The sequence below is a fragment of the Physcomitrium patens genome, chromosome 10 (genome assembly GCF_059467195.1).
Source record: "Physcomitrium patens ecotype Gransden chromosome 10, ASM5946719v1, whole genome shotgun sequence".
NCBI lineage: Eukaryota > Viridiplantae > Streptophyta > Bryopsida > Funariales > Funariaceae > Physcomitrium > Physcomitrium patens.
The window spans coordinates 1,669,475-1,741,563 of NC_143419.1; the positions used below are offsets into that span (position 1 = coordinate 1,669,475).

At 31.8% G+C, this 72,089-nt stretch overlaps 3 protein-coding genes, 2 long non-coding RNA genes and 1 pseudogene across 9 annotated transcripts; 3 read left to right on the top strand and 3 right to left on the bottom strand.

The window, feature by feature from the left end:
• The first annotated feature begins 22,777 nt into the window (after positions 1 to 22,777).
• LOC112287573 (uncharacterized) lies at positions 22,778 to 25,977 on the top strand. Of its 2 annotated transcripts, XM_024530680.3 has the most exons (5): positions 22,778 to 23,416; positions 23,938 to 24,243; positions 24,363 to 24,647; positions 24,779 to 25,166; positions 25,263 to 25,977. In XM_024530680.3, the coding sequence occupies exons 2-5, from the start codon at positions 24,119 to 24,121 to the stop codon at positions 25,707 to 25,709; spliced, it is 1,245 nt and encodes a 414-aa protein (XP_024386448.1). In that variant the 5' UTR covers positions 22,778 to 23,416; positions 23,938 to 24,118; the 3' UTR covers positions 25,710 to 25,977. The 2 variants fall into 2 exon arrangements, with proteins under 2 accessions (XP_024386448.1, XP_024386449.1); XM_024530681.3 differs by lacking the exon at positions 23,938 to 24,243 and having other exon boundaries at positions 23,232 to 23,416.
• A 22-nt stretch (positions 25,978 to 25,999) lies between these two features.
• Positions 26,000 to 30,035, bottom strand: LOC112287571 (alpha-xylosidase 1). Of its 2 annotated transcripts, none has more exons than XM_024530678.3 (4): positions 29,782 to 30,035; positions 28,209 to 28,858; positions 27,850 to 28,080; positions 26,000 to 27,733 (listed from the first exon to the last, which is right to left on the bottom strand). In XM_024530678.3, exons 1-4 carry the CDS (start codon positions 30,033 to 30,035, stop codon positions 26,166 to 26,168), a joined length of 2,703 nt encoding a protein of 900 aa, XP_024386446.1. In that variant the 3' UTR covers positions 26,000 to 26,165. The 2 variants fall into 2 exon arrangements, with proteins under 2 accessions (XP_024386446.1, XP_073392772.1); XM_073536671.1 differs by lacking the exon at positions 29,782 to 30,035 and adding an exon at positions 29,054 to 29,170.
• Positions 29,910 to 31,238, top strand: LOC149988187 (uncharacterized). The gene is made up of 2 exons (XR_016504913.1): positions 29,910 to 30,050; positions 30,575 to 31,238. It is a non-coding gene; the product is annotated as an uncharacterized LOC149988187 (long non-coding RNA).
• Positions 31,239 to 32,100: 862 nt separating this feature from the next.
• On the top strand, positions 32,101 to 41,866 carry LOC112287570 (uncharacterized). Of its 2 annotated transcripts, none has more exons than XM_024530676.3 (22): positions 32,101 to 32,936; positions 33,387 to 33,475; positions 33,580 to 33,686; positions 33,922 to 33,976; positions 34,230 to 34,321; positions 34,481 to 34,547; positions 34,728 to 34,790; positions 34,905 to 35,072; positions 35,243 to 35,336; positions 35,551 to 35,630; positions 35,928 to 35,997; positions 36,194 to 36,237; positions 36,360 to 36,427; positions 36,549 to 36,637; positions 36,879 to 37,039; positions 37,461 to 37,789; positions 38,079 to 38,266; positions 38,669 to 39,700; positions 39,885 to 40,174; positions 40,341 to 40,745; positions 41,110 to 41,266; positions 41,477 to 41,866. In XM_024530676.3, exons 1-22 carry the CDS (start codon positions 32,825 to 32,827, stop codon positions 41,761 to 41,763), a joined length of 4,047 nt encoding a protein of 1,348 aa, XP_024386444.1. In that variant the 5' UTR covers positions 32,101 to 32,824; the 3' UTR covers positions 41,764 to 41,866. The 2 variants fall into 2 exon arrangements, with proteins under 2 accessions (XP_024386444.1, XP_024386445.1); XM_024530677.3 differs by having other exon boundaries at positions 32,870 to 32,936; positions 34,220 to 34,321.
• Positions 40,930 to 41,644, bottom strand: LOC149988188 (uncharacterized). Its single transcript, XR_016504914.1, has 2 exons — positions 41,505 to 41,644; positions 40,930 to 41,217 (listed from the first exon to the last, which is right to left on the bottom strand). It is a non-coding gene; the product is annotated as an uncharacterized LOC149988188 (long non-coding RNA).
• Positions 41,867 to 42,785: 919 nt separating the features above from the next.
• On the bottom strand, positions 42,786 to 46,944 carry LOC112287572 (aspartate aminotransferase, chloroplastic-like; annotated as a pseudogene). Its single transcript, XR_016505299.1, has 12 exons — positions 46,915 to 46,944; positions 46,690 to 46,833; positions 46,404 to 46,484; positions 45,991 to 46,185; positions 45,662 to 45,700; positions 45,414 to 45,503; positions 45,145 to 45,253; positions 44,915 to 45,024; positions 44,537 to 44,680; positions 44,214 to 44,380; positions 43,850 to 44,114; positions 42,786 to 43,201 (listed from the first exon to the last, which is right to left on the bottom strand). The product of XR_016505299.1 is annotated as an aspartate aminotransferase, chloroplastic-like (transcript).
• Between the last annotated feature and the right edge of the window lie 25,145 nt (positions 46,945 to 72,089).

Below are 72,089 nucleotides of genomic sequence, written 5' to 3' on the forward strand. Positions count from 1 at the left end.
GAGAAAATTGTTAATTTAAAAGTGAATATTCATTAACCTCCAATATGCTTATATTTTTCCAAGAAGAGAAAATAATATACTTTCAATTTAGAATGATAAATATTTAATATTACAAATTTATTTTTATTAATCTATAAAATACAAGAACTTGAAAGATATAAATAAACAAGTGAAATGTATATCAAAGAAATATGACAAGAAGAAAATAAAAAAATTATTTATATTCTAGAAGAAATTAGATTATTACCAAAGACAAAAAGATTAGAGATTCTCGAAATTAGAATAGAAGTAAGAAATGAACTGACAAGAGTAAAGAAGGCCTCATTCTTAATTTTGTATATACTATTTATTGAAGAACTAAGTTGCAACATTCTATAGACCACATGATACATGTCCAACTATAAGACACATATCAAACTTGTAAGATGAGTTATGAATATGTGCACCATGTGGCCAACTTGTAATATAAGTGATCAATTTATGCAATATGTAGCCAACTTATTTACCTAATTTGTAACCTATCAATCACTTGCAAACATGTATAAAGTTATATTTGCATCTACAAAGCTTTTAAGATTTTTTTAAATAAAATATTAATAATTTAACTTACTTCTATCCAACTTTATTATCTAATAAAGTAAATATATTAGTAATTATAGATATCTTTAACAAAGAATCTTCAATAATAAAATTAATGTTTGCATCAAGAAGTTGTATAAGTAATTGAAGTATGTGTAAGTAGATCAAATTTAGAAGTAAATTCTAAATATATTATTACAACAAAAAAAATTACTAAAGATTAGTATGCTAAAATATATTTGATGTAATAAGACTAGTTTGTTTTAAAAATTTTAAAACAAATATAATAAAATTATAGATATAAAATTTTAATTTCTATGGAGAAGATTTTATTTGGTTGCTATTTATATTACAAAATTTTAACAAATTACTTGCAATTTGAATTAAAATAATTAGATTTTTATTAATTAATTATGATATGGCTTAAAAAACAATGTCAAAGATCTATTATTTATAATTCTAAATATATTTTTTTAAAGATAGATTCATGTGAGTAATTATCACTCAAAAAAACATATATAATAATTTTTTCTTTAAAAGATGTTAAGAACAAATATTTGATTAGAGAAGGACAAATCAAAAAATTACAATAACTTTTAGAAGCATGGAAAATTATTTTTTAAGACTAATATCTATACCAATTGATATAATTCAATTTATTTTATTAAGACAAATATATATATGTATATATATTAAAAATAAATTTTCTTTGTTTGAAAAAAAAAGAAGGTTATAAATTACAAGTTTGCTACATCAAATTAAATGAATTTATGGCTTGAAGCACATATTCAAATGCTAGAAAGTTAAAAAAAAAAAACAAAGAAATTTAATTACAATAGGAGAATTACAATTTGACAATTCTAAACTATAATTTTTACATATACATCCAACTTTATTACAAAATCTTATGTAATAGATGCTTGTATTATTTAAGTAAATAAAATTCAATAGATATAAGCAAAAATATATAAAGTAGATAAAATCTTCTTCAATAAATTCTAAAGAGGTTTTAGATATTTAAATAATTATTTAATTTCTAAAATATGTCAATATACTTTTATTTAAATTAAATAGATAAATATTTTAAATTTATATTTTTAATTCTTGAATTTTTTAATATATATATATATATATATATATGTATATATATACTTAATAAAAAATTAGAAAATTCTTTAATTTATTTTCGTATTTAATAAATTATAAATTATCCACTAATATAATCTAATAATTATTTAAGAAAATATATAATTATTCTATCTAAGCTAAGGATTTTTTGGCCATTTTAAAATTATTATTATTACTTTTTGCTAAAAGAATAAATTAATATAGAATTTTCTTTATCTTTTTTAATTATTTTACTAAATAAAAAATATTAAATTATTAAAATTAAATTTATTTAATTTTTAAATATAAATTATAAAATTACTAGATAATTCCTCATGTATCATAAAGTATTTAAATTAGGATATTCGTTTTTAGCTCTTTTAAGCCATAATTACATATGTATGTCTTAATTACTTTACATAATTCTTCTAGAAAACCATATCCTATTTTCTACCATTTAATTATATTTTGCATATACTGGTATACCAATTGCACGTTTATTTATTTATTTTAGCTAACTTAATCTTTTTTATTTTATTTTTGTAATGAAGTACATGTCTATAAAGATTATTTTGAGGTATAGATGAATTTGTTTTAAAAAAATATATTTTGATTTTTTATTCTATTGTGAAGTCTTATATTTCTGTTTTCCTAAATTTTATTAAAATATAAGAACATAGCTTCTATAAAAAGATATGTATTATTATTTAATAAAAATAATTTTATCTTAATTTTTTATCTTTACTTGTATTTAATATATTTTAGTCGATTAAAGCTCTTATTATATCTTTTATTATTTATAAAACTATATTCTAAATAAAATTAGATCTTAAGGAAATTTTTTCTAGTTATCTTTATTTTTTATGTGTGATATTCAAGAATATAGTATTTCATTAATTTTATCTTCAATTATATTCCGATTTCTATTTAAAACCTATTTAATATCAATAGATATGTGTTTTTTCATAATATTATTATTTATTTTATTGATAATAAAAAAATTATTTTATAAAAAAATCATCAGCATAAAAGAGAACTTTAATTTGTTTTTTTCGAGATTTTTTATAAAGTCATATATACAATAGAATTACATAATAGAAATTCTTTTTTGCTCACTAAAAGTTTGGTATGATGGACAATGCTAACCAACCTTAGTTTTGATTGGATTTCTAATATATCATAAAGAATGTTTACAAATAAAAAATTGGCTCTAGACATGTTTTTCTTCTTAGATTCTTTGTCTTATTACTACATAGTTTTTATTATAAATATGATATTATATACATATGACCTAGCTCATCTGATCTATTAGCTTTAATGATCTAGAATTGATATCTTTTGCATGAACTAGGACATTTTTTGAGTTAAGATAATTGAGTAAACATGAAATATATTTAATTTTGTTAATATAAGCTCTTAATTTATTTTTTAGATAAATTAATTTATAAATTTGATACTTCTACTTTATAAAGATTAGATTATTGTGATTGAAGTATTGGAATAAAAATAATTATTAGATATAATGATTCTTTGATATATATATATATATATATATATATATATATATATATATACAAGTATACTAAAATATTAATTTTTCTTGAATTTTCTTTATTTTAATCTTTATTTTGTATTATTATTAATCTTATGCTAGATATGTCTTGTTGTCTCTTAATCTTCTAAAGATTAGATTAGAGATGATACTAGTATAATATAGTATGATCATGATTTAGGATTCCAAAAATATCTAATTGTTTTGCTACAATACTTCAAAGCCTTTGTTACATGCATTATTATTAGAAAAAAATCATTACTTAGGAATTATAAATCAATTATTTTAAAATTTTACTAACTGCAAGTCTATTTATAATTAAAAATTAAAAGATAATTTTTTAATAATCATTTAATATCACTTTAAAAGTTATCTAATATTTTATTCCTATAAAATATCACCTCATATATCATAAATAAGACCAAAAAACTAATTGTCAAAATGCTTTAAATATAATCTTTTATCCATGGAATTTTTTTATTTGATCAAATAATACATCTTAATATTATCTATTTTTTAAAATTAATAGTTTTTTTCTATTCAAATAAAAATTAACCTTATATTTCTTCTTACATAACAACTTAGAATCTTTTTTTCTACTAAAAATTTTATTAAATAAAATTGTGTTAGTTGTTGTTGTAAGCATAACAAGTTTGTTAGTATTAAATTAAAGGAATTTATTGGGTATAACTTTCTATAGTACAGATTGTAAATACTGTACAAATATCAATTAGATTTTAAAAATATATTTAACAATTTTATATTTTTATTACATCACTTATTTATATTTAGCATAATATAAACTTTATAAAAAATAGAAATAGAAATATAATTTTAGTGCATAATTTAGGACTCACACATAGTATATTATCTGTGGGCTATTTGTCCAAATAGAATGGAACTAGAATTTTCTTGCTATGGCAAATATGCCTTATCTTCAGGCACATGGTCATCACTTTAATTTTTCCACTCCAAGTTAAATGATTTTTGGTGTACCATGAGTTGCACAACTCCATATTACTTGAATCTTTCATCCAAAAATCCTTCCTTAAGAGATATCACTTCTTGTATAAGATATAAGAATAAGTATAGAATATAGATCTAAATAATAATTTAAAACAAAAATAATACTACAAAAATTTAAAAGCAATCTTACAATTACTACCTCCCAACAAACGCACCAAAATATGAAGGTAAAATTTATCCATCAATCCAAATTACAAGATGGCTTCAATTAAGAATTGCTTGTAATTGGTAGTATGAAGTAGAAGTAGCAAGAATAAGAATAAAAGAAACACAATTAAAAACAAGTGAAACAAATGCAACCAAGTAATTGTACACTATAAAATCAATTATAATATGTTTACTGAATTTTTACTTAGTAAAATATAAAAAATAGAAGTTTAAAATATATTTTTAGATTTTTTTGAATCTCTCCAATGGTATAAGAAAAATGTAAATCCGAATTACTATGAGTAAGTTATGAAGGTTTAAAAAATAATAAGTAAATAAATAAAAAATTAAGTGAATAATTTTTAACCTCAAGGATAACTTTTTTAAGAGATTAAGAGTTCAAGCCTCACTAAGGCTCATAAGTAATGTATATGGTTGTTAAGAGATGCTACAAGGCCTTAGTCTTATCATCCTACCTATGTCCATGGTACTATAATCCATATGGGACTTATGTACCTCCTTTTTTATAAGGACTAGACTAGCTCTTGGCCTTTCTATTTTCTATTAGTAAAATTAATATTTTTATATTTATTACTTTACCATGGTGTTTAAAAACATCCAATTATCTTAAGAATCTTGTATGACCTTCAAATCTTGACTCATTTCTTTATAATGGCTCCCAACATGGTAAAACTCAAATTTTTCTAAGGTCTTGAAATCTTCTATAAAAATTCCTAAAAATTCTAAATAAAATTTAAATAAATTATAAAAAATTATATAATATTTTTATAATTATAATATATATTTTAAAAAATATTTTTCTACCATAAAAATTTTTATTATAATAAAATAAATTGACATCCATTAAAAATCTTATTTTCTATATAATTAACCAAAAAGACATGAAGTTCTCTTTCATGTTTTTTCTAACCACTAACTTATATTTATAGCTTTTTTATAATTAATATATATAGATATAAGGAAAATATAAATATTGATCTTTATAAATAATCCTTAATACTCAATAATAAGTAAAAATACTAAATCAACTAAGATAATTTCCTCCAAGTCTTACTAAGACTCCATTTCTACAACTAACATTCTAATTTTCTATTTTTTTAAGGATTTCTATACTACTCATTATATATTGTGATTTTAAGCACTCTAAATGCATTTTTTTGTCCTAAAATAACTAATGAGTTGATTTTATGACTCACAATTATAAATATCCTTATGGCCTTATCATCTAAATTTATCTTTTATTTTGATAAATTATAATGAGGTAGTAACATGATATCAAAGTAATTTTAATCCAAAGACAAGTTTCTATTTGTTGAACTTAGTTTAAGGAATTAGTGTAAGAAGCAAAGGCCTTATATATTAGAGTTTTACTTTATGCTTAGAGTCAATGATTAAAACAAGGTTTGAAAAAAGTACTAAAATTTGTTTATAAGAGCTTGATGAGTTAAGAGAGAAAAAGTTAGAAGATTTTCTTATAAAGAGTGTCTTATTACAAGAGTAGTTGAAATCTTCCCAAATAGGATAAATGCATAAAGTCATTTCTATATCAAAAATACGATGTTGGTATATCCAACTAAGCAAAATGGAGAGATGGTATAATAAGTATCTTATTAAAAGATTATCTATTTAATTTATTAGATCTTGAATATTGTATTATTAAGGCAAAATTAGAAGCAAGGGCATTAAAATTGAAACTTAGGACAAAAATATTATAACTTCTTTTATTACTTATGGATAAACATAAAAGAGATTATATAGATAAAAACAAAGATGTTGAAGCATAAGTTTCAGAATTGGCATAGATTGAATCTCTTTCATACTTATCTATCAATCTTATTGAGCTAAAAAAATACAAAAAGAAACTATACAAGATGTTAGAAATTTTGAGATTGTTGTTAACAGAAAAAGTTAAAGAGCATCTTTAAGTTGATGTATAGATCAAATTACAAATATTATTTGATACTAAAACAATGGTTGGTAAGTTGATGGTACCAGATATATGGAATGACTTAAAATTTTTTAAAAAGTATGATAATAATAACCTATCTTTATTAAATTAATCAATTATTTAATCAACTATAAGAAAATTATGAATATTTAAAAAATCTACAATCTTGTATAAGAATCTTTATTGCATACCAAAGAAGTTTGACGTATTCAAAGAAATGGTTTAAAATAAAGAACATATTTTAGGATTGAATAACCTAATTAGACTATTATTAGCATAAATAATGACATTAAAGGAAATAAAAGATGGTATCATGTGCTAACATGTCTATATAGTGAAAAATAAAAATATAGATGTTATTAAAGAAGAACCTAATAGAAAGATGTAATACAAAAATAACAATAAATTATAGAAAGGTAGTAAAAACATTAGTCTTAATGCTACATTTTGTAGAAGGAACTTTTATTTACTTAATAGAAGTATACATGAGCCAAATGAAAGTAAATAAATTAAAAATTAATATATGCATGTTTAAAAGAGAGTTTAAAATAATTTGAAGCAAAACATACCTCAAATTATAAAACATTTATATATGAAGAGGATCAGTTGTCAACTTGGATCAAAATTAGATACTAAGTTACAAAACCACATACTTATGATGATTCCAAATTTCTTTTAAAAATTAGAAAAAAAGATTTGAAAGAAAATTTAAGAATTATTTTTTGAATGTTGATTTTATGTCATATGGATTTATATTGGAATTTTGAGGAATTTTCACACTTAATAATTAACTTAGTGGATATAGATTTTGAGAAATAAAAACAAGTTTATAAATTTTAAAATTACATGTATTTTTGTAGTGGATTTATAGGTGAAAAATAGGCAATTTGTTGTTGTGTTTGTTGTTAATGTGTGAAAAATTTGAGGTTAATTAAGTGGTTAGATTGAAGTGTATGAAGATTTTTGTGGATTATAGTCTTTGAAATTGGGATTTAGAAGACTTGTGAGAATTTCTAAGATATCTTTTAATCCACTTATTGGATTGAAATAAAATTTTCTCAAAGATAGGTACCTTGATTTTCGACAATTGAGCAAAGTTTGGAACAAATTGAATGGTGACATTAAGAGATTGTGGCTAGAGAATATCAATATTAAAATTGGAGAAGGAGGTTGGCTGACCTCCAAGCAAAGTTTTGAGATTATCAACTATTTGATATGTGCGATTTTCTTCAAATTTTTTGTGCTTGTTGATAACTTATTTTTTACAAGTTGTGTAAATTTTGAATCAAAATCAAAAGTTCAATTGTTAGTTATTGAATTATTAATCTGCTATAAGATTTATTAAAAGTTTCTTTAAGATTTTGGATTTGATTAATGATAGATAAAGGTTGGTTAAGGGTCTAAGATTTGATTGAGATTTGTTTATAATTTTATTAAGATTTAAGATTTTTTTAGATTTTGACAAGGATTTAATTAATATTTGACCTAAAATTTGATTAAGATTTATTTATAATTTCTATTTTTAGTATTTTAAAAGGATTATTTCTAATTTCTTTAAAAGCTTTTATTTATATTATATCTTTAAGATTTTTGTTATTTCTTCAAAGGTTTATTTTTATATTTTTTAAAGATTTTTTTGTTATTTTTTTGAGATTAATTTATTACTTCTTTGTATTTTCTTTGTAACTTCTTTTAAATTTATTTTGGATTGATTGTAGTTTGATTAGAATTATTAAATATTTTTTAAATTTTATTTAAGATTCTATTAGACTTAGTAGGACTATTGTTGCATTTCTACTTATCTTCCACATATCAATATCTACTGAATTTTCAAGTATGAATATATATATAATATGACAATAGATGAAAAAATGATGAAGTATTTATGGTAAATTTTAGAAATATGATTAGAAATAATTGAAGATTAGGTAGGTTCATAAGAAGAGGTTACATTGCTCAAGTAGCTATGAAGGATTTTCGTCTATTGAAATTAGTAAGGTATTAATAAGGTATTTCTTTTGATATTAGTAAAATCATTTATCACCGGTGCTTAGATAAAGGGCATACCGCACAAAATTGCAATGTGCCAAAATCAATTATTGTATAATATCATTAATATCAAACTACATATTAGTTAAAAAAAATAGCAAGTTTGATGTACACTTAGTTGAGGAGTGTATAGAGCCTCAATACCCAATAATATTCACTTCCAAAGATGAAGCTCTTGAATTAACATTGGTTGTATTTGTAACCAAAGTAGCTAAAGAGGATTGGATCCTAGATTCAAGTACAAGCCATTACTATGTTATACACCTTAATAATCTTTCATGCATGACTAGTGTAGATGATATTTCATCAATCATATCTATAGGAGGTCAGTTGCATACTATTACAACCAAAGAAGATATATAGTTTTATAATGAAATTACTCTACATGAAAAATTATTTAGTGTCAAATCATATCTTGATGCCATTCAAATCTTTAAATAGAATTTACATATGCATAATAAATCTTATCAAACAAAGATAAAATTGAAAGCTATAGTATATAAATTTGTGAGCTGCAATAAGAAATTAAAGACATATAAGTATTTTGATCCAACAAAAAAAATTATGCTTTCTTAAGACATCTAGTTTGACAAATGTAGTATTTGGAGTGACATACTTATATTTCTAGAAGTACTAGGTGATGAAAAAAATCTCTTACAAGTTACATCTTCTATTAAAAACAAACCCTAGTATGTAAAAAATTTAGAACATAAAAGCACAATGTAAGTGCACCCATAATATAATTTAGCAAAGAAACATAGTATCAATGTTCCAAAACATTATTCTAATGTGCCTAATAACTTCTAAGTCCATAATTCTCTTAACAAAAAATAATAATAAAAGTACATTAACAAGTAGATACAAAAGTATTAGGAGATACCAAATACTATAAGATTTATTCTTCATAATAAAAAAAGACTTCAAAGAGCTTTAAAATTCACAAGAAAAGGTGAATAGACTAGTAACCTATTAAAAAAATAGCTTTAAAGATAAAATACATAGCATCAACAAGATTGCATATAAAGAAAATATGGAGTAAGATGATAACATCCATTACTTGTAAGTAGTGGTTGTTGTCTTTAATGACAACTTTTATCCTTTGACTTTTGTATCCATTCAAATATAGGATATATTTTTTATTCTTATCTAATCTTTGAATATTTCTTAATTGATCATTTATTTTCTTGATCTTGACTCTTAGTCCTCAACCTTGTTCTTTATTCATAAGTTACCTTTTCACATACCAACAATCAATTCTTTGACCATTAGCAACTAATCTAATATAATATCTTCTATAAGGTATCTTATTTTGTTTTTACTTTTATTTATTTACTTCAACACACTCTTTAATGGTAGCTATTACCTTTTTATTCTTAGAATATAAAAAGTGGCAATAATCACCAAAGACAAGATAATGTTTGTCATTGCATTTTAATAATTTGCATAGATAAAAGAATCAAGAATAGATCTAAAACTTCATGTAGAAACAAAATAGTATCAACTACAAATAAAGAAAATTATAAGTAAAAGAAGCAAATAAGCTTTAAAAAAAACAAAAAAAATCAAATAAATCTTGACATAAAAACAAAAGACTCAACAATTTGGATTCAAGTATGATTTTTTGACAATTCATATCCAATACCTCAATGAAGATCTTAAAGAAATAACTTACTAATAGAATTTCTATGAAATTAATAAATTTATTCTAATTAATCCATAGAATATAATTGATCCATAAATATGAATGACGATGATGCACTTAAATAAAGGACAACGATGTATCCAATATAGGTTTAAGATTATAGAAAGATGTTAATATTAATATGTATATTGTAGAATGGATAGAAATTTATTTTTTTAAGGTATTGATAAAGTAGATTAATCATTCCTAGGGTAGTCAATTTAGTAGGTCTGATAATTGAATTAGTTGTGAAAAATGATTAAGTAAGGAATAACAGTTAGAATCCAAAATTTCAAGGATAAGTATATAGCAATTGAAGAAGATATTGGAGGGGCCAGACTGTGATAGTCATGAGTCGGGATAAGCTTGGTGCTATCTCTAGTTTCTTGTTTATTTTATTTTTTTAGGTTTTGATCACTATGAAGTGAATCTTTGGAATAAATCAGAGATTGATTTATAAGATATTGAGTATGTAATTGAAGTACTGTATGATTGAATTATTATGAAAAGATATTGAAAGTTTTTTATCAAATTTTGTGGGAGATTATTCATGGACGAAAGATTATGATTGTTATTTATTGAGAGTTGTGTGTGTTTTGGCAGAGGAAGTTTGTGATTATAGAAATTTTGTAAAGCCAGATTGGTTGGAGTAGAAATCTATTATTTCTGGTGTTGGATGGAATTTATGTGTTTTGAACGATCTTTTGAGAGTGCAGGGTTACACTTTGTTGGTATCAGTTGATGAAGGAATATTGTTAGTGGGAGAAAACATTATAGTGTTCTTTAGTGTTTTTAGTGGTTTGAAATATGATTAATTGTGTGACCCTAATGTGTAAGCTCATGCAGTTAGTCTTTCCTTGCATTTGAATCCCCTTATAAAAGTTTATTCTGAAAAGAATTTATAGAATAAGTAAAACGATAATCACATTTTGGTGCCACTATCAGGGATTGACAATAGTATTAAGTGTTAGGAATTAACAGCCAAATGAGTAAGTTTTGGATGTTGTGCAAAGAGGTTATAAAATCAAAATGATTCGAAAGTGAAGAGATATGTGTAGTTAGATGGGAGATAGAAAGAAAATTTTGGAATATATAGTGAAAGATTATGGTTATTAAGAATGAAAACATTGCACTAAAGAAAACATATTAGTCAAAAGAAAGACAAGAGAGAGCACAAGCGAGAAAATTGTTATAAAATGAGCAAGAATGCAAGTTAAAAAAAGAAGCATCAATAAAGTTGGATGAAGCCATGATTGCATGCCTGTCAGTATATCCGAATATACTTAAAAGCTGACCGACCTCTAATATTTCAGATATATATACCATTAAGAAAATTGCCAAAAATACTTGTGAGAAATTTTGTCAATAGCCTAGCATATCTCTTGAGCTAGTTAACTATAAGTGGAAGAAACACAAAAAAATTGAGTACTCCATTAGGTACCTTTCCAATAGCAAAAGCTGTTGATTTTGTCAAAATTGGTGCCGTAGAATGGCATAAATTACTTGCTAATAAGGGCCAATTTAGCGTATTTTAAAATCTATCATTTTTACATCCAATTCAACCAATAAACTTATTTAAGGATAATAATAGTAAATTGAGGAGGTTGAAAAGTTTAAAAAAGATATTTGGAGAAGGCAGTAGTTATTATAATAAGAAATTAAGTGGCATATTGTCTTCTTCAATTACGACAAGTGATCAAGTAGTTCCAATAGCAATTCAAATAGGTGACGTGTGTGATTGCATAATTAGCGTAGCTCCATTACCTACTTTCAGCAGCTTGCCAAGTATACATCCAGATCAATACTTATCTCGATTCTTGACCGTATGTATAGCTAATTATGGCAAAATTGAAGATATTTAGTTGTGATGGCTGCCAACAACTTTAAAAGATATGACATTTGAATGATATAACTGGCAACCGAAGGGTCGATTTTCTAATTGGAAAGCATTAAAGAATATATTTTTAATCTATTTTTGTCCAACTGGTTTTGAAGATCAACTTTGAGAAAGATTAATGAATAGCAAAATGAGTCCAGGAGAAGAAGTGGAATCATATTATGGCCGTGTGGAAGATATACTTTACAATTGATTGAATCATCAAATACCAGAGTTTTTTGTATTGTATATATTAATCAATGGATTGCAACCACCTGAACTAAAAATATTTATAAAATAAGCTCAAAAAAATATGATAACTGCATCTCTTAATCGAGCGAAGGTTTGAAAGAAATGCCATTATGACCAATTTTTAACTATATGAGCTACTATGATTCCAATTATAGGAGGTTATCAAATCTTAGCATGGAATAGAGCAATGATTAGTTATTTGAGAATGTTCAATATAGAGGCCAATTCAAGTACTAATACACAGAGAACAACTAATGTCACTCCATTGCAAGCTATACTACTAAATATGACAACATTGCAGTCCCCATACTTCTCTTATCAATAGCAACTGTTGACTACGACAGAGTTGCCAATAGTATCAGCTCTGAAGGATTCTAATGAAATCTTCTTATTAAATTTGACTAAAAATATAGAAGAAATCACAATCAATATGACAAAAGATAAAGAAAACAAGCAAAAACCTACCAATACTAGGCCCGATGTATGGTGCAGTAATTATAAGGGCCAATGTCATTTGATAACAGAATGCTCTTCTCTTCCACAAATGATGGTACAATGTACATTCTGTGGAGGAAAGCACTTGGTAGCTAATTGTAGGAACTGAAAAAAGCAACAACATTTGGTTAATCAAACCATTATCCCACCTACTCAATAGAATGTCAATCAAATTCAAATATGAAATACGTTGTCGGGGTAGAGAGAGTTTGTCTTAAAAAAGCACTGAGCTTCTAGCTACCATTAAATACTCAATCAAATCTAAGATATAAAAATAACAAGTTTATATATATATATATATAATATTTTCTCTTTTTGGACAATTACATCAATACATAAGCCCAAGTACCAAAAAAACATCCAAATATATGATAAAGTATCTTAAAATCTTATATATCCTTATGAGAAATATTTTTTGAACTTCAATAGGTCATATCTCACGATCGAACCGTCCAAACAACCTTAAATTTTACATGAAGTACTGATATACTTTCAAAAACTTCCACAAAAAAATTCAACTACAAATTCATTATGGATCTTGACATATCACCAATATCCTAATAGTAGCTTTAAACCCTAGCTTACATACACTTGCGTGCTATTTTCTTCATATCTCACAAAATAAATACTCAAATACTATGAAACTTTGATCTATAGTTTTTTAACCTAATAACTCACACTTATGCAAATTTTGAGTCAAAAATTCGCCCAAAAACTCATGATATGGCTCCAACCATTACTATCAATAAAATGACTCACTTAGTACCTTTGAATTACATGTGCTGTCTTCAATGCCCTATAACTCCTTCATCCAAACTTGAAATTCATCAAACAATGTAAATAAAGTGTAGCCAAAAAAGTTTAATCTCCAACTCTAGTCACCGATCTTTCATTTTTCTCTGTATGCATATGTTATGCTTCAAAGAGTGACAATAGGTACAAATTTGATACCTTAACTTTGAATACCTATATCTCTTTCAAAAAAACTTGAAATCACACAAACTCTTCATCCAAATTATATCCAAAATCCTGAACTTGCTGATCCTAGCCTCCAAAGCTTGAATGCCTTCGAAAGAGAAACCCTAATCCCTATTAAGGCCTCAGGCAGCCTCCTTGAGGCCCATTGGGCATGGCCTTCGACCAATAGGAATGAAGTTTTCCATTCCTTGCCTTCATCCAACCATGCCTTGCTTTCATCCCTCCCAATAAGCCTCCTTCTAGTTAAGATTTTCTTCTTTAGGCTCTAATCTCCTCTCAAGGCTTTATGCTAAATATTTAGGTTTTACAATTTTTTTAAAATGCTATAATCAAAATAGATAAAACTCAAAATAAAGTTTTTTTTTTATCTACTCTTTTTAAATTAATTTAATAACCATTTTAATATAGACCAAGACTTATGAATATAAGATATATTCTAACTAATTTTTACATACTATAAGCAATTACAATAGGACACTGGAGTGTCATTATATATTGAATTCATTGTTAACATGGCATACGCAACACAATAAAGAAGTTTATGAAGTTAATTTGAACCCTGATCTAAACATGCTAACCATCAACATATCGACAGATGGTGTTATGATTTTTGGATTCCAAGTGAATGGTGGCTCGAGCATCAATTTAATGAATGCAGATACAATGGATGCTTTAGACTTAATACATTTAGTACCAACAATATTGGTATTACAAATACCAGATCATAGGCGGATGAAACCAATTGATATATTACAAAATATTCAAATCATAATTGTCAATATTGAATAAAAAATAGATTATATTATTTATTGGTTACAACGTTTAACTTTATCATATCCGATTTTATTGAGACAATTCTGGCTTTATCAAGCAAAAGCCAAGAATGATTGGGATCATGGTACTTTGATGATTCGGAAAGGTGAAGACAAGATGGTGTTACAAATGTACCGAATATATTATCATGAGGAATCTCAAATGTCAGCATTTGAATTGACATGTGACAGTAAGCTTAGTTCTGATGAAGATGTCCTTGTACCAAAGGAAGGAGCATCCTTTGAGACAGCTCAGTACGATGAGGTGGTGTATTAATATGGAGGACCAAAAGAATATTTGATATATCTGATAGATATATAAAATTTTGATCATGTTATTGTAGATTGGATGAACAAATATGATATGCTTTAGGTCTGTACTTTTGAATCACAATTGAGTACCTCTAATATGTTGAACTTGATGAATGGATCAAAACCGGCGAAGGAATTGAAACAACAAAAAGCAACTGAACCTTTATGTCAAATTATTAATTTGGCAACAAATGAACTGCCTTAGACAATTAAAATTTACAAAGGTATTGAGGATTAAGAGTTGACATGTTGAAAAGAATTTTTCATTCAACATAAATCTACTTTCGCTTGGACTTATGCTGATTTGAAAGGTATCCCCGTGGAAGTCTGCAAGCATCAGATTATTTTCGAGGAAGATGCTAAACCTGTCCGTCAGAGGCAACACCAACTTAATCCAAAATATTTCTTAATGGTGAAAGAAAAATTAGACAAACTTATTGAGGTTGGTTTTATTTATTCGATACCGAACAATGAGTGGATTTCTCCAATCATGATAGTGACAAAGAAGAATGGAAAAATCAAAATTTGTCAAGACTTTTGGAAACTAAATGCTGCTATTAAGAAAGATTACTTTATATTACCTTTTATAGATAGTATTTTGGATGCCGTAGGAAGGCATGAATGTTATTCTTTCCTAGATGGATTTTTTAGTTATAATCAAGTTAAAATTAGAAATGAAGATCAACTAAAGACTACTTTCACTACGGACTGGAAATATTTACTAATTGTGTTATGTCATTTGAGTAAGTAATGCTCCACCTATATTTTAGAGGATGATAACTGAGGCATTTTAGAATTACTTACGAATATTTATAAAGATATTTTTAGATGAGTTTTATACTTTTAGTACAAAACATAATCATTTGAAATACCTACGCAAATATTTGGATCAATGTACTACATATGGGATATTATTGAACTCTAATAAATGCCAATTTGATATTCTTTCTAGAAAACTCTTGAGACACATAGTCTCCACAAGCCGTATGGTCACTGATCTAGATACAGTTTAGCACATAATGAATATGTCTAGAGTAGAGACAATATCAGATATTCATGGTTTCATCGGCCATGTCAATTATTATTGATAATTTATTTATTTATTTATAATCATTTGTCAACATCTAACTAATTTTTTAAAGAAACCTCTATCAAATGAGATTAATTCAGTTTTGACCAAGGAGTGTATAGTGGCATTTAAAGAACTGAATCAAAAATTGGTATCTGCACTAGTATTAGTGGCTCCTTGTTAAACAAAGTCATTTCATGTATATGTTGATGCATCCAATGTTGCTATTGGATCGATGTTAAGTCAAAAGGATGAAAAGACCTTGAATCATCTTATATATTATGCCAATCGATAATTAGTAGCTGTCGAATGAAATTACACTACTACTAAATAAGAAGGTTTGAGCATGATATATTAGGTTCAGAAATTTCGGCATTATTTGCTAGGCTATCCATTCATGTTTTATATGGATGATAATGTCCTAAAATACATTATTAATAAGCCTTGATTGAGTGGACATATTGTCAGATGGATATTGCTACTATAGGAATTTAATTTTACTATTATCATAAGACGGAGGAAGAACTATGCAAATGTTGACCATTTATCTTCGTTGTTCGATATTTTGGGCAATGAACTTGTCCTTGATATACTTTTTGATGCTAACTTATTTGCTATGGATATCATTTCATCGGATTATAGTGAAATAATTCAGTTTTTGATATTCCAAACATTTCTACCTGTATTTAGTGAGAAGTTTAAAAAACACTTAATTTTGAAAAGTGCACTGTATATAATTATTGGTGATGCTTTGTATAAGCAAGGAAAGGATGGCATTTTATGACACTGTATCTTTCAAAGTGAAGTATACTTGATATCAGACAATTGCCACTTGGATAGTTGTGGTGGGTATTTTGTCGGTGATAGTATTGCTCAAAAAGCTTTAATGGCCGGATATTAGTGGCCAACAATGTTTTCAGATGTACACCAATATGTTTGCCAATATAATTTGTGTCGAAGAATTGGTCGACCAACTGGCACTTCTGCCATGTCATTAGTCCCAATTTTGGTCCAAGCACCATTTGAAAAATGGGAAATTGATTTTGTTGGACCAATTGCACCAACATCGAGATATGGACAGAAGCACTATATTTTAGTCACCATGGACTATGTAACAAAATGGACAGAGGCTGTTGCAACATGACATGATAATGCAAACACTATTATTACTTTTCTATATGAGAATATTATCACTCAGTTTGGGTGTTCTAAAGAATTAATTAGTGATCGAAGAATCTATTTCATTAATTCTACAATTATAGCTTTGATAGACATGTACAAGATCAAGTATAAGAAAACAACTTCAGATCATCCTAAAGTTAATGGATAAATAGAAAAGACCAACGATATTTTATGCAAGATATTAACTAAGACTATTTTGGGGGCGGACATAGATTGAGATACCAAATTATTTGCAGCCTTATGGGTATACCATACAACATATTAAAGTGACAACCAATTCCACCCTGTTCAAATTAGTTTATAGACAAGAAGCGATCTTACCTATCGAAGTGGAAGTCCAGAGTTTACAGATTGCAATGGATGAACAATTGAGTGATAAGGAGTCTGTACAACATCGGTTAGCAAAATTTGAAGAATTGGATGACATTCGGGCTATTAGTCTTTTAACAATAGAAGCTACTCAAAAATGATGAAAGAGTTACTATGATAGTAAACTGCAACTTAAGAATTTTATGCCCAATGATTTGATCTTGATTTATGTTAGTCATTTTAATAATTTTTTAGAAAAATTTCAAGTTCGATGGCATGGTCCGTATTGGATGGTTGAAGGATTTTCCAATGGGTCAATCCAATTGGAAGATTTTATGGACCATCAATTCAGTATATGTATTAACAAGAATCAATTACAGCTGTATTATACTTAAAATCCAGGACAGGTTTCAATTTTTTTTTTTTGGCTATACTTATTAGTATAGGTAGACTAGAGTGTAGAGGCGACTGAAAGGATAGTTTGAGATGTAATTAGTAGTAGGTAAGATGAGATGGCAGGAAAAACGAACAGTATGGTTAATATGTTGTTGTTATCACGACTAAGTAAAAGAATAGGAATAAAGCACCCACTTAAGGTGATTCTGTGGTATCGCATTCTGTTGTTATTTTTTCTGTGTTGTAATTTCTTGTGTTTTGGGAGTATTGGAGAGTAGCATTGATAGTTATAGCTTAGAAGAATGTGCATCATGGTGATTGACAGTGCAAAGAGAGCTACGGACAGAAAAAAAAGTGACCAAAATGTGAAAGCTAAATGCAATTTGGGACCACCATCCATAGTAATCGTTACTAATATGGAGCATATGAAATTGGAAATCTATTGAATGCCAAGAAGAATACGAGATTTTTGAAATGCGCAAATATTTCAATTCTTACAAAGGTCAGATAGCTTGCCATCAATTAATGTGGCATTAATAGAAGAATGTATGAAAAACTATGATCCAGAGGATAGATTAAGCGTAGTACAAAGGTGCATTATTAATATTGATGAGAAGATCCTAAAAAAAATATTATATCTTTCAATTGGACAACTTACGGTGGAAGTGCTTGATTCAAGCGATTGTAGCCCAGGAGGATTTTTTAAAGGTGAAATGTCATTGTTTGAGAAGAATCAAGGTTGGTGGACAGGTAAGGCAATTATACCAGAGCTCATGGAATAGTTGTGCTTTGTATTGAGGTATTTAGGCTTGTAGCAATACAACACGTATATGTCAAGACACTTATTATTTGCAGTGGTAGGAATGCATGACGGGATGGTGTTTAATTGGGTAACTTATGTAACAACCCGTATTCATGCAGAAATGGGAGTGAAGTACAAAATAAGAAAGTTTATAGTGTTGCTTTGTTCCAACTATGTGTATGTCGTGATTGCATTTACATTAGTTTAGTAATGCCAATAGCAGGGAGAAATATACCCTTGCCAATACCTCAATAAGGTAAATGGAATTTATTGGTATTGATTGCCAATTCATGGAATGTAGTATACAAAATTAGAGAATCCAATTGTATATTGGTTTAAGAGGCAAGTTTAGAAGTTGTACCAAAACCAGCTCTAATTTATTCGGTGGTAGAGGAAGAGAATGGAGTCCCAATTTTGTTAGACATCAATCAGTTAGTATTTCCACAGGGCTGACTACTAGAAGATGGACACCTTAAGAATACTTTATTGAAGTACATTTTATAAATACATTGCATGGTACAAGCATTGGATATAGAAGGAAGTGTCAAATAGGAATTGGAGGCAAGCAAAAATGTGATATTGGAGCAGAATCGAAGAATTGTAGAGAAAGAACAAATCATCTAGGAAAATACAAAAATCCAAGTTGATATTGGAGTGGAGATTTTTACAAAAATAGCAAGCTTAGACCAAAGAAAAAGAATAGAACTTACAGATTGTAGAAGGTCAATGGGAGGAATTGCTCCAGAATCGTTGGACTTGGGATTTGGAATGGATGAAAGTCAGGTGCTAGTTGCGAGCAAAACCAGAAAAGGTACAGTTAATAGGGCAAAAAAAAGTGATATTGAGTGACCAATACAGATGTGAAACAAAGCAGTTGAGGGCCTTGAATATTGACGTGACAAAATTGGCAGATAATTTAGTCAATATTGATCAGTCACAAGTATCGATGATGCCACTTTCCGAAGTTCTAGAATGGATGAGCCAACATTAGCATCAATTGGAATTGAGAGATGTTTAGATTCTGAAATTGGAGGCTCAAGTCCATGAATTAAGAGAGTACAATGAAGACCTTTTAGCCCAATTGAGGAAGGAACCAATAGAAAGATTAGAACAGGATGAAAGTTTGCATTTGGAACCAAAATCAGTGGAACCAACAATAGATAATGTGGAAGTTGATCAATTGGGTGGGCCAAAGGGATAGTAATTTTGTAGAATTTTGTTAAGTAGTTTTTTTTTTAGATATGTATCAATTCTATGTTTGCAAGGACATTGCACAGTTAGAAGTGGGGCTATGTAGAATGGATAGAAATTTATTTTTGTAAGGTATTGATAAAGTAGATTAATCATTCCTAGGGTAGTCAATTCAGTAGGTCTGATAATTGAATTAGTTGTGAAAAATGATTAAGTAAGGAATAACAGTTAGAATCCAAAATTTCAAGGATAAGTATATAGCAATTGAAGAAGATATTGGAGGGGCCAGACTGTGATAGTCATGAGTCGGGATAAGCTTGGTGCTATCTCTAGTTTCTTGTTTATTTTATTTTTTTAGGTTTTGATCACTATGAAGTGAATCTTTGGAATAAATCAGAGATTGATTTATAAGATATTGAGTATGTAATTGAAGTACTGTATGATTGAATTATTATGAAAAGATATTGAAAGTTTTTTATCAAATTTTGTGGGAGATTATTCATGGACGAAAGATTATGATTGTTATTTATTGAGAGTTGTGTGTGTTTTGGCAGAGGAAGTTTGTGATTATAGAAATTTTGTAAAGCCAGATTGGTTGGAGTAGAAATCTATTATTTCTGGTGTTGGATGGAATTTATGTGTTTTGAACGATCTTTTGAGAGTGCAGGGTTACACTTTGTTGGTATCAGTTGATGAAGGAATATTGTTAGTGGGAGAAAACATTATAGTGTTCTTTAGTGTTTTTAGTGGTTTGAAATATGATTAATTGTGTGACCCTAATGTGTAAGCTCATGCAGTTAGTCTTTCCTTGCATTTGAATCCCCTTATACAAGTTTATTTTGAAAAGAATTTGTAAAATAAATAAAACGATAATCATATATATCTATGAGGTTTATAATTATTAAGCTTATATTTATCTAAGTAGGATTTAATGGACTTAATGTAAGATGGTAATTAGATGTTGTTATTGATTATATAAATTCTTGTAGCCTTGTCACTTGAATTTATTTCTCATCTTGGTAAATTATAATAAGGTATTAATAGACATATTTTTATTTTTTTATTATTATTTTTTTTTTGCATAATATCCAACTCACAATTATACATCTTTTAATGAAAATATATTATTGAATTTGCATTTGTTTTAGTATCTTGTGAAATGAATGCACTATTCTTTGGTGATCTAAGAACATTTAAGCTTTGTTTTGCTTAATAACATAACATTCACACCATGTATTCCTTCTTTTAATATGTTGCATTAAAAACAGAATGCAATAGATTTGATTTAGATGGATTATTTTAATGTTTCAAAGATTTTTTTTTCTGAAACGAAGAATTTGATTACACTCTTAAAAACATTTAATTCTTTTATTTTGATTTAACAAGCTATTTTTGATTTTATTGTATAATTTTATTAATTATTTATTTTTTAGAAAATACTAAATCTTATTTAAACTTCTAAATAATTATATATATATATATATAAATTTATTTTTGTATCTTTTGTACTTTCATTTATAATATCTTTTTTCATCTTCTTAATTTTAATTTTTTTTTGTATCTTTATATAAAATTAAAATTTAAAATAAATTTATAGTAGTAATTTTTTAATAAAAACTAAAAAATATTTGATTTTAAACACATTTATTTCTTTAAAAAATTATAATAACAAATATTCCATATCAAAGCTTAAATACTGATCTAATAATTATGTGTGTATGTACTTATTTAATTTTTATAAAATAAAAAGTTGTAAACCTCTACTTGAAATTATTATCTCATAAAAAAAATTTAACATATGGTTTTTTGAAATTTATTTATACAATCAAATATTGATGAAATTACAAAAAATATGAGCAGAAATATAAATTTGACTTTAAATTCTTATTACATTAATTCAATTTTTTAAAATCAAAATTTACATTTATATTTTAAATTTAAATGAAATGAATAATATTTTTTTGTGTTTTGGTATATATTTTTTCTCATTAAATATCATTTATAACACTAGTGAGAAATTATAATGCCACATTTTGGATTAAAAATGTTAACAATAGTTTCAATAATTTATTTATTTGGCATTCATATTTAACTAAAGAAATACTAAAAAATTAGTCAAATGGCACAATGTGATTCTGCTTTTTCTTTCTGAGGTCATACAAGCTTCATTTGATTTTAGCTTTGAAATCATATCTCACCAAAGTGCTAGATTTTTATTAATTTTGTAAAAACATGTTTGATATATACATACACATACATATGTAAATATATTAATCAATCCAAAAGACATGGACTTAATCTGAGAAAATATATTTTACAAGTTTATGAAATAAAATCAAGATATATATATATATATATATATATATATATATATATTGCTAATAACTAATTACAATATTTTTAATTACAAAAGAAATAATACCCAAAAAGAAATTTACATTTATTTTAAAGATTGTAATTATCTGTAAGACATCAATTTTGACCGCATCAATATCATAAACAAAGTATACCCAAAATATGGACAGAAATCATCATTCACAATGTAATTAAGTATTCATCCAAAGCCTAATACTAATATTCATTGCCTATACTATTTTGTATTTGAGTCATGGGATGTGAGACTCTTTGCTGACTACATGCTCCGACACGTGGCCGTGATTTGATTTAGTCAAAATTTCCACGTGTGGGCAAGTCACTGGGAAGCGAGGAGTTGTATGAATTTAGGATTCCGAGCCATTTATTCTGATTCTAAAATTAGGGTTTATCTAAATTAGGATCTCGAAGGGTTGGCGGTGGATGGTGAAGGATTCCTTGGAAGCGACGAAGTGGTCAAAGCTCCGCATGGAATAAAATTAATGCACTGGACGCGATGGCCCACCTAAAGCCTTGACTTGTGCAGGATTACGAGCTCCACTTTCTAGGCTCGACTGCCATGCGTGGGAATCATGGAATTTACAAAACGTAATCTCTTCAATTCTGGAAGGGTTTGCCGCAGATCTAGCAAATTGGGAAGCTCGTGTGAGGCTGAGGGAGAAGACGTATTGCAGCAGTTGACGATGACGAAGCGATGCGGAGGTGATGGACACTGTGGCGATGCTGAGTCCAGCCGGGAGATTCGTCGATACTGATGATCTCGCTTTGTGGCAGCCCTCTGGGATGGTGCTACAGAGCCTTCTGCCGGAAGCAGAGTCAATCACAGGTTTGAGGGGGTGGGGTGACTGGAAGATAGCGCAGGGTATCTAGGCTGACACTGCGTTGTGGCTAGTCCTCGTCAGTCCCGAGTAATTTAGATTCTCTCGTGTGAGATTGGTGCCTTCAGGTCAATGGAAAAATAATGTGTAGCATCCATACGCGTACTGGGTTTGGTTGCCCTTGAGAGGGCGCTCGATGCTTGATTGCATGTGCTGAGCTTCATGAACCCTCCGGAACGAAGAAGGTTGAGAGAAAAGGACTTAACTTTTGTGCGAAGCGATTCAATAAGTTGTCACGTGGTGAACTTCTTTTCTTCTTGTGTGGTGAAGTTTAGCCGCTTGGTGAGCAATCGTGAGAGCTGGCGATGATTCAGAACCACTTTGGGTCTGTCGGTTCTAATTTTGAACCAGAGGCCTAACATTTGAAGGTGTCGCACGGAGGTGAGTCACATTTCTGGCAGCAGGGGTTGATGTTTTCCAAGACACTGAGCAGATGGCCTAGTTGTTTAATTTGTAGTTGAGGTCAGTAATCTTTTTTGGGTTTCTTGGAGCGAAGCTGAAGCAAATTGGCCACACAGCAGATTAGCTTCTAATGGTGTACTTCGATCAAGCTCTAGTGTCTTGGTGACCTTCACTCGTGGTTGAAACCTATTTTTGTCGAAGAACTTGTGTATGTTGGCTTATGTAGTCTCGTGATTGAGCTTTCTTGATACTTCCGCCGGCTTCGCACTCCAGAGCATTATCCAAACTGTAGAATACCGGCTCTCAGTTCATCGTATTCTCGAGCTTTCATACCATTGAGCATTGTAACTTACTGGTAGCACGTACAACCACAATGCACTGTCGTAATGTCGAAAGACTATGAGCTTTGATTCGGAGGGCTCGAATGCAACTAGTAGAATATGGGGAAAAATTTCTGTGGACCCCGTGTCTTTAATAATACAAAGGACGTTGTGGTGCAGGTTTAAGTAATTTCACTTGCAACTCCAGGTGGAAGTTTGCCAATGCGTCTCCGAAGCAGCGCAATGATACTAAATACGAGCTGGTTGTAACGGGTTCTTTCCGGTGTCGAGGACATATTAGGTTATAAGAATTAGGGGTTGGAGAGCAACATTAAGAACTTGATTTATTGAGCTGGGAAGGATGGACGATCGAATCAGTCGTGGCTCTGGTCACCTGGAGAATTTGAAAAGTCGAGCTTTCTACTTGTTGAAAGACAGCCTCAAAATTGCACGTCTCGCTTTGGTAGATATTAGCACCTCAGAATTGTAAGCCAGCCCCACGATCTCTTGCAACAATCATCTTTCCTCAGACTCTTTCTCTAGGTGCTTATGATTACTGTAGGCGAATTTTTTGATGAAACTTGTGTGCATGTCGATTGATAAAGAATGACGGAGGATGCCACAAACACCGATGAGTGGGGCCCGACAACAAAACAGATGGCTGAAATTTCGAAAGTTATCTTCAACTCTGAAGATTATCTGCGTGTCGTGCAAATCCTCCACAATAGATTGGCTCTTAACCCCAAAAAGCACTGGAAACAAGTTCATAAGACGCTCATTCTTCTTGAGTATTTGCTAGGCCATGGTCCTGAGCATTTAGTCATGGAATTTCGTGAAGAGAAGGATCGACTTGAGGAACTCACACGCTTCGTTTACGTTGATTGGAAGGGGTAAGATCCGTTCATGCGTTATCTTTAGTAGTTTCATAATTTGATCTTGAATGCAAATATCGATGGTTTTTATGTTTTCAAGCTTCTTTTGAAGCAAGTTCATTGATCGATTTTCAAACTTTCTGCTGCAGTTCTGACAGAAGCTCAGCTCTCCAAACGAAAGCCAAGCATGTGCTTCACTTACTAACGAACGAGGCAGCCTACAGAGAGGAGCGAATTCAAGCTCAGAAAACCTCCCAAGGCATTTGTGGTTTCGGCAGTCAATCTCGGCAGCAGAAATCTGCTCACGTGGAGTATGATCCTCACATTTTTGGTCCTCGCAGCAAATCAACTTCCTGCTTAATGACGATCAGCTCGGCAGAAGATTCAAGATCACTGTTGGTGGACGAAGATCATCGATATTCTAGCTGCAAGTTAGATACCAAAAAGACTTCAACACACTCAAATTCTGTCGGTGACGAATCCGAGGCCGACATGTCTTCGCCGTGCTTTAGTGAAACAACCTGGGGCACATCTTCGGTGAGTTGTGGCTAATTTCAACCAATGAATCAGTAAGAGTTGTGATTGATTTCAGTCATCTTCAGATCTAATACATGGCGTTCTTTGCTGCTGCAGAGCTCATCACGTGGTGAAAGTTTGAGTGCAAGGGGCCGCTCTGTGAGTTACTCCAGCAGTGATGGAAATCGTAACGAAGAATCGCCAACTTCCAACTTTTCCTTTCGCAGGACCGCCCAAATTCTGGATATGGATAGCGTAGCGTCTGAGCTTGAAACTACAGTGGTAGATGATTTGCCGCTGGTTCACACTTCACCTCCAATGAGTGGTTACAAGAGCGTTGTGCCTAAACTCCCAGCCCACCGACGCCCAGTCATATCAAAGGCCGAAGACCTCGCTTCGGAGAGGAGCAGTGCACCAGTTCAGAAGTTGCCACCACCTCCACCCATGGCGGAGTACAAACCCGTCATCGCCAGACCCCCTCAAAGTGGCTCAAGAGTGTCACGAAGACAAATAGATACATTGACATCGGCGCGTGAGCCAACAGTGGATCTCATCAGCATTTGATTGTAATCCAACCAGTGGTGACGTTCTGTAATGCTTGTCAACTTGAATATTCATATAGATTAGAATTATACTTGGCTAGGTTCAATCTCGTAGAATGAGAGAGGGTCCGCGAGCTGTGTTGTATGAAACTATCCAATTGTAGTTGGATGAGGCTCTGCAATTTGAAATAACTTGCTATCACAATGGGGTTAAAAGCACTGATCAAACACTATTTGAACAGTGGATTGTATATTGTTTCAGCTGGGTCAATTGAATTTTTAGCAACGGACCAGGCCAGTGACACGTTGGAGTTTGTTTCGAGCAATTTGTGCTCTGTTTATTTACAAATTTTATTGGCCTCAATTGAACTTCCAGTGACAGGCAATCAACCCAGTGGCGCACAGAAACTTGAAGATTATAACCATTGCTCAATTTCCATACGGTAATTCGCAAACTCTGATTAAGTTCAGAACCTTTTCATTCATAGGTCCAGTCTATCTGAAAGTCTTCACCTAGGGGAATCCTCAAACCTGAAAGCTCCAACTTCTGGTCATTCTGCAACACTTTTACTCGGGCATTCGCCTTCTGGTTCACGTGGAAAAAGCTCAAAGCAGAGTCGAGGCCCAGTATTACAACGCGGTCCACAATCCAACCCTCCTTCATCGCGTACTCCCCATGCTCGACATGTGATGTAATCGTGCCGTTCTTTCTCCGATCCACCAAGGCTTCGAAGGTCACGAGAGTGGACTGGCCGGCGCTCAGGGTCATGTCAATCTCTTCTCCATCGTCCAGGAACAAATACCCAGATGCAGAGCTGGAGACAGAATCGCTGTTGGGAAGGGGAATGAGTAGAGTGAAAGGTGTTTTTCGCACCGCAGCGGACGTCAATGCGCTCTCCTGCATTGGTATGATTGCTCCTTCGTGGACGTGCACGTTGATCACATCCCACGGTGCTTGCAGGGTGAACTTTTCACCTTTACTGACAATCTGCGAGAAATCAAACATGTTGTACCAAGTGCCTTTCGGGATGTAAGCTTCTACCGAAGTTGCATTTTCTGTGAAAACCGGAGACACCAGAATGTGATTTCCGACGAGGAACTGGTACGAGACATCAAGCGTCTTCGGGTCGGTTGGAAACGCCATAAACAGAGGTCTCACCATGGGATAACCTTTGGTATGCGCTTCCCAGTTGAGCGTGTAGTAGTATGGTAACAGTTGGTACTTCAATCCTAGAGCTTTCTTCGCCGAGGCGGTGACCTTTTTGAACAAATAGAATTCCTTCGGAGCATTGTCTCTGCTGGAGTGAGCTCGGCTGAACGGGTGAAACGCTCCTGTTTGAATCCACCGGCTGCACAGATCATCTGAGGCCATGTCGTAGAAGCCACAGATGTCGGCTCCCACCATGGGTATTCCAGCCATGCCCGAATTCATCACTGAGACGATAGAGTACGCTATATCGTTGTATGTTGCTTTGTTGTCTCCTGTCCAATGCGCTGTATGCGCGCCAGATGCAACAAAGGTTGAACGAGACAACAAGAATGGTCTCTTCTTTCTTACAGTCGTTAAAGCTTTCTTAGTGGCGATGGATTCCGCCAAGCCGTACAGGCTATGTGCGTCGTACTCTAGCGTCCCGTCGAAGTGCTTTGCGGTCATGGATGCTGTCAAGTGACCAAGGCTCTCCAGCGTACCAAAGTGGTTGATCTTAAACGGCGGGTCATCGTACTTGGTATGCGTGTCTGTGCATTGCAGGTAGCATTCAGTGACACCGCCGAGAATTGTGCCATTCCAGGTACAGTATGTTCCGGTACAGAAGTTGGACACCTCGTTCATGTCAATCCACATTCCGTCAAAAGGAATCTGATCGTGGAAGAGCTGCACCTCATTTGTCCACCATAATGTGGCATTAGGGTTCAAGAAGTCGGGGTACACAACAGGTCCGGGCCACACTTGACCCAGGTAGGGTTCACCATTCTCTGTCTTCAGGAAGATGTCCTGCTCGAGACCCCGTGAATAGGTCTTGTAGTCATTATATGCGGAGCCGATCCCTGGTTCAATCAGAAATGATTTAAATCTTCGACATCTTGGTCTAGCAATTGTTTTATATAGTGATAACCAGAGTTTTGAAAGTTAAGAGAGTGGCGGTGCAAGTATGCTGGCTTACCAGGATCAACGAGGATGACGTAATGCTGGTCATTGGCGTGCAGCTCATCGACAAATGCTCGCCATTCTTTTAGTGGAAACCTTTCTTCGTCGTGCGTGAAATCCAAGTACCTGTCGGAGTAATCTATGTCGTTCCACATTGTGTCTAATGGTATCCCAGCCTTCTTGAAATTCTCCACCACCGTCTTCACAATCGTTACATTTTTGTAGCCCCATCGACATTGATGAAACCCTGCAATTCTAGAGTCGCCTTTGATCATGACTTCCTTCCCAAACCTACTATTGAAAATGCGCAGGTAATTGACTTGTGCAAAATTCAAAATCACTAATCTAGAAATTTGGAAAGATGCATCTACTCACCGAATGCCCAGTAAGGTTGTGCGGCAGGTCGTCCAACCAGCTGTGTATACTGATCTACGACGTCCAATGGAGAAGGCCCGGGGAAGAAGTAGAAATCCAAGACGCCTCCAATCACTCTGTACGTCAGAAACTCCTCACCATAACTCACCTCCATGCCATTACTATTCAAAAGTAGCACTCCATGCGAAACCCCTGCGTCTCGCACCTCGATGTAAAAGGGCCAAGCTCCATAGAGGTCTATATCGGCAAACAATGCAGCAATGTCCGTGGTCCACAGAGTGTAGTTCTTCCCTTTCTTGAGCTTCAAGCCATCTGGTCTGGTGCTCTCACCCAATCCGAATAGGGTGGTGCTCTTGGGAAGCTGAGTGGAAAGCTCGATGTACTGGTCCTTGAACACAAGAGGGTTGAAGAGAGGCTCCAAATCACCACTGGCAGGCGGTGTGGAGTTGAATAAGACATCGCCAGTTGAGATTCGAGTTACTGCGAACCCGAACGGTTTGGTGGTGTAGGTGACGGCCAGCAGCGGTGTTTCAGTCGGCGAAGGCAGCTTGGAATCGATTGTAGGGCGGGGAAGCATACTCTGAGGTACCTCCCATCGTGGCTTCGCAGCATCAGAGATGTACACTTGCAGTTGCGTACTCTTCTCAATCCTGCACATGTGAGTCACGCATCAGTCCAGCAATTTATCACCAGCGTAGTTGTTGATCAATTGATTCGTGTCATTATCAAACTTGCAATGATTTAGTGGGATCATGAACCTCGTGAGGCACTCCGTGTGCCTTCAAGTTTTACACGAGAGCAAACTCTCAACGAGGCATGATGAGTCTTCGAATGATGCTTCGTACCCCTCAAACGGTTAGGGATGATCACGGGGTCAAACAGATTATTGTATCCAAATCTGATCTTCCCACCAAGTTATCGATTCATGGCTTGCTTAATCTGTGAAGAAGTACCCACGTGATTGAAGTACTCGTGCTGGTACTGTATACTTGCAACAGTGCTACAATTCTACCCACGTATGAAAAAGAGATTGCTTATCACCCACTTAGCACTATTTGATACTGATTTAGAGTAAAGCTACGCTTATGCATGAAGACTACATTCGTCAAAGTATTGAGTTTTTTATTACTTCCACTTAACTTTGAAGATTCGTTGTTCGTGCGGACAGGCCACAGAGGTGACTAAGCCTTCTCATTTAGCTTTTAAAGACTTTGGAGCAGGCACTCTCGCGGAGTTGTGATTTCTCAGACAAGGCTCCTACGAATGCTCAAGTATTTTTCATATAGTCTACTCTGAGTTTACAAAAAGCGTTGCCTTAGGAACTTGGGACCATGATGCGAGTTTTCAACTGTGAAGTTCAGAGATTTGAATGTCACAATATCACACAAACGAAATCACGCTAATCTGAAGTCAGCAATCTGTAGCTTCATTCACATATCTCATGAACTTCATTCGATTCCTGGGATACATAGCTTAAACGTGATCTTCACAGACAACCGTTGCAAAGTCTATCATGATTGATGTAACCTTATCAATCAGTACCAGATTGAAGAAAACAAACACAAGAGCTCACCTGACAATGAAACTGAGGGGGCTTATATCTTGACCCAGTGAATGATTCCCAGATTCAGAGGAGACCACAACTTTCGCCTCAAATCCTCGCTTGTTGTCATACTCCTTCACTACGACGAGCTCGTAGAACGTGCCATGACTTCTTGCTCCTTCAACTTGATGCTCTCTCGCTGACAATATCAGGAGAGCTAGACCACACGTCCACCAACAGAGAATGAGCCAGCTGAGCTGCATGGCCACCTTCCTCTTCTTCATCTCCGTAATACTGAGGTTCGAAACTACACTCTCGACTGTCCTGTTTATTCTACAATGCCGAGATATCCAGGCTTCTTATGCACATCTGCAGAGTGAGGATGCCGTATCTGCATCCGAGGATGAAGTGTTAATTAAATAAAATAATAATAATCATATTAGAAGAACAAGAACTAGGGTATCTCCGATTTTACGACTGTGTACACTTGTTGCCATCTCGAGTCCAGTAAATTCCTCTGAACCAATACAGTTGAACAGAGACAGGGGCTGTGAGAAGGGTCGGGTAATTTCCTACTCTAGTCCCTAGTTCTGCTCATATGCTGCAGGGTTATTGTCCTTTGAGATATCAACAGTGACTGTTGATTGTTGCCAATCTATGCGCAGCACGTTGACGTTTATAATTTTAACTGAAAATGTCGTGGACATGGGTGCCTCAACTTTGGATGTCATATTTCTTGGATGTTGATGCAAATTGCATGCGTATTAAGCGTACGTTGATTCGGCTAAGTTTTCACTAAATGGGTCGTTTCCGGAGTGCGCAGGACAGCTATACTTGAGACCCTCGTGAGATGGTGCGAGTGGTCACAATCATACAGTTTTGTGGAGATAATTACGCTAATAACTGATAAAATGCTAGAAAAGAATAATTTGATGAAGATATCTTACGATGTTAGCAATGTATCTGATACAATGGTATTTCCATTCATTGAAGCAATATCCAGAAACTTGAGTGCAAAGCTACTGACAATGATGCTAACCACGACCTGACAACACTTAATCAATAAGCTAAGAAGTACGAAAGAGATCAAGAAGGGCTCCAGACGCTGCGGTGTTTTTTAATTCGTTCAGATACTTTTTTGAGCCAGGTATCTAACCACAAAACGACAAGCTAGCATGTTTGCCAAATTGATCATGGTCGGAGTGTTCAACACATCACTGCAATTAAAGAGAAAGACAAGCTGTTGAAGACCAGGGAGTGTGGTTAGCCCCTCTACCAAAGACAAGCGTGGACAGCTGCTTGCAATCCTGTAGTGTACATTAGAGCTGGTAAGGCACCAAAGTTCCGTTTCGATATAAGACACTTTGATGGTACAGCACTGGCAGCGGCCATCCATTCAATCCTTACACCCTACGTCGTACGAGAGAGACATCATCATCATCTTGATGTGACCTTAATACAGAAATAAAGATTTTTTGTGATATGAAGCGATGTTTGATGAAGTCTCCTGATCATACCCGCAAGGGGATTGTGACTCAGTTACAATGCTATGCATATCTTATGAACATGATTATCTTTAGCACAAACCCGTGGATTATACAAGTGGGAGAAACTCCAGGTTCAGAGTAGTATGGAAGCGTTCGTATCTCAAGCCATGTCTATTGAGGGCGCTTGTTCTTTCAAGGATTCGATCTAGGACCTCATTTCGCTTACTCTGTACAAGTGATTTGTCCTGTATGGTTCGTGTTGTGAATCCCACTAATCTGACCCACGTTTTTATGTTGGATACAAATTCCCGCATCCCACATCCTGTACCCAAGCTTCTGAAAGCGAATGTTGTGTCAAACTCCAGATCTGCAACCCGATGAGCTATGGATGGCAAATAACACTCCCGTTACTGCTAAAGACGATCCAATCTGGTGTAATTGAGCTGAAACTGGGCTGAACTAGAGAATGTATTGGGAATCTTGGTCAGAACTCATGCAGTTGGGGCATTCTTGCCACAAAGCCCTGCAGGCCAGTGAAGCTCTCCAAGAGCTTACGCTGGTTATGAGCATTTGGAGTTAAAGGCGGATATCAATTCGAACCATTTCCGAAACTGGGACATGGCCCAAACCTAGGTGGGAGACCGTGAGTTCGTCTGATAGCTGAGATTCCGGAGGGTATCAACTTGCGCATCACCATTTTTTCCTAATTCTTTGGTAATCTCCGCATCTTCCCGATTGAACGTGACAGCTCATTCAAAGCACCTGAGAACGTGTCTGAAGATTTCACTCAGTCAATTGATTCTTCATTGCCAGGTCTGAGTGAAATGCTTCTCATGAGATGTGTGCCGGGCCCAGTTTAGACTAAGCATAGGGCGGTTTTTTTGCAAGCTGGGTCTATACGAGACTGCAGGATGTTTTAAGATCGCAGTAGTTTATTGTCTATATTTGTGACTGGGTCAGTAAGCTGCTGCATTCCGAGATGATCATTCACCTGGCATTTGCAGAGTGTGGTGTCAAAGTCGGTTCCTCATCTTCTTGAGTTTCCTCTTCAGTTTTTGTGATAGTAGCATCTTGGGTGTGAGATTCAACGTAGGATCCTAGATTGGTAAATGAGATTTAGTATTGACTTGAAAGCTGAGAGTTGATATTAGAGGGCTTGAGTGCATTTTAGATCTGAGGTCGAACTTGTCAGCGGGGAGAGTTAACTGTGACTGACGGCATATTTTGTTGGAAAATGGTGGTTTAGCTTGTGGAGCGAGACCCACGAGTGTAATCCTCTGAGTCGCGAATGATTATAGGACTAGGAAATGAGACGAGGCATTACCGTAAGGTGATCTTAGGCAGTGTATTTTGCGGAGGAGATTTCGAAGGGGATGGCGGGGTTTCAGTCTGTGAATGCGCAGCTTGACCATCTGGAGCTGAAGGTTTGGAAGACAGATAAGGATCAACAACCTGGAATTTCTTGTCAGACCTAACCCTAAGTATGGATAATCATCTTCGTCGTGGATAGCTGCAAACGGGGATAGTAAATTAGATCACGAGGAAATCTTTGGTACATTCTACCTTTTGTAGGTTTGGGAATAAAAATGGAGTCGCTGTTGCTTAGAGCTCTTGAATCGACGCTTCGTCATTGGATGAAAACCTTCAGCAGGGATCAGTTCAAACTTCGAGGGCGCAGTGTGCAGCTCTCGGATCTCGGTATGTGAAATAAGCTGATTTTGACGTCTTAGCATTGCTCAATTCGAGGGGTTTCATTTTTCAGGTTCTGTACTGGGGTCTTATAACACTGTACTCCAATGCCCTAAAAGATTACTATCAAACATCTAAAGTGGTGGATGCCGTGTTTTTAAAAATAATCTAAAGAACTGTTAAATTCATTTTTCAATTCTTCTTAATTGACCATGACTAACGGAATTAGCATACAGTATGTTTTGTTTTTTTCAGCATGTTTAAAAATACTAGGCCAAAAACCTCGGAGGTAAGAGCTTTGTAGAAGCGTGGAATCAAGTGATGAAAATGGAATAGAACTTGCTAAATTGCTCTAGAATTGAAAATATCTTCAGAAGGTATAGAATCTGGAATAAGCCCAAAATCTCAACGTTGTTTGCTACATGGGCTTAACTTAAAGGTATTGTTTGTGGACGACAGATCTCAATGGAGACGTATTACACGCAGCTGTTGGACTTCCACCAACTCTGGAAGTCACAGAGGCACGGGTTGGCAAGCTCGAGCTGAAGGTATAATCCTCACAATGCACAGTGATGTGAATCAGTTAAAGTTGGCGATTGGCGTCATCGTGAAATATCTACCTTTCTGCTAACTTCGTTTCTTTTTACTCCAGATACCTTCTTTATCCAATGTCAGCAAAGAGCCTATTGTGGTGGCAATCGATAAGCTTGAATTAGTTCTCACTGAGACACCACATGACCAAGCATCATCCATGCCGGAGTAAGTTTTGTTTCTTAGCTGGTAGCCTGAAAATATTTATTCAATTGCGCTGATTCTTTTGAGACGACTTCTGATTCGAGAAGTAGACTCGAGCTGTTGCTGATGAGCTCTTCCTTGCAGCAATTCAACGTGCGATCTATGTTCAGCATTAATTTAGGGTTCGTAATAGTACTTATTTTCTAAGGAATGGACTAGAGTTAGAGATCGAATTGATATTGAATGCCCTGATTGACAGGACTCCAAGTCCAGCCTCTTCCACTAAGACCTCTAGTTACGGGTACGCAGACAAGGTAATGGAGGATCTGATTCCCTTCGTTCTCGTCGAAGTCAAAATTCATTTTGTTATTTAAGCTTCAGACTCTTTGGAAGTTTACAACGTAAGTGTTCAATTGGTTGTATCCTCAATCTTGCTCGAATCTTCACTTTTTGTATTACGAGTCAAACCTTCGATAGGCTCTCTCGTTTCTCGGGATGTGATGTGAATGGTTTTGTCCTTTGAGAGGAGAATATATTGATGATCTGAAATCTTTTAGGCCTCTCCAGCTTGCAGATGGAATGACCGTACACGTGACTACTGTCAACTTGATGCTGGAAACTTGCGGTGGTAGAAGCAACACAGAGGGAGGAGCAGCCTGGTAGGTCTTGCTTGGCGCTTCAACAGTGATGCATTTCCAAAATACAGCAAAGGGAACTAGACTTGGAGTCGCGAGGCCGGTGATCTCATGCTATATCTACAGATTCATTGTGATCCTTGAATTTAGGTTATTTTTAAAACATTGAAGTTCTGGATGCAGGAAACCTCCGCTGGCTTCTTTGACTATTCGCAACTTATGCTTGTACACTACGAATGAGCATTGGAAGGTAAAACAATAGCACTTTGTGTCTCTGGATTTGCTTTCTCTATTGTAGCACTGAATATTGGAGAGTGTTGCTTGGAGTACTGTCATACACAGTATGTTCGGCAATGGTATCGCTTCCACCCCCACCGGACCTTTAGTCAGCCTGACAATAATAGTGGACTTCTTCTGTTGTGTGCCTCAGGTGGTACCTCTGAATCAAGCAAGGGACTTCAACAATAATACGAGAGCAATCTATGTATTCAAAGTAAATGCCTCCGTTTGTGCACTCTGTGTTCGTAACTTAGATTCTATAGACGTGTATTATTTGTTTCCAAGTGCTTTTGTATCATTTAAGCTCATTATTTGATGTTCAATGCAGAAACTGGAATGGGAATCTCTGTCAGTGGACTTGCTTCCTCATCCGGACATGTTCTCTGATGAACAATTCATGAAAATGGGGAGAAGCGACTCACGTGATAAAGATGGTGCCAAAAGATTATTCTTTGGTGGGGAGCGGTTTCTGGACAGTATATCTGGTTATGCAAATGTAACTTCCTGCTGTTTCCCTCTTCTATAGATGCTTATCTGTCGATCTTTGTTCTTCTCTCAGGAGTTGGGTGTATATTGTACCTCTACCTTTCAACATGTTTGGCTGGAATCGACTGTCGGTTGTTACTGAGCTTCCTGTAATTAGTGGATCTGGGAACATGTGTTCAGATAACCATGTGTAGATCTGAACAAAACGCAAATCTTGGACTGGAGGTGCAATTACACATTCCTGACGTCCTTATTCCAGCACTGAGTGAGCCTGGTATGTATCTGACATCTGTCACTGGAGTTGTTTCCTTATTTGTAGCCAATTTTCCAGGTCGGTGTGATGATACAGCATCTCTAACATGATCAAAATTTGTTCTGATTTTTCTTGAATACTTTCGTGATCGGTATAAGGATAATTCGAGCCAACTTGTAGTCTTTTGACCTTGATCATTAATGTCATTTGCTCCTACTTAATGCAATATTCGTAGGTTTGAGGGCATTACTGCGCTTCATGACTGGAGTCTATGTTTGTATGAACAGAGGAGATGTGAATGTTAGATCTAAAAAGGTATGCATAGTTCGATTTGGTCATATCTTGTTGCTAATTAGTTTTTCTCTGGTGTTTACATGCCTATTGAGTTGGAATGACATAGCATTACCATTGGGTACCGTTGTCGTGAACAAAACGCTGTATACAGTTTTAAGTTATATTTAACGTTACATACAGTGGATTATTTAGAATTCTGTTCGAGCCGTTTTCGTGAAGTAAATGCCTTGTGATCTGAAGTTTCACTACTTTTATCTCTCAGCTCGGCCACAGATAAGAATTTATGCCACAAAATTTGACATGTATATGATGCTGCAGTCAGAAGCAGCTGGAAGATCAATGATTGGAGTGCGAATTGATCACATTTTTCTATGTATTAAAGATGCTGGTACGTGGAAGCTAACAGAGTAATTTTCCTTCTTTTTTATTGAACCTAATTCTACGAATCTGGCCATGCTCATTCCTATTGTGGAGCAGCTGTCAGTTGGAATGTGTCATCTAATAGTAAATCATACCTCGCAATCAGTCTCTTAGGAAATCCTCACATGTTCAGAGAAACTAACAGAAATTAGTGACTTGTGCAGAATTTCAAGTAGAGTTTCTGCTGCAGTCTCTACTCTACGTGCGGGTATGCCGAATCTTAACTCAAAGGCTATCTTTCTATGTCATCTTAAGTTTCGTTTGTAAAACCTTCTGTGTCTTAGTTCCTCTTCCTTTAACTCAATATACTCCTAACGGTGTTCGCGACAGGCAAGCTCTGCAGACGGAGAATGCATGCGCACGATGTCACGTATTATCATCGGTTGTCTATTTCTAAGGTGCGGCTGCGCCTTTATAAAACTTCATACACGATTGTAATTTCTTCGCCATGAGAAGGTTGTCTCACTGTCGAAATAAGTCTGATGTACTCATTATATTTACGTGGTCATTGTATCGCAGAGACACATTCTCACAACCTTCGTGTACTCTTGTACAACCGAGTATGCGAGATTCTGGATCTGTCTCTGCTCCCTACGTCCCCTCTTTTGGTTGGTGCGCTGAACTTAAATAATGTTTGAAAAATGATAGTAAAATCATAAAGCTAATGTAAAATTTAGCATGATGTGTGTATTTAATGATATTTCTGTAGTTATCGTGGAAGTTAGTAACGTCTGCATGCTCAAGTTGCATTTGTATTTTGCTATCACCAATTGCTATTCCGTGTGACATGGCAATTCCTCTGCAAGATCTTTGACATACTGAACTCCCTACTTGTACGCTTCACATCAGCTAGTGACAAGCTATGGCCAAGGATATATCCCCTAGAAGATGCTGTGATGCCTCAAGCTACGGAGACGTCCATGATATGTGTATACTCGGTTCAGACAGCACCTGCTCCAGCTCCTCCAAATTTGGCTTCACAAACCGTCGTTCAATGTCAACCACTGAAGGTATTGAACCGATTTTACCCTCGGTATTTGTCGGGTGAATGGGAACGATGCATCTGGACAGTAGTGTTGTAGAGCCGAATTTGTGAACGATGAATGTACTACATTTTAAATTATCTCACTTTACAAAAGAACATTTGATCAGCTGGCGTATTCAAAACTAAAAATGCTACTAGAACTGCTGGAAATATTTCTATATATGTTGGTGGAACTATTTCTTACTTCTAAATAGTTAACTTAAAGCTATGATTCCTGATTTAAAGCTAATGAAATTGTTCATGTGATCTCAAGGTGCACTGGTGCTCATGGTCCTGCATTGAATTTCATCAGACTTGAGCCTTAAAGTTACTGTATGGAGGTGTCTAAACCCCGGTCTATTGTGGGTATTTCGTCTAAATTATGATTTTTGAGTTGTGATTGACAGATTAACCTTCAGGAAGAAACCTGTTTACGAATAGCTTCTTTTCTGTCGGATGGAATTAACGTAGAACCTGGCCTGGTTCTCCCTGAAGCGTCACTTAATGCAATGCACTTCAGTCTTAAGGAGTTCGACCTTACTGTTCCCTTGAATGCTGCATTACTGGATGAAGACGACATGGAAGAAGAGAACGGTTTTACAGGAGCGAGGCTTCACGTTGAGGGATTTATGATTGCTCAAAGTCCATTTTTAGGTTTCAGGTTACTAAACCTTGAAAAAGATGCGGCTTGTTTCACTATGTGGAAGGGCCAGCCGGTTGACTCAAGCCAGCAAAGGTACCGTTTCCTGTTTCTTTTCTGAAGTTTGAAATGGAGTGCGCAGGTAGTAGCTACATACTTTTGAAGCTGTACAATAGCTTGAAAATTACCAGTGGACCTGTTGAGTACAGCTCTCGATTTCATCTTCTGTTTGACTACCTTTATCTACTATAGAAATAATTCAGTGCTTCTCCTTGTGTTAAACAACTTTTTGGTCCTCTTTTCTCTGAAGTCCTGATCGTCGATTCTCTATGTAGTTTCTATGTTTTTGTCAATTTTTCTTAGAAACGTCTCTTTGCTGAATTAGGTGGGTGATGCGTGCGTCCCACTTGAGCATCGCACTTGAAACAAGCAGTTGTAATGATAATGTCCAAAATGAAACTGCTGCGGATTGGGCAGCTGGTTTGTGGCGCTGTGTGGAGATGCATGAGCTGCACCTAGAGTCTGCTATGGCTACCGCAGATGGTGGACCACTGATTGATGTTCCCCCACCAGGTAAAATATATTTGACAGCTTCTGTAGCTGAAATTCCAAAACCCACATGAACATTATAGATATTATTTCGCATACTACTTGGTATCTCTAAGTTGGAAATCTATCATGGGTTTCAAATGCCAAGAATAAATTTTATGTCTTCCTCCTATTTGACGTCAACCTCAAGCGTTTATCCTGTAATGTCGCAGTTCATGCTCTTTGTTATACGAGCTTGTTGTTTCTCGTTCTTGTTGGTCTTAACATGACTTCCTTGTTTATTAGCAGTGATACTTCAGATCTGTTGATTTGCATCTTGTTTCTTACGAGCATTTTGAGAATATGAAATAGAAAGTGCATTGCACGTCCAAATCTGGTTACTCTACATCCGTTCGTAAGCATACGTTGTTAATGTCAATGCTGCAGGTGGGATTGTGAGGTTGGGCATTTCGTGCAAAAAGTATGTGTCAAATACGTCAAGTGAGCAATTTTTGTTTGTGCTGAAGATGTACACATACTTAGGGATAGTGAGTGACATGCTTCTTCGAGAATTGAAACCTGTAACACAGAAAAAGACGTCCAAGTCAAGCTCTTTCAAGGAGCTGAAAAGAGCTGAATCACTCCAAGATATCGCGGAAATAGTGCCTGCTGATATGGCAGTGTACTTGAGCTTGAAGAGACTTGAGGTGAAATTTTTGGAGTCAGTTCCGGGAGAAATTGCAACGGAAGGTCCTCCTTTGGTTCAAATATCAAGCAGGGATATAGATTTTACTGCTACACATCAAATGCTCGCAGCTGCAGCTGTGATATCTTCAAACTTGTGTTGGCAAGATATTCGCGTTGACTGTGTGGAAACAGAATTGTCTTTTCCAGGGGCAGTAGAGTCGCACTATGGCAGTCCACTAACCCATATATCAGGAATAAGGGATTCATTCGATGCCTCTACACTTGGATCTCCTTCGGGTAACCCACTTATAACTGATGACGGTGTGGATTCCAGCGGTTCATGCGGCGACTCCTTTATCCGGCCAACACCTTTGAAGTTGTCGCCACTGGCAAGAGGGCTGGAAAGGTGTGTGCCCAGTCAAGGTCTGCCAGAGATGCGTGGCGTGTTCTGGATAGGAGAGGAGAGAGGCAGCATGGCTCCAACTGGACCAGGTGAAATAAATGGGACCTCCTCATCGGGAAGGTTGCCCTTTCTTGACATCTGTGTAAAAAACGTGATTCCTTTTAAAGAACAGGATGCTGAATGTCATAGCTTGAGCATAAATGCAAAAGTGGGTGGAGTTAGACTGGGTGGAGGCATGGCTTACAATGAGGCACTGTTGCATCGATTCGGTGTATTTGGTGCTGATGGAGGTCCTGGTCCTGGAGTTGAGAAGGTTATTAAGAATTTGACAAGGGGATCGCTTGCAAATCTATTTAGACCTTCACCTGATGTTGGAACGGCAAGGAAAGGTATGTGCTCCTTAATACGCCAGCGATGCTAAATTTTTGTAAAAGCACATGGAATTTGGTCTAGCAAATCTTCAAAATGCTTTGTGACTTACTGAGATAAACTAAGTAAATCGCATCAGAAGCATGTGGTCTTCCAGCGTTGTATTTTTCCATCTAATGAATTCGTGTTACATTCAATCGTCAGGTGACAGAGTTAGAAAAACAGTAGAGGAGCCTACTTGGGATTCGAGACTGCCAGACGACATTGAATTCGAGATTCATTTGCTTGACTGGCTTTTCGCCTTAGAAGGTGCAAATGGTGTTTTTGAACCTGAGGAAACATTTATAACACAGAGTTCGCATTCATTCCGTGAGGACAGGTGCTGGCATTCCACTTTTCGCTGTCTGAGTTTGAAAGCCCAAGGTACCAAAGAGGGTGGCAATCTAATAGCCGCAAGACATGGGAAAAAGTCCAGTCCTGTGCAAAGTTTAGTGGTATGTAACTCTTCTCTAGTGTTTCCTGAAATTCCAATTAGCTTGAAAATCAATTATTCATGTTTATGATAACGCGCTATCACCTTTTCTGTGTTGTGACGGACTTAGCTTTATCTTGTGTACTAGACTTGGCAGCTTACTGACATGAATTTGTGAATTTTTACAGCTGAAAATTGAGGGGCTTCAAGCTTTGAAGCCTCGGGTCATTGGGAACTCTTCGCATCAAATTAGAGATTTTGCAGGCAATGTACAAATGAACAGCAGTGTGGAGTACTTGGATTGTGGTGGCGCTGATTTCTCGTATTGTGGCTCTCCAAACCCTGGTCAAAGCGGTGCAATTTTGGCAGACAACATTTCGGGATTACGAGATATAGGCTCAAGTATTACCAGCAGCGAAGTAAGACTAGAATCTTCACATCTTGGTAGTTTTTCCGCAGCGGACCCAAGTGTGACAAGCAAGAGTGGTTTTGACTTTGAGATCCAATTAGAAGAGCCTGAAGATGATGATGGTATGGATATCGGAATGGGAGGATGGGTAGTAAAGATCTGCAAAGCTGCTGTTAGAGAACCGGTAAGCAACTACGAATCATTTGGATATCTGTCGTTCATTTTGTGGCTGTCTTTGACGTGTGATGTATTGATGTTGCGGGTTTCTGGATCTAGCATCATGCACTGTTGTCTATTTTCTAGATTGTTTATGAAGTACATGAGGTGGTTTTGATGAATATGAGGAGTTGTTTCACTTTAGAAGCCTACCGTTTAAATATGTTTTATTGCTGCATTTATGTGTGGCATAATAATTAAAGCTTCAAAGATCTAGAAGTGGTACTTGCGTATTTGTAGCGATGTGAAAGTTTTGATGTGGTCTCGATTTCGGTTTCTGTCTGTTAAAACTCGTGCGTGTAACTGAATCGACTACCCCCACTTGAGCATAGGTGGAGGTTGGAGCAACCAGAGTTGAGGTCGAGTACATGGTGGAACTTTTCAAGTCAGAGATTGAGTCAGCTAGCCGAATAGCTGCTGGCGGTTTAAGGCTCCTCCAACTACATAAAACGATTGGCCACAGTGCTATTGATCAGTTAACACATTTTGGTATGAGAGATTTCCAGAACAATCGCTGCTATGTCATTGGTGTATTCTTCTTTAGTGCAGAATTTTGTTTCCCAGTTTTGTTCCTTCTGCCATCACTTAGACTCACGAAACGCAAACTTCAATCAACTGGTCGGTAATTTAAGACAACGTTGTTTGAGTGGTTATTAGCTCCATTTTACCAATTGTCCATTTCCCTGTGGATATATGCAGGTGGTGGCGGTTTGGATAGAGTACTTACACCAGGTAGCAGGGAAAAGAGTAGGCGATTCAGCGATGGAAGTGTGTCGTCACTTCCATCGTTTCGGAAGTCGTTCAAGAAGGAAAATACACTCTCCAAACTAGAAGCCTCCATATCTGAGACTGAAACTTTGTGTTCGAAGTTGTACCAGCAGCTGAGCCTTAAGACAGACTCAGCAACTGCAGCAGAGTTGAAACTCTTGGTAGATCAGATTAAATCCTCCCAAACCCTACTAGGAAATTTGAAAAACGAATTGTAGTATAATTGATGAGCAGGTTTTATGGACTGAAAGCTGAACATTCAATGTAAAGTATTTATAACTTCCAGAGTTACGGAGTTAATCGCTCTGTCTGTTCCTTTAATGGTTCTTCAGTCCTTCTACCTTGTCGTGACTTGTAATGTCTCTGCATGATTTTCAACCAAAAACCCACGTCACGAACGTTCGCAACCGGCGTCTCTATAGGATAGTAATCATGAATATACTGGATATCTGTAAGTAAATTCTCGTTTGTCCATACCAAACATACATATACAATGGTTTGGGCTGGGTGGTTCATAACAAGTATCAACTGACTACACTAGGGTGAAGTACATGTTCACAAAGTTAGGGGTTATGATGTCACAGCCAGCAGCTTAGGCCCCTTGTGTAAGAAAGACCGTTTCAGAAGCTGAACGTCAAGACCTTTGAGAGCGTTTGCCGGCCAGATAAACCCCAAACCATTCGTAACCTTCGGGTATAAGTTGAGCAATACAAACAGCTTTTATGAATACAGGAGAATGACACATTTCCAGAACAACTGATTAATATAGTATGGAAGACCTGAAGGTTGGCTACGTGTACAAATATGTTGTATACAAACAATCTATAAATGGTACATGTTTGATTTTTCATTAAGTTAATCAAATAAGGGTTTGGATTTGATCTCTACATAGTCATGTAACATCCAATAATAACATTTAATATTCTCATTTCTCGTCTTTTGACAACTTGTTTACGCCTCTATGAGTTCAAACTTATTCACAAAATTGTGTAAAACAGAGCCAACTTCATTAAGGATTCGACATCACCAAGATTACCTTGTGTCCTTGGAACTTGAGAAGATTTGTGATAGGATATGAAAATATTCTCCTTCAATTTAAGAAGCATTAGCAAAGGTTGGAACAAACTAGCATGAATTACAGAGAAGACTTCATTAGCATTTGACACAAGTTTTTGCAAAGAATTTTAGGTTTAGTTTTGCTTTTGATTTTTTGAATTTTGTTTTTTGATTTTTAGAAGCGTTTGCATTGCACAATTAGAGAGTTTATTGGGTGTGCAACTTGCCACATTGTCAAAAATACCTCTTTAACATGTACGGCTCAAAATTTTACCTCCTCTATTTAGCTTATGCAAAGGATGTTATCCCTAGCAGGTTCAATCTCATTATCAACTACATGAACTTAAGTGCAAAAATGAAAAAATATGTTCCCAACCTCTGGTAAAGCATACCTCTTCGGAAAGTAAAAAATCAACGAGACCCGCCAAATGAAAGTGGATGTAAGGTGGGAGGAATCAACGAACAAAACTACTGCACGTTGTAGAAAGAGTCAATGATAGCGTCAGCCAGGTAAGCACATTTTGCCAAGTTGAGTCCAGCGAGGGAAATACGACCGTCCTTCGTCATGTAGACATGCCACTTGTCAGTCATGTTATCACTCTGCAACCACAAAGCACCGCTGAGTCTGGGATAGATTACATAACCTCTCAACAAGTTTATGTATACAATTGCAAACCTCAATCACAAGTAGACGTGGAACATTTGAAAGTGGAGTAATCAACCAAAGCGGTGTCTGCCCCTGGTAGATAATATAGTTGATAAGGAGACCAGTATTCATTGTTTATGGATGAGAAGCATTACGATGGCAAAGTACAGACCACTCAATTCACAAGATCGTGTGCACAGCTAGGGGATCAAGTCCATCTCCTTTCCTGCACTTTATCTCAATCTTTTAATTCATTGCTGTGTCGATATCAAAGCTCGGTTAGTTGGTGATTATAATCGTTCACATTGTAAATAACCTTTATCTCTTAATCTTTTAATTCATTACTGTGTCGATATCAAAGCTCGGTTAGTTGGTGATTATAATCGTTCACATTGTAACTAACCTTTATCTCTTAATCTTTTAATTCATTACTGTGTCGATATCAAAGCTCGGTTAGTTGGTGATTATAATCGTTCACATTGTAACTAACTCTAAATTCTTCGAAGAGTGCACAAAGTTATGCCCTAGGACGTGGGCTAGCTTGGGACATGCTAGTAACGTGATACCCACACTCATGGAAATTAAAGAAATTGAAAATATACCTGTGCTTTGTTCAAGCCAGTGAATGAAAACATTCCGATTTGCTTGAGAACAAATGACCAGTCCTTGCCACTCTTGTCCTTCGAAGAGAGTTCATCATACAAATTTTGCCTTACGGCCTTGATGCGGCCAGCCATCATCTGCATCTCTGCTCTCCATTCGTCAAACATCGTTGAGTCGCCAACAACGTTGGCAACAATACGGGCACCATGAACAGGTGGGTTAGAGTACATTGGCCTTGCAAGCCTCTTCAGCTGGCTCTTAACCCTGACATCCAAAAGAATACAGCATTAGCAGCTATGCAATATCGGAAAGCAGTTATTGGAAACGCTCCTTTGCACTACGTCCAGAAGTTGATGATTCTACCTGACAGCAACATCTGAAGATGACACAATCGCGTTGATGGCTCCGACGCGCTCCGCATAGAGACCAAGATTCTTGCTGTACGATTGAGCCACAAAAATTTCCATTCAGCGGGCAACAAATTTCCTCACGGAACTCGCATCATCGTCCAGACTTCCACTAGCAAAACCCTGGTGTACCAACAAAAAATACATCCATTCCCCAACATTACTAAGTGGAACACATTCTTCTCATTGTTCCATTTCTCGTGATGACAACTAACCTTCACGTCCAAAGCTAACAAGCCGTTATCTCCGAAAATGCAATTTCTAAGTTAAGACATTTACCTGGTATGCAACATCAAAGAATGCCATATGGTTCTTGCTTTGGATAAGGTCGGCGATCTTCTCCCATTGCTCGGGTGTAGGGTCTATGCCAGTTGGGTTGTGTGCACACCCATGCAGCAAGATAATTGAACCTTCAGGTGCGTTCTACAACATCATACACAATATTGTCCTTAGTAAAGTAACAACCTCACGGCCCTGGTACTGCTAAATCTCTGCTAATACGACTTCTCTCAGAACAACACTCATTGAGATGTTTGCTAGATTCACTTGAAGGAAATACAGCAATACATTGCAGCGGCTCTGAAACCTTTAGTAAACTGGCAACACATCTTGATTTAACCTAATACACAAGCAGGAAATATTTGGCTGATATGTTACCTGAATGTCTTCAATCATGCCTTCGAAATCCAACCCTACGGTCTTAGGATCGAAGTAGCGGTACTCTTTCCATGGAACACCGGCATCATTGAAGATGTTTTTGTGATTACCTGAAATGTTAATGCGCCACAGCCATAGAAGACAAATACACTTAGATTAGAATCTAGATCAAGAAGCACGTTGGAAAGAACATAAGGGTGAATTGTATGCGACTGGAGTTTGATCCATACCCCAGGTCGGAGAAGAGATGTAAACCGTGGTGCCAGGGAAGTAACGTTGTAAGAAAGCAGCACCTAGGCGAAGAGAACCAGTTCCAGATAGGCCCTGGACGGTAGCAACCTGCAATTCAATCGACGTATAGTAAGCATTGGGAGGTTCCACTTCTGAGTGCAAGGCTTGAATGAGCGTGGTAGTCACCATACGAATTAGGTGACCAAGACAACCAAAAAAACAGAATCCTAAACTTCTAGAGTAGACTCTCTTCAAAGCTGACACTCACCCGATTCTCTTTAATGGCAGCATTGTCGGCTCCCAGTAGCAACTCAGCTGTAACCTTGTTGAAAGCAGCAAGACCCTCAATGGGGAGATACTGGATAACAGAATATGCCAAACACAATGGTCAGGTCTCAACCTTCAAGTAAAAGATCTAATATCACAAAAACTGTCAGCACTGTATACCACCAGAGAAATCACTGACTAGAAACTAGAAAAATCGAAGTCTAATGCGTCACAAGACTGCAATTGTACCTCTTTGTTGTCACCACCTTCCAGCATCTTCTTCTCGGCCTGTACAAAGCGAGAAAGAAAGGGAGAGAGGAGAATTTCACCGTCATAGTGTTCCTAGAATCGCAGTTGCTTCGAGAGGGGGGGGGGGGGGGGGGGGGGGGGGGGGTTGGGAAGGCATACACTGAAAGTTCTAAGGACCTGCAAATAAGGATGCATGAACAAGTAGAGGCTATTCCATTGATAGCAAGAGGCACCTTTGTCTTTGAAAGATGGAGTCACGTGCTCAGAAAAATCAGGTCTGTGCACGAGCTACACCTGAGTGCATATTGTCAGACTGAGGGATTAATTACCTTCTTTACAACCTCCAACACATAAGGCTGGAGCTCTTCTGTACGATAAGCGCCTACTCCTAGATTCAATTTCTTGTCGCTGTTGTCCTTCTTGAATGCCTCAGAGACACCCAAAATGGGATCCGCAGGAGCCATAGAAACTGACTCAAATCGAGACACATCGGTAGCAACGGACATTACCGCTCTTGACTTCCCCTGCATTAATGCATTATCCATTTCTTGAATAAGCAGCTCAAAAAGAACCCAACAGTCACCAAGGTCAAGCAATGGTGTTTGACACAGGGAAAATTCTTCAATTTCGAGACATTTGAGGCAAAATTCATATCTTAAGCTCTTCCAGACCTGAACCAAATACAATCAAAACAGACAAACCATAACTCCCTCGCAACACACATTCAGAAACCTCCACTCACCTGGGAACACAATGTAATGTTTCCATTCTTCTGAGGAAAAGCGGCAATCCTGAGGCCGGAGAACTTCTGTGCAGCGTTACCCTGTCCAACGAGTAACTAATCATATTAGCAAACCCAAGACCACATTGGCTTCCATGTCCGAACTTAGTAGAAATTAACGAGCAAAGTAAAGGCATACTCATATACACGCATGATTGGCTCCGAAAGTGATGTTCGACAATCACGAAGTTTCTTAGAAAAAATAATGTTAAACTGCCAAATACCCAAAGACGAGGATCGAGCATACCCCAGCACGAGGACAACCAAAAACATCCCAGCACTCACAACCATGGCCGAAAGGTAGATCGAGGTTAAGTAACAAATAACCCAGTAACAAGTAAACTGATTTCAAAAAAATGCGCAAGACCGGAAACGACCCAATAAACCCCAACTACCCAGAAATCCTGAGCTTAAGGGAAACTCCAGACAGACACGATAGATGACCAACCCGAATGACTTCTTGGCCGATAACCAGAGCTGCTGATGCAGCGGAAGACGCCATCGCTGTAACCATTGCAACCAGAAATTCGCAGAGGGACGCTGAGTTTGTACAGGGAAGAAGAACAGGAAGAAATCGAAGGGGTACAGGAGAATCAAAGCCTCTAAGCTATGAGTCAGTCTCCTAGCACACACGAGAACCGCTTCGAGAGACAGGTCGGGTAGGAGGGCAAAGAACATGCTGGACTGATTGCTTCAATGGCTAAAATTACGCCACCTCTTCTCTGTCCCTGTCGCGTCTCTTTCCGAATCCACTCCTTTTTCAGTCATAGAGAGTTCTCGAATCAATGGAAATTATAGGGGACACAACGTGTCAGTTGCCAGCAGCGGCGTGAATATATCGATGCAAAAGTGTGATTCTTTATTATCACGAGCTCGAAATTTAAGTACACATCAGCAGTTGCAAGGGGCTGAAAATCTCCCCTCAACTAATTTCGCAACTCAAGCTTTTCATGAATACCAACACATTTTGGATAGTTAACCTGAACTTATTATGGTAATACAAAGGAGGCGCCACTTTCTCGCATGAGAAGGATTGCAGTGAACGGCGCTGGTTCCAGACGCTAGGACATAACAAGATTGGCTTATAATAGGAACTGGTCTGTCCTCACATGATTCTGAATGAACAGGCATCCTTTATCGGTGGGTCCAGACGCCACCTCGGCTAACTCTTTCCTCCTGAATCATAGCAACACAATTCTTAGTGAGCTTGAGCCCAACATGTCCACAAACTCCGCCGGATGCTCCCCACTGCAGCAGACTCTCTAAGCCCCATTCTCATTACTTCGTTGACTTCGGTTTTTCCCCGTTCCACTCCTGCGCTGTTGCCGTAACCAATCAATAGCTGTGACCTACCCTGGAATTCCCTCCTGCTGCAAATTTCCGGAGCTCGTTTCAATGGATGAATTTGAAGGGCTCAGTAAAAGGAATTTTGACATAGGGGTGTTGTTAGTGGGGGCGGGGTTGGTGCTGAACCACGACCAATGAGCGTTTCCATGCGAGAAAGCGAGCCTCGGTGGCAGTATCCTTGTTGAAAATCCAAGAATACTTGTTTAATGTGTATTGTATTACCTTCTGTAGATGCAAAAGTTTTTTCTTTGTTTGGCCAACATATTATATATCTATTATACAAGACAGTTTAGGTATAAAGTAAAGAGACAAAGATGCATTTTGATTGGTTGTTGAAAAGGAAACTTTGCAACTTTGGAGAGCACGAAGAAGTAGTTGGGGCATGGATATCTTCACCCACAAGATTGATTGAGACCTTATTGATTGAGACCTTAGTATAGTGGAAGAGAGAGCTAGAGAGAGTTTCAATTTTTTATCCATGTGAGGTATACATTTGTTGTTTAGTGGTAAGATTCCTTCAAATTGTTAGGTTTTTCTATTTCTTTTGCTTCTATTCTTGGGTTGCATGCAAACCTTGGAATCAATAGGAGAGCCTTGCAAGTTGTAAAGTTGTACTATGAGGGATATTAAGAATATATATGTTGTATTGTTTTCTTATTTTCATGAATATATCTTTTTGTATTTGGCTATTGCTATGCATTGTTGTAGTATATGAATTCTTGCTTGAGAATGCAATGAGCATCTAGCTATGGAAGATAAATAGGAAATTGCAACAACAAGGTCAAAACAAGTCTAATTGAATCCTAAATAGAATCTTAAATAGATTCCTATTAAACCTTAATAATCTAAATTAAACTTTAATCAAATCCAAAAGAATTTTTAAAGAAATTATAAAAGAAAAATTAAAAAATCTTAAATTAATCTTAAAAAATTCTTTTAAAATATAAAAAATAAAAATTATAAAAAATAATAAATTATTCCTTTAAATACTAAAAATATTAATTTAAAATAAATCCTAAGTAATCTTAACCAAATTCTAATGTAATCCTAAAAAATCCTAAATAAATCCTAATAAAACTCTAATCAAACCTTAATGAAATCCTAATAATAACTTATCAAATCTCTAATAAAATCAAGTAAATTCTAAGTAAATCCTAAAAAATTTTTGTAGTTGTTTTTAAATCCTAATAGCTATTAATTAAGCCGTTGCTTTTAATTGAATTTCACCTATATTTCAAACTTTAAGAAAATAATAAGCACACAAAATTTGAAAAAAATCAAATTCACCAATTAAGAAAAAGAGCTTCTAAAACTCTTGAATGTTAGCCATCTTCCTTCTCCAATCTTAATGTTAATATTTTAGTAGTAATTTCTTCTTATTTTAATATTTAATTGCTTTTTAATTCTATATATGTATAGATACTGAAGCTTTATATGCTCTCACAAATTTTTGCTTTGATTGAATTAACAGATTTTTCAAGATTGTAGGACTTTTTATTATTTCTAAAATTCAAATTTTTAATATTTATCTAATAAAACTCTCAAAAACTTCAATCTAACTATTTAATTGACCTTAAATTTTTAAAATAAATTCAATACAAGTATAAAAACAAGTCAAATCTATAAATTTACTACAATACTCACAAATTCTTTAAATATATAAGCTTCATTTTATTTCTCAAAATTTGAAATCTTTGAATACATCTTTTACTTTGAAAAATTCTCAAAAACTCTATATGCATCCAAATCACTTGAAACTAATTTTATAACACTCTTTTTGAAGTCTATTCTCACATTTTGCTCTTTAATCAGTAAAAAAATCTTAGAATTGCCTTAGGTGTGTGGTTTTATGCCTTAGGATTTATTTTTTATCCTAATTGACAACCAATCCTTTTCGGATATTAATTCTTGGTATCTTGAAGTAATTTTTGCTATAAACTATTTTTCATTCCTTCCTAAAGATGTCTATATTATTTTTTTTTCTTAATCTAATTTATTTTATTTTATTTTATTTATGGTCTTATAAAATAAATAGAAGGTTTTTTTATAAAAAAAATATTAACACTAAAAATTATTACCACCTTCCTATCTTTTATCCATGTTTTTTTTACTATATTATTCAATTAGGTTCTTTTATAATACAGTCCATATTTTTTTTCTTTTACCAAATAATCATGTTATAACATGACAATGTTAATTGAAAAAATATAGTTAATGATGAATATGAAGAATTTGATGAATTTAACATTGGTGTCATAAAATAATACAACCATTAGGTAAAAGAATAAAGAAGTTATTTTATTATAGAAGAATTTAATTAAAAAGATAAAATTAAAAAATAGATAAAAGATCGGTAGGTAATAAAATCTTGTAGTATTAAAATTGTATTTTATGAAAATAGATTCCACTTATTTTTTATAGCCATAAGTAAGACAAAATAAGATAGATTAGAAAAATAAAAAATAGACATATATAAGAGAGAGTTAAGAATTGATTTTAGAAAAAATTACCTCAAGAAAATAAGAATTGATATCCAAAGAAGATTGGTTACAAACTAGGGTCAAAAATAGATCCTGAGGTATAAAATCGAACATCTATGCTATTTTTAGAGATTCTTTTATCAATCAGAGTGGAATTTTAGAGCAGATTGGAGAAGAGATTTTTAAAAGTTAGATTCCTATCATTTGCATTAATATTGAGGTTTTGAATGATTTTCAAAGTTAGTGATGTACTTGGTGGATTTAGATTTTAAAAAATAAAAATATATTTATAAATTTGAAGGTTTTTTTGAGTTTTGTAGTATGTGTATAAATAAATAATTTGTAGTTTATTTTTGTGCTTGTTATTAATGTGTATGAAAAAATTGAGATCAATCGAGTAGTTAAATTGAAGAATACAAGAATTTTTGTTGATTATGATTTTGAATAATTGAGATTTAGGGCTATAGAGAGATTTTATGATCTAAAAATATCTATTAGTTTGATTGAAGCAAAAATTAGTGAATAAAATTAAGACTTAAAAAGCTACTTACAATCCAAATTTTGAAGCAATTGAACAATTTAGCAAGGAGAAATCTTTGTTGAAAGATGAATTTTTAAGTTGAAGAAGGAGGGCGGCCAACTACTAAGAGGTTTTGAGAGCTTTTCTTGCAATTGGTATATATGATCTTCTTTAAATTTATCGTACTTGTTGCTAACTTAGTTTTTATAAAATTTACAAATTTTGAATTAAAATCAATAGTTCAAGCATTAGTTATTGAATTTTCAATAACTAATATGGTTTGTTAAGAGCTTATTTAAGATTTAGGATTTGATTAAAGTTTGATTAGGATCTGAAGTTTGGTTAGGATTTATTTAAGATTTGGTTTAGAATTTGATTAAAGATTAGAATTTATGATTTGATTAGAATTTTTTTAGGATTTAGTTAGCATTTAGGATTTTGCTAGGATTTGATTAGGATTTAGGAATTATCTAGGATTTGATTAAGATTGATCTAAGATTTTGAATTTGGTTAGAATTTAGAATTAAATTAGAATCTGATTAAGATTTGTCTAGGATTTATTCAAGATTTGATTAAAAATTGATCAAGATTTGAATAGGATTTCTTTAGAATTTTATTAGAATTTGATGAGGATTGCTTTAAGATTTTATTGGAATTTATTGAAGATTATAATATAATTTTATTAAAATTTAATTAAGATATCTATTTTTGATATTTTTTAAAAAAATTATAGTATATATATTTTATTAAGATTAATTTATTATTTCTTTTTGTTTATTTTGTAAATTCTTGTGATTTTTTTTGGATTTAATTTAAGATTAATTAGAATTTTTATAATTTAATTAGAATTTGTTTAGGATTCTATTAGAATTATTTGGATCATCTTATTGCAAGTTCTATTTTTCCTTCTATAATCAAGTATCTAATGCATTCTCAAGTAGACTTTATTTAATACAATATAATTTGGTAAACTTGACATAAAGAGCTTAAGGTAGAAGGTGTTTGGAATTTTTTGGTTTATTTGAATTATGGAGAAGGAAGGTAAGAAAATGGAAGGAGTAGCTTTTAGTAGTACTTCAATTCGTGCTTCTAGTGGAGTTGGAAGTAGGGCTAAAAGTAGAGGACAAAGTATGTATTTTGATCCTAAATTTGCAAGTATATTTGAGGCATTTTTTTTTTCATGCAACAATAAGAAGTTAAAGATTGCAAAGAAGATATAGCAAATAAAGCATTACAAGCAATTGTAGACAAGATTGATCAATTTGAAGGAAAAGATATTATAAAGTATTTAAAGTATTATATAAAAGAAATAGAGTTGAAGCATACATCTGAGAAAGAGATGGTTCAATCATTTGAATTAGCCTCTATACTAAAAATAAGAAATCATGTAAAGTCTATTATGAATATTTCAGAGATTCATAGAAAAAAAAAATAAAGTATTGAAGGATGAATTTTTCTTAAAAGATAGTGGTTGAATTATAAAGAAGTCATTTTTTGAGTGGATTGAAATGCCTATGAAGGATCTTCAAGCAATAGAGTTATTGAAAGAATTCAAAAGACATTATTCTCATTTATTAAAGAAAGAAAGACAATTACTAGATTCAAACAAAATAGAGCTATTTCTTCAAGGAGTTGATAGAGAGTTGTAACAGAAGTTGAAAATTTTGCTTGAAGATAAAGAAGAAGAAGAATTGATAATAAATTAGAAGAAAGTAGAAGAGGCAATAGGATTTCTTGGAAAAAAAAAAAAAAAAAAAAAAGATAAAATATAGGGTGTGTATTTAAAAACCATTGCAAACACCTAAAGTAAAAATACCTATTAAATATCTTATATCTATGATCCAACCTTCAATGGTTATATCAAAGAAAGAAAAAATAGACATTGATGAAATCATATGAAAAAAGAGAGATTTACAAATAAAATTTGTAAAACTTGAAGACAAGAATCAATGATCAAAAATATCAATAAGATAAAAATTAAAACTAATGGAAGGTGTAATACATAGATGCATGTGTTGTGATAGCGTGGATCATTCAAGAAGGGAATGTGAAGATTTTACATAAGCATTATACAAAGGAATTTTTTTTTTAATGATGGTATGATATACTTAAAAAAGAGTGGAAAAAAATTAAAGACAAATTTTGGTAAGGAGTAAATGAAGGTACTTAAAAAGAAAGAATTTAAAATCTTAAGCAATGAAGCATCTATATATTTGGTAGAAGCCAATTCTAATAAATGTTTAAGTATAAAACTTGAATTTTTATAAAAAATCTAATTTTTTGTGATCAAATACAATGGATTATATTAAAAAAAGAAAATTTATTAGAAATAATTTAAAACATATTGGCAACAATATTTGGCAAATTAGTAGGTGGGATGATTTAGTAGATGGATTATTGGTTCATATTCATATTGGAAGGAGTCAATATGATGTATTAATAGAAATTTTATGAAGTTATTATTGACACAATAAAGAGAAAAAGACAATCTATATGAGATATTATGACATCAAATGCAGAAAGAGTAAAGGCAATAAGAAGCAATGTAGATGAAGAAGACAAAATGCAAAATTTTAGAGATGTTTTACAGATTAGATTCACAAAAGAAGAAGATTCAGTTTAAGCCTCTACTCATCATTCTTGAAATCATTGGACAAGGGCTACTACAAAAAAATTAGTAAAATTAGAGGAGTTAGAAGAACCAATTGTAGTATTAATTGTTCATGGTTTTTAAATCAATTTGATGTCAAAAGAGCTATATAAAAAAATAAAAAATGGCCTATTAACATTAAATATAGGTGGATGATAATATCAACAAAGAATTCAAATAAAGTTTTATATAGAGCTTGCTCAAATATTAAAGTGATGATAGAAGATATTATTCATGAATAATTTTTTTTTGTCTAAGATATGTCTATATATCCTATTATATTAGGAAAACCATATATTATTGCTACATAAATAAAAACAAAGATTATAGATGATTATTTGGCCTATACAAAGAAAAGAAGTCATGATGGAAAGAAGGTAGTGCAATTTTTAATGATTTGTATAAATCATGAAAGAAATCAAGATAATTTGAGGAAGCATCCTTTACCAAAGATACACAAAGAATTTAAAGATCTTGATGGTTTAAAGGATTTTTACTAGAAGCTATTATAAAGTGGAGTTGCAATGGTAGAAAGAGTGATGGCTTCTTGTAAAATAGAAGAAATGAGGCCATTATAGAATTATCACAAAAAATATATTTTTTATTTAAAAATATAAATAATTTTGAAAGAATAGAGAAAAAAATATGAAAAATATAGAATATGAGTTCAAGAATTGTGGAGTGATTAATAAAGATGAATGAATATCAAGGATTTTTGAAAAATCTTACTTTAGTGATATTATAGATAATTTGTAAATGTTATTAGATTTAGATTTTGAAGGTGGTAATAAGGTAATAAATATGCATTTTAAGCAATTTTATGATGGAATGAAAGAATATGTGCATAAATATGAAGTAAAGATGAATACAAAATATAAGACTATTGCAAAGAAGGTTAAATTAGGAGCATTGCTACTATTTTGAAGAAAGAATTGAGAAGGCTTCTATACAACTCAATTTTAAAAATCTAAAAATAATAGGTCATGAATTCAAGGATAAATTGACATTAGATGATTTAAAAGTTGGATGTGAGAATTATTTGACAAGAAATGAAGAGAGATATTTTAAAAAAATATTTTCACAACATAATAAGGCATTTGCATTTGAATTACATGAGATAGCATGAATTGATCTAAGTATTATAGTACCTATGATTATTTTCACAATTCCTCATGAACCATGGAATTTGAGATCAATTCCAATTCCAAAGACCTATTTGCTAAAGCTAGTTGAATTATTCAATAAAAAGATTAGGATGAAAATTTTAGAATTATCTATTGTACTATATTTCAATCAATGGTTCACAATACTTAAGAAAAATAAGACATTGAGGTTTATTCAAGATATAGAATTGATAAATAAAGTAACTATTAGAAATATGGATCTAAGTCTAATTATAGATAAATTTTCAAAAGTATTTATAAAGAAAATATTTTATTCTATAAAAAATCTTTATTTAGAATATGATCAATTTCAATTGATAATCCAAAGTAGAGATTTGATAACTATAAAGACAGTATTGGAGTTTGTCAAAATGTGTACATTACCACAAGAAGCTATAAATTTTGTGGCACACTTGATAAATAGAATACATAAGGTATTAAGGGATTTTATTTAAAGAATAACAATGCCTTTTTTAGATGATGTTTCAACTAAGGAATGTTAAGTAGAAAAAAAAGATGAGATATTAGATTCAAAGGGATATAGGAAGTTTGTTGTAAATCATATTAATGATTGTTAAAAGATTTTGACAAGGTTAGAAGAACTTTATTTAATCTTATCTTGAAAAAAATCAATTTTTGGAATAAAAGAAGTTTTGATGAAAGTCAAAAGATTTTAGGAGCATGTATTTTCTATTGTATATGAATATCTCATTTTATACATGTAATAAATTCATTCTATAAGTTGTTAAGAAAGAATCAAAAAATTTAATGAAAAGAAGAATAAAGATAAACTCTAGAAAAAATTTAAAAACTTCTTTTTTTATCTCCAACTTTGAAGAAAATAAATTATAAATGTAGAAGGCCAATAATATTAACGGTTGATGTAAGTCTAATTGAAATAGATTAGACAATTGAAAAAAATGATAAACAAGGAAATAAATATGTAGTAAATTTTGGAACAAACGTTTTAAATGTTAGATAGAGGGTGTATATATAAACCAAAAGAGAATTATAGAGTGTAGTAATAGCTATGAAAAATAAAAAAAGGTACTTAATTGGTACATTAATAATTATAAAAATAGGTTATCTATCTTTATTGGACATGATTATAAGTTGTATAGCTCTTAATATTGATATGTTAAGATAGATAGCATATATCAAATCTATGAATCCAAAATATAAGCCTATTGCAAGAAAAGAAAATTCATTTACAAATATGTTATCAAAAATAAGATATTATGATGAAAAAGATAGGATTGATTTGAAAGATGATGTAGATACAAAATTTTATACTAATGCATTAACAAAGAAAGAAATTATGTATTTAAATATACCATTACAAAAAAATTTAAGAGATTTACATGAAGATGAATGGAAAGATGTTAGGAATAATTTAAGCATATTAAAGCAATAAGAGAGTTGGATAAATCAATAATTTAAAAAAATCTATAAAAAGTTTATGGATATTTTTTACATGATAGATATTTATAGAAGCATCTAAAGAAGAAAAAAAAGTACCACTATAAATTATAAGTGCTTTAAAAGCTCAATAAAAGATTATTAAGGAATTTTATAAAAATTTATGAACAGAATATAGAAGAATTTGGATAACTTTTACTAAATTGAAAGAGAAATATTTGTAGAAAGATATCTATAAAGATGTGGTGGATTTTATAAGATCATGTGAAATTTTTCAACTTTATTATATCATTTGACATTGAAATGGATTACATCCAACTTATCTTTTAACACTACATTATAAGTGGATAGTAGATTTAGTAGCAATACCTATGGGACTTAGACAAATGAAGTATTTGGTATTTGCATATGAAGATTTATCAAATATTGTTGAAAGGCAAGCATTAAAAATAAAAAGTATTAAATGGTATGTCAATCTCTTTTAGAAGATATTATTTGTTGCTATGGTTGTATTGAAAAAATCACTATAGATAGAGGTGAATTGAATGCAAAAGAAGCAAAAGAATTTTTTAATAGGATGGAAATAAAAATTTCTTTGAAAACAATATATAATCCAAAAGGTAATGAAAAGAGTGAGTGTAGAAATTTACTTATTATAAAAGCATTAATAAAGGCATGTAATGACAAAGTACATCAATGGCCTAGTCTATTGCTATTTGTATTATAGACAGAGTAAAGAATTCATAATATAAAGGATAATTTTTATGCCTTTTGAATTAATATATAGACAAAAGCCACTTATACCAATAGAAAAAATAATATATATATGGAGAGTGTTGCTTTAGAAAAAAGATCTCAATAAAAAAGAGCTTTTAATATTATAGATTTAATAATTAGAAAGAAAACTTGAGGATATTGAAGTAAAAATAGAAAGGTTGAAAGAAGCAAGAAAAAAGAATAAAAAAAAGATTATATAAAATACATCAACTATGCCTAAATCAATTGAAGAAGTTAATTGGATTTTTGTCTATGATAATAGTTTGGATAATCAACATAATATATTACAAAAGTTTTTTAAGCATTGATTTGGACTATATGTTATGATAGAAGTTGATAATAATGGTATAATACAAGTATCTAAATAGTATTTTTTATGATACATATTAAAAATCAATATTATTGATATCTTTTATCAAATTACTTGGATAGTAATCTTATTTGAGATTTTGAAACAATGGTAGATATTGATAAGGCTTTTAGATTATTTTAGCTTTAGATACCACTAAAAGATTTTAGATTTGAGTGTGGAAATATTTTATGAGATAGAATAAAATCCTTGTTATATAATAAGAAATTAATTTTTAACATGAATTGGAGGTATTTTTGTTGAAGATCAGCAAATACTTGCTTAGTTACAACCACATAAAGATTAAGTATAGTATGTTGTTAATAGTCAAAAGAGAGCAAAGCATTAAAGGAAGTTACTATTGTGGTAGCTAAGATTTGTAAGTGGCGGCTAGATTAAGAAAGAATCTAGGGTTTAATTGGATAAAGTAGAAATGAATGTAATATCAAAAGGATGGAAGTTGCCTCATTGATTAGCAACCACCACCTATAAGTAAAGAGTATTCGAAGTAAGAGTCATCTTACTCGATACTTCTCTTTATGTACAAACCTTGCTGATGCTAAATATTTGTAGCTTTTAGAGCTCTTTTCTTCAATAGGTAATGGACCCACTCACCTTTCCTTGAGTGTTTTGAAGTTCTTTGAAGTGATTGTTGATGTGTAGAGTAGATCAAGTTGTTGTTGCTCATGTTAGGGTTTAGAAGTACCTAATTTTCAGATTTAGATCTAGTTCTATATCTTGGTTTGCTCTTACTTGTGGTTAAGAGCATTTTGGCATTGGTGTTTGGTTTTCACCTTAAGGCAAAGTTATAGAATACTTGCATTGTGTTTTTTACTGAGATAGATCCTTAATGGTCTAACTTTGTAGTTTCATGTCCTAAAGATACTGATTGTTCTTAAAAGGCCTTTTATGGTGTATAGAGGTGATTTGTGAGTATATGAGTGATATTTGAATAGAAAATCAGATTTGAGACGTTTAAATAGGTCATTAGACTTCTACAAAGTCTTAGAAGTGAAGTTGAGAGTGTTTTTGAGAGTAAGAATATTAGCTAGTTCACAAAAAAGGATTCTGTGATTCTAAGGTAGCAATATTTTTTTGTTGATTTTAAGAGCATTAAGACTTCTTCTTTCAATTTTTTTTTTTTTTTTTTTTTTTTTTTTTTTTTGATACATCTCTCTCTTCAACATTGCTTCAAGTAAGGGTGAAGTATTGAAAATAATTGAAAAGTTTAGAGGTGAGAATTTCTACCATTGGAAGGTAAAAATAAAGCTTTTGTTGGCATCTTTGGATCTTTGAGATATTATAGATGAAAGTAAAGAGGCTCTAAGCATAGATGTTGATATGAAGGAGAAAAAGAAGTTTAAATGATGTAAAAAGAAGGCTTTTGGATTGATTGCAACCAATGTAGATGAAGCCAACTTCTCTCATATTATTTCTTACAAAAGACCAATGGAAACATGGAAGACTCTTTGCAACATCTATGAGAGCAAGAACTTATCCAACATCATCTAGTTCTCCACTTGCAAGATGGAAGAAGGTGAAGACTTTATGGCTCGTATCAATAAGGTAAAGGCTCTTGTAAATCAACTAGCAATTGTTGACAAGCCTTTAGAAGAAAGTGATATTGTCATGACCTTGTTGATGAGCCTTCCCAAATCCTACAACTATCTTATTATGACATTGGAGTCCATTAAGCTAAAAGAGCTTACAATTGACTATGTGATGGCAAGACTTATCCATGAAGTAACCAAGAAGAAAGAAAATGAATCCCAAAGTGAAGATTCAATACTTTACTTATGTCAAGGCAAGGGCAACTATTCAAATCAATGAGGTAATATCAAATCTTACTTCATTTGTGGCAAAGTAGGCCATTTTGCTCAAAATTATTACAAAGGCAAAAAGATTGAGAAGGAGATATGAAATAGTGTACAAGATGAATTGGGAGGTTTACTCTTCTTCCTGATCCATTATCTTTGTGTAATGCATTGAAGCCCCAAGAGACAATCAAGTAGGAGAAGGCTATGGAAGAAGAGTATCAATCTCTTATGGATAATGGTACATGGGAATTGACACCTCTTTCAGCAAATCGATTCAGTATTGGTTGTAAGTGGGTGTTTAGGACTAAAAGGAGATGCAAATGATAGAAGATCTACAATGGGATATGTCTTCTTCATTGGAGTAGGAACTATTTCATGGAATTGTAAGAGACAACCTACCATTGCAAGATCAACGATGGAGGTAGAGTACATGGCAGCAAGTCATTGTGCAATGGAGGCATGTTGGATAAGACAACTTGTAGAAAACATTGGACTTTTGTAATTAGAAGCAACTCTAATTATGTGTGACAATCAAAGATGTCTTGCATTTACTAAGAATTTAAAATATCATTTAAGGACCAAACATATTGATGTTCAACATCATTTCATATGAAAGAAGATTAAACATAGGTATATTCAACATCATTTCATATGAAAGAAGAATAATAGGTATGAAATATTGTGCTACAAATGACATGCTTATTGATGTGCTTACAAAGGTATTAGTGAGGGATAGATATCATAAGTTGATACAGAGATTAGGATAAAAAAGCCTTTTAAAAATTAACAAAGTATGAGTATTAAAGATCAGCAAATACTTGCTTAGTTACAACCACATAAAGATTAAGAATAGTATGTTGCTAAGTCAAAAGGTAGCAAAGAGTTAAAAGAAGTTACTATAGTGGTAGCTAGGATTTGTAAGTGGCAGTTAGGTTAAGAAAGAATCTCTTTGTGTATAAACCTTGTTGATGCTAAGTATTTGTAGCTTTTAGAATTTTTTCTTTAATAATTTCTCTGCTAGCTTGGAAGCTCAAATTTTAAATCTGGATGAAAGAAAAATTCCAAAGATCTCTTACTTTTAATGATTGGTATGCCTTTGAGTATAAGATACTCTAAACTTATAAAAGATGGAGTAAAAAATACTCACTTCAATTACAAGAGATAGAATGTTATTGGAAGGTAAAAATAAAATTTATCTTAATTTTTAAAGGAGATGCTATTTTTAATTTAATTCTTATGGTAAAGAAAATAGAGACATTAAAACCAAAAGTTAATTCATCTTCAAAAGACATCAAAAGAAAGATTATAGCATTAACCTTAGGTAATATTTCATCCATTTTATTATATATGGTTCAATCTATGAAGGCAACTTTATTTGCAATAAAAAAGCCACTATCATTTTAGCCACTTTAAATATTTATTAAATATTTAAAGAATGAGTATGGATGCTTTAGGCATGACAAAATACAATGCAATCAAGACTTTTGTTATAAAAAGAAAGAAATTCCAAGTATTATGTATACTTATGTAGCTTAGTTTGCAAAAAGATTAGAAGGTATATTATTGAGAGCTAATTTATTAAAAAAATTATTTAAGATTGATAAAAATAATCAAACTAAGAATTATCCTCAATTACAATGCCAAGGCAATGTTGCCATAAGTATTTGTAATAGTTGAAAAGTATAACATGGTCTTTTGTCAACATGATATTGCTGATATAATTGCTAAGATAAGAAATCTACTTAGACCATAAATAGCTTCGAAAAAATTCAATTTAAAAGTATTATATATTGATGGGAGATTTTAATACTGATATTCAATTGTCATTATTATTTGGCCTTACAAATGTTAGTTCTATAGCAAGGTCTTTTATTTTAATTTCAATAGAAGATAGAAAAACTAATATTAAAGACACAATATATACTTTGGCTTATAAAGTAATAAATATGTTTATTTTTTCTAATATTGATGAATTATCATAGATATATATAATTACCTAAATAAGAAGTATTCTATAGAAGATAAATTAAGGTAAATTTGATAATATCTTATAGTATAAGTTGGTCATGTGGCATACATAGAGAAACTTTCTTTATAAGTAAGATATGTGTTGAAAGTCCTATAGAACATTGTCGTGTTGTGGTTTGGCTGCTATATGAAAATAATGTAACTATGTACTTAATAATTTACTAAGTAACATGGTGAAATCCATGTTAGTAGATTTTAATTGGTTGTAGAATATAATTTGATTATTACCTTGAAAAGAGGTTGTATAAAAAGATTAATATTAGAATTTGTATAACTTTATTTTCTTTTGATAGTAACTTTCGAGATCGATTTTGTTAGTAGTAATTTTAAATATTTAGAGTCACGTTTATTATACATTGGTGATCCTTGAAGTCTTATTTTGATTCTTTAATTTGATATTTAGGACATATATTGAGTAAATCTTGTAAAGAAAAGAGTTGGAGAGGGATTTTGGTAATAAAAAGAGAATTTAAAGCATCCATATAAATGAATGGAGATGGATGATGAAAATCTCCATTCCTATTGGTCAAAAATCATGTCCAATGGGCTTTGAGGAGGCTGCCCGAGGCCATATTAGAGATTAGGGTTAGTTTTTTGGGGCCATTTGAGCTTTGAAGACTAAGGTCAGCGAGCTCAGGTTTTGGCTATGGTTTTGGTGCAAATCTTGTATGATTTGGAGTTTATATGAAGGAGATATATGCGCTCAAAATTAAGGTATTGATTTGGGCGCTACTATCTCTCTTTTTGTCATAACGCATGCATACGAAGGGCAATTGAAGATCGGTGATTGTGACTAGAGAGAGCACTTTTGCAGCTACACTTTTTGCAAATTTCTTGTTGGATTCCTAGTTAAGGTGAAGGAGATATTAGATTTTGAAGTCAATGCATACAATCTAAGGGTAGTAAGTGACCCAATTTACTAGTGGTTATATTTTGAGCTATATCTTGAGCAATTTGATAATATTTTAGCTCAAATTTTTAGAAAATGTGTAAATTTATATTAATAAATTTTATACATAAGTTTGATGGTATTTGAATATTAGGTTCTTGAGATATTAAGAAAATAGTGCTCATGTGTTGTAAATTAGGATTTAGAGCATCTGCTAGGGTTTCTTAGATGCCAAAAGATCGGGAGTGAATTTGCAACTGGTTTTTTTTTGTAGTACAACTTAAGGATGAATTCTACCTATTCTATAAATTTGAGATAAACTGAATAGTTAGATCAAGTGTTATAAATTTCTAAACTTTGGGAAGAAAAAACCTTTTGCGGGAAAAATATGTTTTGAAGGGATTTTGCTATATTTTGAATTTTATGCAAAATAAAGGAGTTTTGGAAGCTAAGACAAGATACATATAAAATTTTAAGCTAAACTCTCTACATCTAGATACCTAGTGTATTTCCAGATAGCAAAACACATGATACGACAACGTGACGATGTAGCTCCTAATTAAATAGTAGATATGAAGGCAAGAATAAAGCCTTATTTACTCTTGTTGATACTTTTTTTTTGTTCTTAGTCTTATTTTAAGAGTCTCTAGTCCACTTATCTTTGATAATAGTCATTTTAATTTCTATATTATATTATTTTTGATTGAATATGTAATCTTTGTAAGTAATACAAGAGTATATTGAAGTTTTATTTGACTATGACTCATGTTCTTGATAATTTAATAAGAGTACTAGTTTATTTTTCTTATTTTTTTAAAAAATAAGTGAATTAATTCACTTCTTTTATTGTGCTTTAAAGATTACAAATTACTTAACTTTAAATTTTTATTTTTTAACTTTGATTCTTTTTTAAAGAGAGTAAACTATCTCTCTTTGTAGAAATTTTTATTTAATATTAAAATTTATAGATTATCTTCCTTTAATTTGTTTTGAAGATTTTTTTAAATTTATTTTTTATAAAAATAAAAATAAAAATAATTAATTCTATATTTGATAAAAAAAATAGATTTATAAATATTAAAAATCTTTAGAAGCTTATTAACACTCTTAGGGTAGAAATTACATGCATTACTATTGTCAATCATAGATGTGCTAGTCCTATACATATAAAAAAAATCAATGATAAAATTCAAAATCTATGCCAAAAATTTATACAGTTGAAAAAAAAAAGTATACCAAGCTTATAATTGAATCTAAGAAGTTTTATTAATATATATATATATATATATATATATATATATATATATATATATATATATATATATAATTATACGAGTATATTGGAAAAGTTTAATGGAAGAATAAAATTTTGAGGATTTTTATGACAAGTTTTATCTAAGGTTACATTCTTCTCAATACCTTGATGGATTTATTCAAGTTGAATTTATAGATGCACTTCTATTAAGAAGTACTTTCTCTTGATTTATCTCTTTGATGAAAATAGATTTATGATTCTTCTATAATTTAAATTTATTCTTATTACTATTTACAACCACATTTGGAGAAAGTAATTAAAACAAACAAACAAACAAACAAACAAACAAACAAAAAAAAATTAAACTCCTATCTTTACAATAAAGATTATATTTAACTACCACATATGCAATTGAATTCCAAAACTTTGCTAATAACATAGATTAGCATGATAAATCTTTTATTAATCAATTTTTTTATAGAAAAAAGATAATTTCAAAGTTTTATTATTGTGAATTCCAAAAGTAGATTCATTAAAAAAAAATTATTACCCATGCTATTACATATAACAATCAATTTGATTATAGAAGTACAAGCCAAGTTATGGCAAAAATTCTTAATTTTTTAAAAACTTATTTATGAAGGCCAAAATTTATACAAATTAATAGAATATATTTCAAATCATTCATTGAACAAAAAAAATTCAATGTTATTAATAAGAATTATATTTATGTTATAAATAATCTAAAAATATTACTTAATATTGTCCAAAAAAATAATGAAATTATAAATAAAGAGCATTTTTGCCTAAAAAGACAATATGTCAATAAATAAATTTGCTCAATTATAATAAGAATTATTCAATTAAAATCTTAAGCAACACCTAATAACGGTCATATTCTCTTCTTAGATATTTCACCTTGTTTTATAATAGGTGTCTATTTAAGACCAACAAGTTATAAAATCTTTTCATAGTTAGATTTAAAAATCTTAGTTTGTTTTATAGACAAAGATTTTTTTAAAAAATAAGAATTATTCTTAATAAAAAAAATTAAATATGTACATATAGAAGTTATAGATGGTTATTTATTATCTTTTAGAAATATTACCTATGTAATTATTTTTTCAAATGTAGCATTATTAATTATCATAATTACTTAGTAATATTTAATATTATTATATTTCTTTTTAATTTAGCTATTTTAGGATTGTCATGGCTTGAGAAGTATAATTTTTATATTAATCGGATTTTTTTTAATCTTAAATTTTTATTAATCTAATTCAAACCTTTGTAGAAAGTCTTAAAACTAGTATATCCTAATCCTTATTGGAAGGTAAAAAATCATTTATATATGCTGTAAAAAAAAAGGTCATATTTTATTATTTATGCTTTATTTAAATTTTAAAATAAAAATACTTTAAGTAGTATTTTGAGTCAATATTAAGATTATCAAGATATTTTTAAGAAAAAAAATATTGATGCTTTTATAAAGCATTGTCTTTATGATTACTCATTTGATCTTAAAAAAAAATTCAATTGCTATTTGGACCAATCTATAGTTTATCACAAAATAAATTTATTATACTCAAAGAATACATTGACAAAAACTTGGCTAAGCATTTCATATACCATTTTAAATCTCCAATAAGAGATCTTATCTTATTTTTGAAGAAAAATAATAGATTACTTTCAATGTATGTGGATTATTAAAGATTTGATAAGATCTCTATGAAGAATAGATATTTTCTATCTTAAATTTAAGACTTTTTTATCAATTAAATATAGCAAAAATTTATACCAAAATAGATCTACAAGAATCATACAATTTAGAAAGTACAAAAAGAGATTACATTTTGAATCAAATATCAATATTTTGAATATAATGTCATATCTTTTGGACTCACAAATGTACTTATTGCTTTTCAACATCTTTTGAATGATGTATTTTATAAATTTTTAGATGATTTTTTTGTTTAATAAATAGATAATATTTTAATCTATTATAAAAACATGATAGAATATAAACTTTATATTTCGTGTGTATTATGAAAATTTAAAAATAAAAAATTATAAGCCAAGATGGAGAAGTGTATATTTTATACAATCCAAGTTGGTTTCTTAGGATATATCATTTCAAATAATGATCTTATGATGGATCCTAAAAAAATTCAAACTACTATAAATTATAAGATTTTAAAAATAGTAAGAAATATTTAATATTTTTTATTTTTTAAAATTATTATTCAATTTAAAATAAGAATATTTTGCAAGTTGTAGCTCTACTTACATATTTGACTTATAAGGGCAAACTTGAGTAGAATAAAGAAATAGAGGCATTATTTGAAGATTTGAAGAGAGAATTTACTTTTGTACCAATTTTGTATTGTATTGATTTTTTAAGGTAATTTTTATAGAAAAAATATATAATTTTTTTCTAATTATAGTATTATTATAAATAAGATTAAATGATAAACTTTATCTTGTAATCTTTTATTTAAAAAAATTTCAGCAACCAAGAACAATTATAAGATCTATAGCAAAGAACTTTTCACAATTATGGATTTATTTCAAAAATTACATCATTATTTAGAATGTACTTTAAGTCTAGTTATTATGTATATAAATCACATAAATCTCAAATATTTCATGTCAAAAGTTTTATTAAATTATTACCAAGCTTGTTCGAGCATGTCTTTATCAAGATTTGAAGTTAAGATTATTTATTGATCAAAAAAATACTAAAGTTTATTAAATATCCTTTTTAAATGTTTTTATCTTGTATCTAAGAAAAAAATACATCTTTTACCCAAAAATAAATAATTTTTTTAAAACTTAAGCACTTTCATCTTTTGGCAATGAAAACAACATTGATTATTGATTCAAATTTTGTTAAGAAATTTTATTTAAGTATGTATCAAGGATATGAATCCCCAAAAAAAAATCTTGATATATTCTTGTGTTACTCTAAAATACTAAGAAATCACTCAAAGATGGTAATATATTGAATTAGAATGATTATTATCAAAGACAAGAAGATTAGAATGTCTTGAAACTAGACTAAAGATTTTAAAAGTATTAACAAGAGTAAAGAATCCTTCATGCTTGCTTCCATATATACTATCTAATTAGGAACTACGTGATGACATTCTATAGGACTTCCAACATATATTCAAATTTTAAGAAACATGTGTTAACTAGCAAGACAAGTTTTTTATATATATGCCACATAGTTAGCTTATTCTACAAACTACCAACATATGTGATGCATGGCTAACTTTTTAACCAATTTTTTAATCTACTCATCATCTATAAATACATATAAAACCAAAACATCATCTATGAAGCTTTTAAAAAGCTTCTTTATAAAATATTATCTAATTAATTTAATTTTATCTACTTCTACTTAATCATATAGGTAATTATTAAAATAAATATATAAGTGTCATAGATATATATATTTACTTCAATAATTACTTATATGATTAAGTAAAAGTAGATAAATGTAGATTAATTTCATAATATCTTTTAAAAAAAACTTCTTAAAAACTTCATAGATGTTGTTTTGACTTTAGACATGTTATTAATTGATTGATAGATTAAAAACTTTGTCAACAAGTTAATCACGTGCCACACATGTTGGTATCTTATGGAACAAGCTAATTATGTGGTGCATATATAGAAAACTTTTCTTGTAAGTTAACATGTGTTAAAGGTCCTATAGAATATTATCATATAGCTCCTAGTTATTGTCATAGACATACACATGTAAATCAATAATTATCTATATGATTAAATAAAAGTAGATAAAAATAAATTAATTCCATGATATCTTCTATAGAGACTTCATAGATGCTACTTTGACTTTATAGGTGTCTATTATTGATTTTTTAGGTTAGAATAGTGATCAATAAGTTGGCCATGTATCATATATGTTGATAGCTTAAAGAACAAGCTAACTATGTGGCCCACACATAGAAAACTTGCCTTATAAGCTAAGGCATGTATCTTACAAAGTCAACATATATTAGAGCTCCTATAGAACATTGCCACATAGTTCCTAGTTAGATAGTATATATAAATGCAAGAGTGAAGTCCTCTTCACTCTTATCAATTACTTTCTTATTTCTAGTCTAGATTTAAGATTCTCTAGTTTTTTTGTCTTTTGGCAATAGCCATTCCAGTTTCTTTTTAATATACATATTACTTTATTGTTATTTTGTCACTTTTCTTTAGACACAAAATTTTCAAGTTTATATGTTTTCTTCTAGTTCAAATCCTTGACAATTACATAGTATATATAAATGAAAAAATGAAGCATTTTTTACTCTTATCAATACATTTTTAGTCCTTATTTTAAATTCAAGATTTTTTAATTTACTTATCTTTGTCAATAAATATTTTAATTTAATACTATATAATCTTTGATTGATTTTTTAAATCTTTTTAAGCGACATAATAGTATATTGACTTTTTAGTTCTTTAAGATTCATATGTTTGATAATTTGATAAGAGTACTAATATATTGTTCTTTTCTTGTTTTAAAAGTGAATAGATTATTTCACTTCTATTGTTATGTTTTAAAGATTGCAGACTACTCATCTTTAAATAAATATTTTACTTTTTTAATATTGATTTTCTTCTTAACGAGAGTAGATTACTCTTCTTTATAAAAAAAATTATTTGATATTAGAGGTTGTAGATTACTCTTTTCTAATTTAACTTTTAGAATTTTTTTGAATTGTCTATAAAAAAAAAAACATTATAAATACAATTCTTAGCAAAAGTGAGAATAGATGAGCAAGTATTGTAGAACTTAACAAGCTAATTAATATTCTAAGAGTAAAAATCTCATGTATTTCTAACAAGTATCATAGAGATATTATTTATACACATATAAAAAAAGTCCAGAGTCTACATCAAGAAGTTGTATAGTTGAAGAAAGCAAGTAGATAAACATCACAACCAAATTCAAGAAGTCTTATTTCTATCAGTAGAAGAGAATCAAGGATTAATATGCCCAAGAAGTTTGATGGAACAAGATAAAAATTTTAAGGATTTCTATAACAAATTAAACTCTATTTAAAGTTATATCTATTTCAATACCTTGATGGATTTATTCAAGTTGGATTCATTGATGCACTTCCATCACAAAGTATTCTCTTTTAGTTTGTACCTTCAATAGAAAAGATTTAAAATTATTTTATAATTTAAATTCATTCTTAAAAGTATTTATGGCTATATTTCGAAAAAATTATCAAAAAAATAGAAAAGAGTAAATTTGTATTTTTACAATAAGGATCACGTTTAGTCATTATATATGCTGTTGAATTCTAAAATCTTACTTGCAATGTAGATTGAAATGAAAAAGCCCTTATTAAGTAGTTTTGATATGAATTAAAAGATAATATCAAAGATTTATTGTTGAATATGTCAGAGTAGATTTATTGGAGCAATTTATTACTCAAGCCATTACATGCAATAATCAATTCTTTGAAAGATGTCAAGAACAAAGATTTTATTGAAGAAGTACAAGTCAAGTAGTCATGATACCATCTAAGTTTTTGGAAGCTTACTTATTCAAGCCAAAGCCTATGCAAATTGACACAATATATTTCAAACCTCTTATTGAGCAAAAAAAGACTCATTGTCATCAAAAAGGTTTATGTCCATATTATAGAGAATCTAAATACATTACTCAACATTATCTAAAAAAGTAATATAATCACAAAATAAGAAACATGGTTGCTAAAAAAGATAATATATCAAAAAACAAATTTCTCCAGACACAATAGGAATCAAGCTACTAAAATCTTGCATAATTCCTACTAAAGCTCATATTCTCTTCTCAGATCCTTCACCTTGTTTTACAATAGAAATTCATTTTGGACTAAAAAAGCACAAAGTCTTAGCATTGTTACATTTAAGAGCCTCAGCCTGTTTTATGAATGAAGACTTTGTCAAAAAATAAGAAATATCTTTAGTCAAAAAAATTAAATCTATACATGTGGAATTCATAGATGGTCATTTTTTGTCTTTTGAAGATGTGATCCATGAGATTGTTCATTTAGAAGTAGTAGTTAAAGTTCATATTAGCGTAATAATATTTAATGTGATAAGATTTTCTTCTAATTTGATTATTTTAGGATTATTGTAGTTAAAAAAATATAATCCTTAAATATATTGGATTTCTTGTAATCTTAATTATTTTTATAATTTGATCCAAAATTTTATTAATTAAGTAGAAATACATAAGTCTAGTACATCCAAATCTTTATTCATATGTGCAAAAGCTTTCATTATTGTGACAAAAGAAGGATCATCTTTTTATTTATATGCCACGCCTATTTTTAATAATAGAAAGACATTATGTGATATTCCTAGTTAGTATCAAGATTTCAAGGATGTTTTTGAAATAAAAATATAGATGTTCTTCCAAAGCATTAATTCTATGATTGTTCAATTGATTTGTATGAAGAAGCTCAACCACCATTTGGACCAATTTATAGCTTATCACAAAATAAATTGGTTACACTAAGGGTGTATATTGACAAGAAGTTGCTTAAAAAATTCATACACCATTTGAAATCTCCAATAAGAGCTCCTATCTTATTTGTAAAGAAAAAGTATGGATCTTTGTGGATGTATTTAGACTACCAAGGACTTAATAAGATCATCATTAAGAATAGATATCTCTTATTTCTAATTTCAAGATTTCTTGACTAATTCAATCAAGAAAAGATCTAAATAAAAATAGATCTGTGAAGAGCTTAAAACTTTGTTTGCATTTAAGAAGGAGATGAATGAAGTATTACTTTTCAAATTAGGTATAGATATTTCAAATATAATGTCATGTCTTTTCGACTCACAAATGTAATAGCTACTTTTCAACATCTCATGAATGAAATTTTTTATAAATTTTTTGATGATTTTATTATTTGTTATTTAGATGACATTTTAATTTACTCTAAAAACACAAAAAAACATAAAAATCATATTTGTCATCTGTTACAAATACTTAGAGATGGAAAATTATATGCCAAGATGAAAAATTGTGTATTCTATACTATTCATGTTGACTTCTTAAGATACATCATTTCCAACAAAAGACTAATGATGGATCCAAAGAAGGTCCAACTATCATAGATTAGAAGATTCCAAAATAATTAAAAATATGTAATATTTTTTAAAAAAAATTCAATTATTACAAGATCTTTATCAAGAACTTTTTTCAAGTTGTGGTTTCTCTTATACATCTAATATGTAAAGTCAAACTTGAGTGGAGAAAAGAAATTGAAGTACCTTTTGAAGCTTTAAAGATAATATTTATTTCTATACCAATTTTATATTGTATTGATATTTTTAGGTATTTTTTATAAAAAAAAATGCATCAAACTTTGCTATAAGTATTTTTTGTCACAAGTAGAAGCAAATGACAAGCTCCACTTAGAAGATTTTCATTCTAGGAAATTTTCATTCATTAAGATTAACTATAAAATCTATAATAAAGAATTTCTTGTAATCATGGATTTGTTTCAGGAATAACATTATTATTTAGAAGGTGCCTTGAATCTAGTCACCATATATACATATTATAAGAACCTTGAGTACTTCATGATTGCATGTATTTTGAATTGCCGCCAAATCCATTGGAGCATGTCTTTATCAAGATTTGATTTTAAGATTATTTATCAACATATCTAATACCAAAAAAAGGAGATGCATCTTTTGATCAAAGAAGAACAATTTTCTTGAAGCAAAACTATTTTCACCTTCAAGCAATAAAATCATCATTTTTTGTTTATTCAACATTTTTCAAGCAAGTTCAATTGAATATATCCTCTAATTTTTTTTATCTATGATATTATGAATAATTCTTTTTAGTCTCATCATACTTCTAAGTTTGAGTTTAAAAATAATCTATTTTATTTTAAAGGATGATTATACATTCTAAAAGGCAAAGTATAATTACATATTCTTCAAGCTTTTCATGACTTTCCAATAGCTAGACATTTTGGATACAATAAGACTTTGAAGCTAATATCTAATTTTTTTTTATATTCTCAAATATAGAAAGCAATTAAAGTCTTTATAAAATCATGTAATATTTTTTCAAGATTCAAAATTTCTTTTCATTAAAATTATAGACTTCTTCAACCATTACCTATTTTTGAACAACCATGGCCTTTTATTTCTATGGATTTTATCATGAATCTTCTAGTCTTAAGTTTGTATGATTCTATATTTGTAATAGTAGACCATTTTACCAAGATGACATATTTTATATCATATATAAAGTCTATTATAGGTACAAAAATGGCTAAACTTCTTTTTGACGATATCTATCATTATTATGGATTATCTAAAGATATTATATTACATATGAGCACTCAATTTATATCAAGATTTTAAAGAATCCTTTTCAAGATTTTAATGGTGGATATAAAGTTTTTTTTACTTTTCATCCTCAAATTGATGGAAAAATAAAATAGATGAATGAAGTTTTAGAAAAATATTTGAAGTGTACCATCAAGTATCATCAAGATGATTAAACAACTCTTTTGCCATTGGTAGATTTTACATATAATAACTTCATATATTTTTTACTTAATTAATATCTTTTTTGTTAATTATAGTTACCATCCATGATTTGATACTTTTAATTATTAAAAAGTTTATAATTATATAATAAAAGGTTTGAAAAGTTATTAATTAGAGCTATATGCAACAATGAAGCTATAGTTAAAAAAAAGCTGTGAGCTCTCAATTATACTCTAAAATTTAAATTTTTATTATTTTCCTATTTTATGATAATTAAACATGTTAGATTAGGATTTATATAAGTAGAATTTAGTTTTATAGAATTTTTAGAATTACAACCCTTGATGGTATAAATTATAGCCTAATTCCTTGAATTAGGTTAATTAGGACTAAAGTGATAAGAGTTAGAAAATTA

Bases quoted from the DNA above. Each gene is read 5' to 3' on its own strand.
- LOC112287573 (XM_024530680.3), top strand. From the start codon at position 24,119: ATGGACGATCGAATCAGTCGTGGCTCTGGTCACCTGGAGAATTTGAAA. The intron at 24,648-24,778 runs GTAAGATCCGTT...TTTCTGCTGCAG, and splicing joins GTTTACGTTGATTGGAAGGG to TTCTGACAGAAGCTCAGCTC. The intron at 25,167-25,262 runs GTGAGTTGTGGC...TTGCTGCTGCAG, and splicing joins CAACCTGGGGCACATCTTCG to AGCTCATCACGTGGTGAAAG.
- LOC112287571 (XM_024530678.3), bottom strand. From the start codon at position 30,035: ATGAAGAAGAGGAAGGTGGCCATGCAGCTCAGCTGGCTCATTCTCTGT. The intron at 28,859-29,781 runs GTGAGCTCTTGT...TCACATGTGCAG, and splicing joins CCCCTCAGTTTCATTGTCAG to GATTGAGAAGAGTACGCAAC. The intron at 27,734-27,849 runs GTAAGCCAGCAT...TGATTGAACCAG, and splicing joins CGTCATCCTCGTTGATCCTG to GGATCGGCTCCGCATATAAT.
- LOC112287570 (XM_024530676.3), top strand. From the start codon at position 32,825: ATGGAGTCGCTGTTGCTTAGAGCTCTTGAATCGACGCTTCGTCATTGG. The intron at 35,073-35,242 runs GTAACTTCCTGC...ACATGTGTTCAG, and splicing joins GTATATCTGGTTATGCAAAT to ATAACCATGTGTAGATCTGA. The intron at 35,998-36,193 runs GTACGTGGAAGC...TGACTTGTGCAG, and splicing joins TCTATGTATTAAAGATGCTG to AATTTCAAGTAGAGTTTCTG.